The following is a 62,879-nucleotide window of genomic DNA, read 5'->3' on the forward strand; positions in this document are numbered from 1 at the left end:
CTGTGCATTGTGAGGTTGTATGCCACCGTTGCCTCAGTTTGACTTCCATGCACAATTTTGTGATGCAAGGGACAAGTGGCCCTTGCAACTTTTATGAGCAAGGATCACGATCATATCAGTTGGTCTCTGAAAAGGGCCTTTCTGAGCGGGGCACTCTCATGGTGAGAGAAGACACCAACGCAGCCCCCCTTGGGAGAACGCAACATTCATCTTTCTTACATTCTCCCTTGGGGGACTGTGGCTACAAACAGACCCTTTTACTCTGTTTTTAATTCTTTCTAATCTTTCTAGTATCACCCTATTAGAGATTTGTTCTCACTGGTGAGAACAAACCTAGCCTTACGTGAACGTAGACGGGTAGTGTCTGTTTTTCAGAGTTTGTGCATAAGGGGGTCTAGATTGAGTTATTAATATCATACAGCTTATATAATAGGCGTGGTCCGGTGCAACCATTACTTATACTACTTGAGCTGTTGTATTTCATTTTGTTGGTGTCCATGCCTTATATAAATTTGAATTCTCTGGCATCTGGTATAAGTACATCTATGGTTTATGAGACGTCATTCTTCTGGGACATCCACTTGCTTTCAGCCAGTATGACGCTTTGGAATATTGACTATCCACTACCTAGGAATTTAAGCAGATTCCCCTTACAATATCGTTAGTTTTCTATAGGTTTAAAGTGTGCACTCCCCTTACTATTTTCATCGATCGTGTCTTTCACACCATACTGATCGCTAGTATTGCATGCAGTGTTATACCCTTGAATGCTTATCTGATGAATTCATCCCACCAGCATCACAACTGCTTAAATAACATCATGATGGCTCAATTGCGTGTTGTACAAACCGGCACATCAAACATTCGATTATTTTCCATGCGTCAATATGGTACTTGTGACCAAAGAAAATAAACTAAAGGCGAAACCTAATACTTCCATTTCTTAGCATGGACTAACTGTATCTGATGATGTATGTCTCATTTAACTTGAACCGATACTGTCACTTTGTTCAGATGACCGAGAATAAAATCCTTTCACAAGTATCGAATTACTATTTACACTTGGCTCAGAGAATCCGTCATGCAGATGTCTAATGTATCCTGGACAATTATAGCAATTAATGGTCTTCCTGAGACGTCATTCTCCTGCTACTCTTGATCACTATTAAGCATTACTAATATAGTATTAAATAGTTAAAGCAGATTTTTCCGAGATGGAAGCATATTACAAATTGAGGGGAGGCAGCACTGTTCAAAGTGTGTCTCGACAACTTCACCAAAGGGACTCAAATGACACTAAAGTTGTCTTTTTTAATCACTTGTGGGAAATGTCACAAGATATTTCAGAATCAATTAGACCAACGCTCATCATACATCTTCACTTTGGTAGAACTGCCCGTATAGACTGACATTTTTCTAATGATATATATTTACATACACATTCATATCTGTGGGGTGTGCGTGGAGTCGAACCAATACATTTGTGGACTGAAGATGGAGATACACTGCAGCCGTACATTTAGTATTGCTCCTATTGCCAATTTCAGACAGACAGACAGACAGACAGACAGACAGACATTTAGTAATAGGCCAGTGGCCCAAAATACAAACATAGGTATAATTAGAACTTACATGCGTTTACCTAAAGACATCAGAATGTCTTATTTTCCCAACGTTATATAAAATTAGGCACAAATTATTTATAACATCTATGGGTTTTTTTAGTCTTAACGTTTATAAAACTGTGTTGTGAGATAGGGTGTTTCAAATATTTACCCAGAAACTTTTTTCTTATGTCTAGGTAGACCAATTGCCAATATCAGTGTCTTTAGACCCAGAATTGAGTAAGCGATGCCTGGCCATATACGTTTTTATCCAATCAGTCCCCAACTTGAAGATAATGTGAAAGAAAATTAGATTACATTTGTGTTTCTGTATCTTATGGCTGAAAACAAAACAGAAAACAGAAAAAATACCTAGACTTTTACCAAGGGCAGTGTCTGTGTGTTATCTATAGCTTTGGCCATATGTTGTCTACCATGGCCTTGAGTCACTGTGACCTTGTTAGGATACAAAGAAAGTCCCTGGGTTTGTCCCGTTATCAGTGAGTGCAGACGGTTGGTAAGTAGAAAACCTCTAGGAATCTAATGTATGACTTTGATAAGTATGAAGAGGTGAAATATATTTTATGTTCATATTATTTAATATAATTTTCAGTGAACTAAATATGCATAACCAAATCCTTATCTCTAAACACTAAAACCACAACAGCAGTGTAGGTTTGCATGTGGAATGGTCTGCTCCAAATGTTCGTGTATTTAGTATATTGATGTGCATTATGGAATCCACATATGTGGCATTGGCGAAGGTCATTTGCATTTCCAAATTGGCCTTCCGCAAGTTGCTCTTCAAACTGGCGTCCGTGTTCTACGTCGGATGATTACTTTTTGAGTTTCCCCTCTGTGATGTTTTATTTTAGAGACTGCAACGTCACGCGATAGGTCCGCGTTCGTTTCCCATTGTGGCTATCCTACTATTTGTGAAATTCATTTTGGTGTTTTCTACGATGATGTTTCTCACTTTCTCACTCATACACCAACTCACTCACATATATCCACCCAATGACTCTCTCAGTCAATATATCAGAGGTGAGTTCAATCAGTAATATAGCCATGACCTGACTCCTTTGGAATGTGGAAAATATAGTAAATATTACAATATGGCTATTTAGAAAGTACCTGCATCCACACCCTCGTGCACCAAACTCACTTTCCTGGGGTGAGATCACATTTGTGTGCTTCGCTGTGAGACAAGACTGCAGTCCAGGAAACCTAAGCTGCCAAGCTCCCAAACACGGTCATGCATCCAAATATCCAACCTTGATTTGCCTCTTCACCTAATTTGTAACCTGGGCTCTGTTGTAACAGGATATTGACTACGAATAACAATTTGTTTTACTACAATCATGCCCATGATGGTTGAGACTTTTTCAAATGGGGAAGGCGGGGTAACCTATTGGTTAAACCGTTCGCTCGTCAAGCTGAGGACCCGGGTTCGATTCCCCATATGGGAACAATGCATGAAGCCCTTTTCTAGTGTTCGCCACCGTGACATTGCTGGAATATTGCATAAAGCTTCGTTAAACTAAAGTCACACAAACGTATTTTCCACCGTTGCAGACATCTAAGACCTGTATCACTCTGACTAAATACATATTGGCTATGTACGTTCTCCTGCTACCTTCACGCCGAAGATCCGGGTTAGATTCTGCACATGGGTACAATATGTGAAGCCCATTGTTGGTGTTCCCCGTCGTGATAATGCTGGAATATTGCGAAAAAAGGCGTAACACAATACTCACTCACTTACCCTGTTACTTTCAGAGCTACAGCTATGGTCAGTGGTCTCCTTTTGGTCGCTCTTGCTGTCATTGTTGCTGTCAATGGTAATCATTACTGTTAAATACATTTATGTCAACATAAACCAAAAACATCACATATATTTAATATACCGTAGGTGTCATTCGTGATGTTCATAATAAATCATCTCCCGCTGAACAAACTCTATAGTAACCTTGTAAGTTGCTTAAATGTTCCTGACTCAGAAAAATGATATATAAAGTGTTCTTAAATTCGATTATGTCTTTTGAACTCTTTCCCTTATACGGTTTAGTTTAGATTCTTTTCTCTTAAAATGAAGAGCAAGCACTTGCTAATTACATAGCTTATTGCATCTATATTTACAAGGTTATCATTTCAGATATAGCATTTTATTGCATTATAAACATTGCTACATGTGCTCGTGGCGCATCATCTTCAGTTGTCAGGCTATGCGTTGTAAATGGGCCTGTGGCTTGATTGATTGAAATAGAACTACTACTCATTGGAATAATGAAGTATCTTCTCTTGTTGGAGGTGTATAAAGACCAGATGTACAGTGACAATCAGCAGAACATTTGAGACGCATACCAAGATCAGGTGTAAAGTGGCATTCAATAGATTATGTTTGAAGAGTTATTTCGTGTTGGAGGTGTACAAAGACCAGATGTAAACTGGCATTAGGTAGAAAATATTGGAGGTGTGAAAAAACAAGGTGTAACGTGATATTCAACAGATCATGTTTGAATATTCATGAACTCTTCATGTTTGAATAGTTTTATATGGTTCAAATTTCCAAGATAGGCCGTGGGTGGTGATTTGAAAATCAGACATGACTTGATAAATGATGGCTCGTGCACGTATGACCAGTTGTTTACATGTTTTAAATCAGTTTCCCGATTACAATGTGAGGACGTCCTGTTCATATATATTCCATGAACCTTTATTCTTTGGGAGTGTGCATATGAATATTTACACACTCACACTCGCTTTGGATGCCATAAAATTATAACGAGATCAGTCGAGAAAAGAAAACATTCTCATTCTTCACATGTAAACCACGTCACGGTCCACCGAATTGTTCAAGGTGTTGGCTCCTGGTTGGTTTGAGATCAAACGGGACAAGTACAATCTTACTGACTGAGGTATGTTCGTATGTTCATTTTTACATTGATTCCCATTCGTCAACTGGGACAATTCTGATGAGGTATACATTATTACAAATGGCACAAACCACATTATATGGATTAGTAGGTGACGCTGGTTTAGCAAGACTTTAAACAATAATTATTAAAGATAAGAAGATCTAAGATAAGAAGACCTCATCTGACGCATGTTTGAGACGTTTGGTGAAACCCACCGGCATATGTACATCCCCGGGAACCACGTCCTGTAGGGACTCATAGGGTGACTGTCCGCCTGCACAGTGATGGCGTGCTTGTTTTGGTGGTGAATGTAAGATCGTTGTTACAAATCTAGTCACCATTTGTGAAATACGAACAATATCCTTTATATATTAACATTTTACAAATGCACTGATTCTGATGGTGATATATATAAAGTGATATAAAGTTTCAAGTTGCTAGGTTAAACATGAAGGAAGCAGGACATCTTTTCACGTAGACAAATACTAAGTTTATTTCAAATATATTTCTATCTTTCCTACGTAAGACATACAGAGTTAACAAGTATCAACAGTAGTAGCTTCTGTAAAAAGAAGTCATTTAGGTCATAACTGAAGAAGTTATAGTACAAAATATAAAATTGATATTCAGTGAAGTGATCGGAAAATTCTGTACACTTGTTCTTTACGGTTATTGAAAATATGAAATAAGTATGTGTTTAGATGTAAGAAAGTATATTGTTACGGTTGAGAATTTACCGTGTCAAACTATGTAAGAAATCCCCTGTGAACCAGCAAAACAGTACAAAGTCAAGATTAAAAGATTCAAATATTGTATAATTATGCAACGAGAGCAAGATATTCAAAGTCAATTTCACAATACAGATTTCAAATACAATACAAATGCGCCAAAATCTAATGCCATGGGTCACAAAATATATAATATAGCAAAGTCACCAAAGTCTTAGTGTGAGAGAGAAACAGTCGTGCAGAATGAACACAGTGAGCGGTCTGACAGCAGTAGATCAGGCATTGACGGATAAGCATAAAGCGTTAGCAATGTAACTCCAGTGAATAAATGTGAATCTGTGTCTCTCACAACACAGCAGCTAGCATTTATATACATTTTCAGTCGTTTCCCGAAAGTACGAGCACTTACTGTCATCGCCAACACTGGAGAATGCCCTTGAAACAATATCTCCCGGAAGTAAACAAACAGGAAGTCAAGGGCAGATAATTCTCGGACAAGCCTGCTGCCAAAATCCTAAAAATGCGGATCATCTATCATACGAAATGCGACCCACCATATTTATTATTCAAAACACTAAGCATTATGACCCAATAATAATTATTACTGGATTAATAACAAAATATACAGAAAATACACACTCGTAACACTCTCCCCCTTGAGGAAAAGAAAGTTTCGCAGAAACTTTCTGTTAAAATCACAGCAATAATAACATAACAACATGACATGTAATACTATGAGAAATATGAGAAACTTCTTGCAGAATTACTATGACATTAGAAGCATTTATAGTTGGTATGCTTTGACACTGAGTTCAAGTACTTGACAATTAATGAGTGTCAGGTCATTAGTGTGTCGGGGTCTGGGTGTCGGCTTCATTGGGGCAGTCCCCACTTAACAGACTCCTATTGTCAAAATTAGCTTGCTGTAAAACGATGGAACTTACCTGAGTCAGGTGTTGACAGACGAAACCGGAAGTAATGAATCGGTAATCAATGGGCACGCGAACTCGTGACATTTTATAAAAGCAACTGGTTTATGTACTGAAGTGGTCGTTTTCAGTCTTTGTCTTTAAAATCACATCCAAATTGGGTCAAAGAAGGATTTCATGCTTGCCAATCGAAAAAGGATGAGGCATTACCCACAATGCCCCTACGCACAGTTGCTGCCATTTTGTCACTTGATCCCAAGTTGTTTTGAGACGACTATTTTGAAAGCAGTTCTCAACCGGTATGTCCTGTAACGACGACAAGGAACTCAATACAATGCATTATTCCTACGCTTGAGCGTGTTATCTGATTCAAGAAACTGACAATGAGATTTACAATAGAAGCTTTGGAGATTCGGATACGTGAAAAATTGAGAACAGCAGCAGTCGTCGATCGCAGCGGGAGAAAAGGAACATTCCACGATCTGACCAGGTACAGTGTTATTTTCTTGAAATACGCAATAGCACATGTTAGTCGTAATGTTTAACGTAAATAAGTAACTACTACAATACATATGAAATTTTAGACTTGATGGACCTCGGTAAACAAATTCGTGTCGAATTCTTAGCAAGAGAGATGGCTTCCTTCACTCAGCACTCGGTTAACTCAAGAACTCAATATTACTGTGATTTGGACCAGGTCACACACGATTAAAATGGTTCATTGTGTTAATGAATCAAAAATTATCTTTGCAAGAGAAAAATAAATCACAAATATCTCTAGTATATTATTGCTAATGGGCTTCCAACGGCTCAAAGTAACCTCCAAACGTATTTACAAATACGAATATTTATTGTAAGTCATCCTTTTCATATTGCTTTTGATATATGCACCTTTGGAAACAATGTAGTTGGGGATAGTGAGTCATTTTGCATTTATAGGTTAGGGATTTTTTTACCAGATTTGGTGCAATGTTTTCAAACTAGGACTCAAACTAATATTGAATATTCTTATATTACTGATTTATGAGATAATTTATGTTTGCCATCTGATGTAAGTAATGTTATGCTTATCATATCAAGATTTAACGAACTCTGAATGAAGAAAAGTGCATTGTGTTAGGCCCACAGAAAAGGTTGCGAAGAGTTTTTGATATAAAGAATATATGGATGGACAATGATGGATTGCCAGCGTTAAAACAGTACATGAATTTGTTGACCCGGATTCTTTTCATCTAGCATATTCTACACTTTGCAAATTGATATTTATTTTTTTTCATTTGACACTTTATTGTTATCAAGAGTGCAATATGACAAGTTTCTGACTTTTTTTTAATCGATTCATTTCTACCATTGTCTACGTTTCCAGCATAAAGGAGGGCAGTGTTGGAAAAACTGAAGAAGGCAGCCAGGACCAACTCAACTTGACACACAAAAGGTATGTATAACTTGAACCATCCAGTACATAATGTACATACAACATTACCAAATAATGTAAATTCTAGGAATCAGTAGAAATGCATGACACAGTCACTATTCTTGTAACCTCCAACTGGAAACATGTTTCATTTATAGTTATGCATCATGCACATGTCTCCTTTCAGAAGCTTTTTGATGGCTTTGGATGAACAAGATGGATCACTTAAGAAGGTGTGGGGAAAGCAGAGGCCCATTGTGCGCAAAGAACGGCAAAAAGTTCACAGTAAGTAAACGTATTCTAGTCATTTCACATCTTGCACAGATTCAAAATTTAAAAGAAACCCTTAAAATATCAAGTTAATGTGGATTCTTTCTATGTATTTCAAGGAAATTCAAAATGAACACTGTGTAACAAGTGCAGTTTATCCTTTGAAATATACAGCTTAAACAGTTCTAAATAGCACATATTATGGTGCAGTGTATGCTTGTGACCCCATATTCATAGCTTGTCTCCCTGAATGACTCCACATTATTGGTTAAGAAAACATGTCTTTTCACAATAACGGATAAATTGTAGTTCTATACACATAATGTGCATTGTAAGTAACATTCAGAAAATAAATTATGGCTTTCAAAGGAGAATTTCTTCATGTCTCTGCTCTCTATCAAATATCAACAAGCTGTTCTGCGATTGAGCTTTGATCACTTGTAATGTCAAATGCTCAGTTTATACTTTCTGAGCTCTTCGCTTATTGGACAGGGGGTTCAGTGTATTTCACCTCAAGCAGTTTTGGACAGTTTTCTTTTCTCTAGCCATGGATATCGTTGACGAATGCTTGTTCGTATTGATAGTTTGTTTTCTAAATTTCAGAAGCTGGAAAGTATGAAGGCTGTGAAACGATTGACTGGTAGGAGAAGAAGAAGCAGACAGTTCTTCCTCTCTTGGGGAAAGAGCTAACATTTCTCAAACTAGGAAGCCAAGTTATATGGGCTGATCTACATTGATGTGTTTAAAAAAACATTCTATACTAACTGCTTATTATTCCCTTGCTTTTATTTCATTTACTAATTTGAATATTCTGAATATTATTTGTTTACAAACAGATTGTTGAATTTAAATAAACTTTTAATGAATTTGTGCTTTATTCTGTTATTTGTCATCCTGAAGCCTTTTACCATTATGCAATTGTATAAAATACCTGATTTGTTACATGTGAGACATGAAACAAACTCTTTTCCGGAGCAGCGGATAAAGGACCGACTGATCAAGTTTCAGTTCATGGAAACTAGGCTGGAAACTAGATTGGAAACTAGGTTGGAAACTACAACACGTAAACTGGGTTGAAACCTACAATAAATCATACATGGAAACCAGGTTGAAACCTTCAATAAACTCGTACATGGAAACCAGCTGGATCCTGCTTGGAGGAGTAGGTAATGAATCGCACTGGAAACCAGCTGGAAATTAAAAACATGGAAACCAACTGGATTCCGCTTGGAGGAGTGGGTAATGACACGAACTGGAAACCATCCTGAAATGGTGCAGTTTCAGTTGCATGGACACCACAATGAAACTATAGGAAACTCCCTGGAAACCAACTGGAAATGTTGGTTTCCATGACGTTTCTTCTCGGTTTCAGTGTTGCAGAAACCAGCTTATTTTTGTAGTGCATGGTGGTACCAAGGTACACTTCAAACTTCTGTAAAGCTGACAAAAGACGTAATGTCTCTTTCTCAATGGTTGAATAATTTCTTGGGTGCTTATCAAATTTCTTTGAAAAATAACAAACTGGATGTTCAATTCCTGAATCATCCTCTTGAATTAGGACAGCACCTGCACCAACACTTGCATCAATTTGCAACTTAAAAGCTTTCTCAAAATTTGATGCCTGCGATACTGGAGAATTCATGAGTATGGCTTTGACTTTTTCAAATGCAGTCTCACAGCTGCTATCCGACTGAAATTTTACCTTTTTCCCAAAAAGGTTGGTAAGTGGTAATACAACATCTGAGACGTTTTGCCAGCCATACCCAAGAATCTCGTGAGTTCTCTCTTAGATTGAGATACTGGAAAATGTACAGTTGCTTCAACTTTAGCGTGAACTGGTTGTACCTCATTCTTTCGAAGAAAGCACGAGTCCTTTTCAGATTGTCATCCCACTCCATGTCATAATCGATGACATCATCCATTTAAGCCTGGACACGACCAAGGCCTGATGTGACATTCATGACGAGTCTCTGGAACTTAGCTGGAGCATTCTTCAGACCAAACGGCATCACCTTGTATTGATAAAGTCCATCTGGTGTAGTGAATGCCGATATTTTCTTTGCACGGCTATGAGTGGAATCTGCCAGAAGCCCTTCAGTAAGTCAAACTTACTTATATACTTAGTTTGACCAATGTGATCAATGCAATCGTCCCCTCTAGGAATAGGATACGAGTCAGTTCATGAGAGTGCATTGACAGCTTTCATGTCAGCACAGCACAAGAACACATGGTGAACTCCACGGACTGTCGCTGGGTTCAATAATGTCATTGTCCAGCATGTATTTCACCTCTTTCTGCAGAATTTCATGTTTTACTGGATTCATCCGATATGGATGTTGTTTTACAGGCACAGCATCACATACATCTATATCATGGCTAACAACATCAGTTCGACCAGGCACTACAGGAAACAAGTGAGAGAACTCATAAATCAAATCCTCAATGGTAGAAGAATTATAAAGCCTCATACCAAATTGGAAACGGACAGCACTTACAGTTTTAAAGTAGAGTTACCAAACACCGTCCTGAATCATTTTCTGCCAGACTATATGCCTGTGTGGGCTGATATGATAAAGTGTGGGCTCTAAATTTAAGGGATAAACTCAAAAATGACAGAATTGGTATTTCATCTGATCTCGCCAAAGTTCAACGTAAAACAACTCAATGATCTGAAGTCAGAGAACAAACACAGATATTACAAGACAGGTGAAACTATCGTAACCGAGAGATGCAATATAGACACCCAATCACCAGAGCCAGAAGCATCATCTACTACTAGGATGGACCAAGCGCCGTCTGCATCGACCAGCAGCAGTAAGCGAGGACCAAGCTCGCGCCCCACTGACAAGCAGGACAAGAAAAAATGATGGCGTGGCCCGTGCCAAGATGAACATGTACATAGACAAAACAACCGTTCCTTTTTATTTTGGAACGTTTTAATGGACTCGCATCAAAGATATCTGAAAGTGACTTTGTACGTTTTGTTGAAAGATTTGATATTGTTGGATTGTGTGAAACATGGATAATTAAAGACGATTTCTATCCTCAGAAAATTTTATGTGTTACTGTACTGACGATGTGAAAATTTCAGCACATGGTAGACTTTCAGGAGGAATACTTGTGATGGTAAAGAAATCCTTAGTGCAGTATGTCAAACTATCCCAAATGACCCCTAATTGTGTTTTCAAATGTTTTTAATAGTAAAAAATATGTTTTATTTGGATGTGTTTATATACACTCAGAGAACTCCCCATGGCACAGGCATCATAATGTGCAATGTGGTGTAACTCGCTTACACGACTCTCTGAGTTCTTTCATCAGTTTAGAAATATATCTCTTCTCCTTGGACGGGACTTTAATGCTCGTATTGGTGTTGCCCCAGAGTTTGCAGACGATGACATTTTGTCTACTCTTAAGATAGACTATTGTTATATTCTTACTGAGTATATCCATACCGAACGCTATTCCTGTGATAAACATGTGTCGAAGTATGGGAAGAAACTACTTGATCTGTGCTCAAGTCTTAATCTGACAACAAACCAGGTAAGTTTATTCCTGATAAAGTTGATATATCCCTTGAAAACATCCCAGATGACTGTGTAAACATACTGTACTGGAAGACAAGGTCACTTAGGGAAGGTTATGGTAACCCTGTCGAGGTTGTGAATGAAACAGCTCATGAGGTCACGCACGTGCTTATTGATTCTGCACTAAAAACGTTTGGTGATGTTCCTTATAAGGATAGCACCACTACTCGTAGTAAAATGAACACTCACTCAAAGTTGCTATTTGGACCAGAGTGTAAAAATAAAACGCAAGGAATTTTTATAGCAAAACATGTGTATTATAGGAACAAAACAGATGTAAATGAAACCCGTTTTCGTAAAGCAAGAAAAGATTATAAGAAAACAATTAATAAGTTTATTAGAAAAGAAAACAATTTTATTAGGCATCAGTTACGAGAAATCCATCATTTATCCCCAAAACGATAGTGGACATTGTTGAAGGGTAAACTGAATGAAGATACTTGTCCTATTCCAGAAGTTGAATTTTGTAATCATTTCAAATAGGTAAATGAAAGCATTCATGATGACAATATAGATGAAATAATAGACGCTCCAAACTACAATGTTTATGAACTCAATGTTGAAATAACTTCTTGTGAAATAGTTTATGCCCTTAAAAATGAAGAATTAGAAGTCGCCTGGACAAGACCAGATTTTTAAATGAACACTTATGGTCATCTGTATCAAACTTGCTACCATTTCATTTGGAATAAGTTAACGTTGTACTTCAAACAGGAACCTTGCCGGACGCATGGCTTATTGACACAATTAAACCTATCTATAAGAAAACAGGACATCGTATGGACCCAAGTTCATATAGGCCGATCTCAATCATGAGATGCTTTGGCAAACTTTTTACAAGTATCATTAATGAGAGACTGAATAAATATTGTGATGATAATGACATAATATCACGTCCTTTCCGGATTCAGAAAAGGTTTCTCTACAACAGACAATGTATTTGTTATTCACAAGCTGATAAATTGTATGAAAATATGCAAAAAGAAACTCTTTAGTGCTTTTATCGATTTCTCTAAAGCATTTGATAGCGTCAGGAGAATTGGGCGGTGGACTAAACTAAGACAAACCGGTATTAAGGGTAAAATTCTTACTTTAATTCAAAATATGTATAAGGACATAAAATCATGCGTTGTGGTAGATTCTCAAAGATCAGATATCTTTGATTGCTTTTTTCGGAGTTAGACAAGGAGAAAACGTGCCCACTCTCTTCTTCTCTATTTTTCCTAATGACTTAGAATCCCACGTAACAGAACAGTCTTGTGTTGGTGTTCAGCTAGGAACAAATGATGATCATTTGATTCCATATTTCAAACGGCTAGTTCTACTTTATGCTGACGATACAGTCCTCTTAGTCGAGACACATGATGACTTACAAAATACACAAAATAAATTTGCTAAATATTGCGTCAAATGGAAACTTCAGGTTAATATAAATAAGACTTATGTTATCATGTTTGGTTCCGGGCCTGCAGCTAATTATAAGAGATTTTTCACATTACACCATGAAAGGGTAGACGTTGTGGATACTTATAAATACCTTGGAACGTTATTACATAGATATGGCCATGTGAATTTAGCCGTCAGATTTATAGCTGATCTCGGTATGAAGGCATCTATAGCGTTACTGAAACGTGCTAGAAATGTTAAACTGCCTCTGGACCTTTTCCTCTCTGCATTTGATAAATTAGTTCTACCAATAATGTTGCATGGATGTGAACTATGGGGACATGAGAACAGTGAATTGATAGAAAAAAATTTAATTTTCTCAAGATAGCCACTGGTTTGAGGTATAACACCTAATTTTATGGTGTAAGGAGAACTTGGTAGAGAACCGATTCGGCTTCAAATCTCAACAACAGTAATTTCTTATTGGAGTATACTGACATTCAAAAAATAAAAATTCAGCTTTTATTCTTCAGTACATTAGAACTCAAAGTAAAATATCAACCGATTATGTCTGGCTAAGCCATATCGAGGACATCTTTTGTATGTGTGGACTACCTGATGTTTTTGAAACCCCATCCTCTACTCTCATGGATCATTTCAAATGTTAAATTAATTTTAAAAGATCATGGATGAGCGATATCAAAAATTCTTCCAAGGGAAAATATTATAAACTCCACATTTCGAACACTACCTACTTCTTGTATTTCTAAACCCATAATTTACCCATAGAGACTGGGAGATGGCAAAATATTTCAAAGAATCAGAGATTTTGTAAACTCTGTGATTGGGACCTCATTGGTGATGAGTTTATGTAAATGCTGTTATTTTGCAGATACACGTAAATCTTTCCTGGCCTACGGAAGCGTATTAGGGCCAACAGTGAAAAATGTTTTTGGTGTCACTATCTCCTACGTATGACTTAGTATCTCCTACGTAGGACATACTACCTACCGCGTAGTACTTAATACACTCTTCAAAAAAAGTAGGGGATCTTCATTTTTGTATTTACGATTAAACATATTTAGGAGATTCATCGAAATCAATCAATGTTGATATGACATTATTGAATTTTATTGAATGTTTTTCCTAACAACCATAGTTATTTAGAATGTATTTTGAAAGATGATCGGTGGATGGCATGTAATTTGCATGCATACGATTTTCATTTAAAAAACAAAACAAAAAACCACTAGAAACAAACACTAGCAAATGTGTGATGCCAGATGAGTGTCAAATTTAATGTTCTAATTGATTTCTCGACCTTCTTGAATAAACGTCAAAATCAAGAATGGGACCCCATGCACGTGTATGGGGCTACTGCGTTGTGCACGTGTATATCATGCGTTGTGTTTATTGGTGGTAATAGAGGGAAATGGTGGTGCTTTCATAAGATGTCTGTAATTGAAACGTTTGTTAACGTTTACAGTTCCAATTGAAAGTTCAGGTTCCCCTACTTATTTTGAAGAGTATATATAACGCGTCACAATTTAATTCTGGACTCACAAAAGTCCAGAAACTCTCAGCACTGTGGTCAAAGGGATTTGGCAAAATTAAACATGCAGCTGTTATGCATATGTGCTAAGGATGAAAAAATGAAAAAATGTTTTTTCGAAAACTCAGAATTTAAGCTCGCTCGCCTATGGGCCTGCCCATAGGCGAACAGTGGCCAATGGGCAGGCCCATGGGCGAGAGTGTTTAATTTCGTCCAGAATAAATGTTTTGGAGGTTGTAAATGAATGAAAAAAATGTTAATAAGTATCATGACACAAATTTCAGCTTGTTGTGGCTTGACACTGCTAAATGACAGCGATTTTAGAAAATCTCGCCCATGGGTGAAAAGCATATTGGCCCATGAACGAGAATAATTACTTTCATTGAAAATACATATTTTTTCCATGCTTTGCAGTTTTTGAATAAATGAACGTGTATCTATTAGTGTCGTGACACGAAATTAAGCTTATTTTGACTTAATTCGGCTAATTTAAAGTGATTTTTTAAAAAGTCTCGCCCATGGGCGAAAAACATTTGGCCCATGGACGAGAATATTTACTTTTACTCAAAATACATCTTTTTCCATGTTTTGGAGGTTGTGAATGGATGAAAGTATGTTCATAAGTATCATGGCACAAATTTCAACTCATTTTGAATTAATTCCGTTAATTTAGAGTGATTTAACAAAATCTCACCCATGGGCGAAACACATTTTGGCCCATGGGTGAGAATATTTACTTTTATCCCAAATACATCTTTTCCAGTGTTTTGGAGGACGTAAATGAATGAAAGTACATTTATGAGCATCGTGACAGAAATTTCAACTTATTTTGACGTAATTCCTCTGAATGAGAACAATTTTAAAAACTCTCGCCCATGGGAGAAAGACATTTTGGCCCATGGGCGAGAATATTTGCCTTCACTCAAAATACATCTTTTTTCTGTGTTTTGGAGGTTGTAAATGAATGAGGATATATTTATAAGTATCATGGCACAAAATCCAACTCATTTTGACTTAATTCTGCTAATTGAGACCGACTTTCAAAACCATCTCGCCCATGGGCTAAAACTATTTGGCCCATGAGCGAGAATATTTCCTTTTCACTCCAAATACATCTTTTCTAATGTTTTGGTGGATGTAAATGAATGAAAGTGCCATTATGAGTATCATGACACAAAATTCAACTGATTTTGACTTAATTTTGCGAATTCACTGCGGTTTTTAAAACATATGCCAGAATAATTACTTTTACTCAAAATACATCTTTTCCTGTGTTTTGGAGGTTGTAAATGAATGAGGATATATTTATAAGTATCATGGCACAAAATTCAACTCATTTTGACTTAATTCCGCTAATTTGTAACAAGTACAAGAATCTGGACTTCCATTTTGCAAACATATGGTTTAAAAATAGATGAAATTCTAATGACAATTCAGTTTAATTTCGTGAGTTTAGTTTTATGTCGCACTCAGTAATATCCCAGCAATATGGCGGCGGTTTGTAGATAATCGAGTATGGACCAGACAATCCAGTGATCAACAGCATGAGCATCGACCTGCACAATTGGGAACTGATGATATGTGTCAACCAAGTCAGCGAGTCTGACCACCCGATCCCGTGAGTCGCATCTTACGACAATCATAGTCGCCTTTTATGACAAGCATGGGTTGCTGAAGACCCATTTCTACTCCAGATCTTCACGGGTCCCGAACACAGAGCTTTAGTTCCAGCAACATATACAGTACACTTAGAATACTAAGCCTATGCTGGGACACATTAATAAACAGTGTTGTGAGATCTTTAAACTGTATTGAAATATGTCTTGTCAATCCCATTGACATTCGCCAAATGTACCTGCCTAGTAGTTTTAAGTGTACCTACCCAGTTTAGCATGTTTCGTTTTAATAGTGTGGTCTCCATTTTAGTAATTCCCGTTTGCCCGTCCCGGCTTTTCTTCGTCCGAGGTTTTATGGGGTATTCTCCTGTTTGTCAGACCAGAAATAATCTACAACAGGGATAGGTCACTCGCTTGTTTTCTTTACCATTTGTACTAATTAGTATGCGCCTCGTCATGCTCCAATGCACACAGTGACCTGGTTCGTTTCCATCGCAATTTCGACTGCGTTTAACAGTACTTCAGCCAGTTTACTGTATCAGTCGAAATCTTACAATGAATGAAGAAATGAATGAAGAACAAGAAGTATATGTGAAAGAATGAAAGAAATAATAAAAGAAAGAAGTACGTATGTGAATGAATGAAAGAATAAATGATACAATGATTCCAAAACATGCTAAAGAATGCAAAACTGTCGTTAGATCACATGTGTTAACATCAGCTTGTTATTGTCTCCCTGGTCAGACATAACAATTGTCAGACAGGTTAAAACAATAAACTATCTGGCTGACTGCACAGCTGCCTGTTGACGTAGTATACCCACATCACCTACTGTTCTTGCGTAACCTTCATCTACATCACCATCCTTAATATATTGAGCAGAGAGCACAGAAGGCCGTATAGCTGTAGTAACCACTGAACCGTGGCGTCTCTCTGCTCCCAAGTTCCCAAGTGGGGGTGTCCTCTTCTACCTCTTCCATTAATCTTTAAAACATCTAACAAGCTCAACGCATGCATCTTTTTACTAAAATGTGATGTTATACATATCATAAGAGTATTTTTATGTAATATTCAGTTGATAAATCATTATTTTATTATTCATATATGTATGACATGCTGGACAGGTATAGGGCATTTTGTGTTAATTTACCATTCCCATTTTCATAATGCTTAAAAAGGACACTCATTAATCTATCACAGAGTTTTGTCATTCTTTCACTCCAACATGGTTGCTAAATCCCCTATGATAATAGTATATCGACTCTCCCACACCCAATTTACCTAATCCTGAGAAATCAACCAGGCGTGACATACCCACATCGCCTAATTCATCTTCCGTACCTATCGAGTAAAAAATACATAAAATTGGAGGACACCCTGTTAACTAATGGGAGTGAGCCTTGTAGGGAGTACCATCACTCTCACAAACCCACATATTGAGGAGAAGCGGCGGTTTTTGTCGGTGATTCTTCTGGCTTTGCTAAGTAAATCGTACATAAACATGTAAATATTTTGCTTTGACTCTGTAACTACCCACATTATGACATGGAGACCATTCTCATTTGAATAGTTTTGAGTTTGAATCTTGGCATATTTTACCGGTTTGCCACTTTAGCACTCTATCTTTTTTAAATCGGGCGTGCCTATTTTGGTGGTTTTTGGTATTCCATCTATTTGTTTAAATTAATTGATTTATTTGTTTTTGCTTTGTTTGGGTTTTTTTACTGCTAGTGGTCCAGTGAGTGAGTATGCTTTGATACCTTTAAATTTACGTTTGACGTTTGACGAGCGGGACGTAAGCAAGAACATATATGGAGCCCCTGCATCAATACATATTTAAGACTAAAGTGTTTGAAACATTATTCTAGAACAGTATTTGTACACAACTGATGAAATGTACCTGAAAGTTCAAGGTTCGTACGAACATACAGGACACATTTCTCCTACCCCATTTAAGAATGTCCATTTCTGATTGGTTCACGTGGCCTTGCGAGGGAGAATAGATCATTAAGTTTTACCCCGCATGCATGGGAAAAGCATGCATCCACGACAGTCAATGAACTGTAAAGCAGTGGTTCGAATCGACAATAGTACCGTGTTAATATAATGCAGCTTGTTTTGATGCTCTATTTACATAAAGTGATATTTAAACATTCGTTATGGTAAATGCGGTGTAGCAATGTATGAGGAGTATGCGGGGTTTCTTCCTCCCATTTCATCCACCGATGAGAATGGTGGTACCTCGCTCATAGTGACCACATTACTGTACTGTATAACGTATTTTGTTTTCCTTCATTTCATGCTCGGAGCGTCGAACGCCATTGTGTTGACGCCTAATTAGCTCCTTACGTAATACCCGAAACATCGAATTTTCAATTCAGTTTTAGACAGCCCAGGCAAGTTGTTTGTTTAAGAAGTAAGAGGATTAGGAGGCATGGTCGACTAGATTTCTTTGTTTAACTAATCCCACACGGCCTTCACCAATAGAGGGAATGATTCTGTTCAGTTATGACATTGCTGTTCTCCATATGTCTCTATTTTCTCCACACATCTCCATGTTGTTGTATTTTTGTGTGTTTTGTAACTGTGATTGGGACTGGTGAACAAGCTTTACAGTACCTCACCCATACAACATATAATACAAAATATAAATGAAGCATGTGTCGTCATCCATATGAACTATCATATAATAACACATGCATACATATCATTACATCAAATACAGCTATCATATAAGTAAACATGAAAAATAGAATTGCGGTTTGTTGTGTCTGACTAGCTCTTTGTAGAAACACTGAACATTTGTGAGAAGGTTTATGACAAGCTAATTAGTTTCCTGTTAAAAAATTAAAAATCAAGCTTTATGTTTTATGTTAAAATCGTGGACGGATTCAACTATTTTCTGGTTTTCACAGTGAATAAGTTCTTTGTTTCCGTTCACCGAAGTCATCATAGACCACAGTGAGAAAAGGTCAGTCTTCAAGCATTAAGGAAGACCATGATAGGGTATGGAGTACTTGTGTTTTCCTTGGCGTGGTCATCTCCTCCGTTACCCTCTCCCCCGAATCCACACCCCACCAGGGCGTGTAGGACTTGGCTCGGTGGATAAAAAGGGACTCCTATAACCCCATATACGCCTAATCACAATGCTATAATTTGTCGTTTTTGTGTATCCGGTGTTGTATATTCTGTAATATTGTATAGTACTGGTGAAGTGTTAATCAAAGCCATATTTTGCTTGGTAAACGAACCAGATTCTTTGAGAATCAAAATAAATTTAAGCACATTTCCAAAATTGAAATACAGCATGCACACAATAACTAAATTGGAAGGAATATCGTGCCGGAGAAGGTTTTCCAGGGCACATGCACATAAATGTCAATGTCTTTCAAAGACTAATATGTGCAGGTCTTGCAAAAGGACAAAGCAGGTATGCTTGACAAAGTTCTTGCAAAGAAGGTTTATACACAACACCAAAACCAACTGGTCAGCTCGACGCCTTATAAAACAATCAATTCGAGATTTCCTTTGAATGTGAGATATTTGGCTGCGCGTCTTGCGCAATCAGTCTTTTCATCCATATACACTCACGAACACCTGTTCATTTCAAAGCTGGGGTCACCTAATGACCTAATGTGATCCATGGATGAATTGTGTATGACAAGTAAAATACACTTGAAAGCGGCAGCAGTTTTACTCCAATAAACAAGAGCAGCGGACGAGACACGACTTTTTCGGCGCAAATTGTCGTAGGCGCTTTGCCGAAATTACGTAAGTGAAGGCGGAAGAAACAGAAAGCGTCATCGTTCCGCTCAGTTTTCATTGTCTTTGCGAGTTATGCTGAGATACTCAACAAACTGAGATAAAAGTCAGAATGATGAAAAAGTGGAAATCAGTGTGTGGGTTAGAACTTGAAAATCACTCATGAAATCTCTGACAAAGTAATATCTGTTCAGGTCATGATAATTTGAAAAAGAACCCCAGAAAGTTCTATACAACTTATCATAGGGTAAGCAGCATTTCGGCGTAGCTGTTTAACTCGTTATCAAGAAAGGGACGTCTACGGGGTAGTCCTGTAAGTTAAAACTTTGTTTTGGGTCAAAGTCAAAATCGTTTGGTGTAGTGACAACGGTGTTGTTTTAAGGGATTGGACACGGGTTTTCTTTTAAAAAGTAAAATGTGGATCCTCAGGAAGTGAAATAAGACAGAATGTAAGTGAATCGATGTTAGCGAGTTCAACCAGTAACTTCAGTTAATAAAATGGACTTTCAGTTCACTCCTTCCATTAGTAATGACTTATTTAGTTTCTTGATAAAATTGCTTGCAAGGTGAATGTTGGAAATGACAGTTTTCATTATCATTTTAACAACTTCAGTTATGGCAAATGCGCTTCTATACTTCACGTTTCGTCCTACTTATTTTACGGGAAGATACCTTTGTGTAAACGGTTATATGTTCATTTTGAGAAATGGTAAAAAGGGAGAATGTACATGTATCTCGTGAAAATGAATTTTGAAAGACTGCAGATCAACAGTTCCAGCTGTCTTAACAACATGATTTCTAAAATACTTAGAGACCACAATTACGAAAGCCAAAGTAAATCTTTTCGAGCAAAAATAGTGAAAATTTATTTTAAAAAATAAGTAAACGCAAAATCAGTCTTGATTATATTACGTATTCCTCATAGCCCCATATAAAGATTACACATTAATAGTATGGATACTTTAATCTATAGTTTAAACTAATCTCCTCAAGTAATCGTGACTGGATTGGCAAGCCTAAACTTGCATATCAATGCCACTCCATATTACATAACATACATGATAACAACACTTCATGTTCCGCTCGTCAAACGTCAGAATAAATTTACAGTTATCAAAGCAGACTAGCAGGGCCACTAGCAGTAAAAACCAAACCAAAACAAAAACAAATAAATCTAAACGAATAGATGAAATACTAAAAACCACCAAAATATGCACGCCCCCTTTAAAAAGGTAGAATGCAAAAGTGGCAAACTGGTAAAACATGCCAAGATTCAAACTCAAAACTATACAATCGTATTTTACTCGATAAATCAGAATGGTCTCAATGTCATAATGTGGGTAGTTACGAAATCAAAGCAAAATATTGTACATATATGTATCATAAAATGATAATTTGTCAACTGAATAATACATAAAACATTCTTATGATATGTATAACATCACATTTTAGTAAAAAGATGTATGCGTTGAGCTTGTTAGATGTTTTAAAGATTAATGGAAGAGGTAGAAGAGGACACCCCACTTGGGAACTTGGGAGCAGAGAGACGCCACGGTTCAGTGGTTACTACAGCTATACGGCCTTCTGTGCTCTCTGCTCAATATATTAAGGATGGTAGATGAAGGTTACGCAGGAAAAGTAGGTGATGTGGGTATACTACGTCAACAGGCAGCTGTGCAGTCAACTCACGAAATTAAACTGAATTGTCATTAGAATTTCATCTATTTTTAAACCATATGTTTGCAAAGTAAAGAAAACAAGTAAACGAAAATATTTTCGTCCACGAGCGAGATTAGTCGAATTAAGGCCGGAATGACTTCATTCTTTTGTCATGATACTTATAAACACACTTTCATTCATAAATTTACAACCTCCCAGGCAATAAAAAGACTATGAAAATTTAAGTGGAAGTCCAGATTCTTGTACTTGTTACAAATTAGCGGAATTAAGTCAAAATGAGTTGAATTTTGTGCCATGATACTTATAAATATATCCTCATTCATTTACAACCTCCAAAACACAGGAAAAGATGTATTTTGAGTAAAAGTAATTATTCTGGCATATATTTTAAAAACCGCAGTGAATTCGCAAAATTAAGTCAAAATCAGTTGAATTTTGTGTCATGATACTCATAATGGCACTTTCATTCATTTACATCCACCAAAACATTAGAAAAGATGTATTTGGAGTGAAAAGGAAATATTCTCGCTCATGGGCCAAATAGTTTTAGCCCATGGGCGAGATGGTTTTGAAAGTCGGTCTCAATTAGCAGAATTAAGTCAAAATGAGTTGGATTTTGTGCCATGATACTTATAAATATATCCTCATTCATTTACAACCTCCAAAACACAGAAAAAAAGATGTATTTTGAGTGAAGGCAAATATTCTCGCCCATGGGCCAAAATGTCTTTCTCCCATGGGCGAGAGTTTTTAAAATTGTTCTCATTCAAAGGAATTACGTCAAAATAAGTTGAAATTTCTGTCATGTCATAAATGTAATTTCATTCATTTACATCCTCCAAAACACTGGAAAAGATGTATTTTGAGTAAAAGTAAATATTCTCACCCATGGGCCAAATGTGTTTCGCCCATGGGCGACACTTTTTAAAACATCACTCTAAATTAGCCGAATTAATTCAAAATGAATTTAATTTCGTGTCACGACACTAAAAAATACACGTTCATTTATTTAAAAACTGCAAAGCATGGGAAAAAAATATATTTTCAATGAAAGTAATTATTCTCGTTCATGGGCCAATATGTTTTTCACCCATGGGCGAGATTTTTTAAAATCGCTGTCAGTTAGCAGAGTCAAGCCACAACAAGCTGAAATTTGTGTCATGATACTTATTAACATTTTTTTCATTCATTTACAACCTCCAAAACATTTATTCTGGACGAAATTAAACACTCTCGCCCATGGGCCTGCCCATTGGCCACTGTTCGCCTATGGGCAGGCCCATGGGCGAGCGAGCTTAAATTCTGATTGCCATTGTGACTAATGCGCAACGACCCCTGAAATATCCAGCGCATAATAGAAAAATGTAACTGCAACGCGTAAAAATAGGGCAGCCTGAACGCGAGGCAGTAAAGTGCAACAGTCGGTCCAACATATGAAAGTAATATGCAACAAGTAAGCTACCCATCAAAAGTCTGGACTCACTTAAAACACCCACTATATGTTATATATGTATACATGGTTACAACGAAGATTAATTTCTCCACCAACTTGGGGGAAACAACTGCAAACCTTATGCAGATTAATTGCACGAGGATGATTCATCAAATTGCTGAAAAGCATGTGCAAATATCGTGCACATGAACTGCTGCGTTTTGGTGTAAAGTTTTGATAAGGATTTGCCACTTTCACCGAGTTGAATCATTTGTTGAACGCATGACAACAATCTTGTCAACGTTACGCATTTGTCTTGTTATACACCAGTTCATGTGTGAACAGTTCCTTTAAACAGTATGGAATATTCTAGTTTAGAACAGTTGATTGATGTATGGGTCTACATTTACACTAGTGAGCCTAAAGTTTTGATAGGTAGTATAGTTGAACATAAGAGTTTAATGGTGAAGGAAACAGTAGAGTGAGTGAGTGAGTGACTTTGGTTTATCGCCGCTTTTAGCAATATTCCAACGATATCACGGCGGAAGACACCAGAAAAAGGGCCTCACACATTCTACCCATGTGGGGAATCGAACCCGGGTCTTCTGCGTGACGAGCGAACGCTTTAACCACTAGGCTACCCCACCGCCCCAGAAACAGTAGAGTAAATGAAACACATGATAGCAGATTCCAATGGTAAATATGACACATATCTGTAGAGTCTAAACGTGAATGAAACACATGGTTGTAAACTCTAAAACAGTGACTGAAACAGTCAAAAAGGAAATGTCTGGGGGAACTAAGTTGACCATTTCAGATTAATATATATGAAAACATATCGAGCATCTCCAACAGGAGATACTAAGTCCTACGTAGGAGATAGTAAGTCATACGTAGGAGATACTAAGTCATACGTAGGAGTTATTATCTCCCACGTACTAGATACTAAGTCATAGGTAGGAGATAGTAAGTCCTACGTAGGTTCTAATAAGTCCTACGTAGGTGATAGTAAGTCCTACGTAGGAGATACTAAGTCATACGTAGGAGTTATTATCTCCTACGTAGGAGATAACAAGTCCTACGTAGGTGATAGTAAGTCCTACTTAGGAGACAATTTTTTACTCATCTGTTGTCCCAGAGTGTTGGAGTACAGATATTATTGTACCAATACTTAAAAAAGGGGACCGTAATGATCCTAATAATTACAGAGGTATATCTCTACTCAGTTCACTTAGCAAATTATACACATCAGTACTTATCAATAGACTAACATTTGGGGCAGACTCATATGATAAGGTTGTTGAATCCCAAGCTGGTTTTAGGACAGCACAGTAGATAATATTTTCACTCTACAAACTCTTTTCCAACTTTACCTCAGTAAAAAAACGTGAAAGTATTATGCCATTTTCGTTGATGTTAAGGAGGCTTTTGACTTAATCGACACGGACAAATTATGATCAATCCTTAAGATTAGGGCTATTTCGCCAGAAATACTTAAATCCTAATCTATAAGTGTGTTAAAGGTTACATGCAACCAAAAAATCAAACATAATTAAAACACATTTATCACTTATCCATGACATATAATATACATTGCTGCTTTTAAAAAAACAAATAAACAAAATTATAAGCATACAATCGCGATTCAAAAGTGCAATATTTTGTACTTGGGCTTACTTGCCCCGAAACGAAGCCCTCGGGAGACCGAACCCAGTCATAGCGGGTGAATATGCACTCAAGTGTAACGACGGCTTTCGATTGGCTGTTTCATTTGCTGATATGCTGAGGGTTCATTGTACAGAAAGATGATCCGTTTGATGGGCATTTTAGAAGTATAGCCAGTCACAAGAACGTAAGATTCTTTATGGATAACAACTTCTTTTTGTGTACTTGATTCGTCGTTTCAGTATGGATTCATATACTGTTGTCAAACACTAAACGAAGTCGTTATCCATGAAGAATGTATATAGAGATGTTGGTTTTGGAAAATACATGTTCTCTGAATCTGCGCTCGATCCAATAAAGAGTCATCTCAGTAGAGATGGTAAACTACTGCGTAACTGGAATCGGTCATTCGTCCAAGTACAAAGCAGGACTTGAAACTGACAAGAGTTTGCACCAGTTTCCGTCAGATCCAGTCATCCGAAGAAAATGAATGTAGTTTATTTGCAACCCACAGACATAAAAACATGTCATGTGTATCACACGTGCCTAATTACATAATGTTGCAGACACGGGAGTCGGGTGCACGAGTCATAAATCAACTTCTTTTCTTTATGTCGTATAGTCTGATAGGTGTTAAGTTCAAATTGCATGTGGTCAGTGATTGAAGCTGTGTATTGCATGTTGTCTTTAGCAGACAGGCAGACAGGCAGACAGACATATAGGTGTTAATAAACCAGACACTGAGCTTTCTCTGTGACAGAGACTGCTTACCACAATCAACAAGTTGTTTTACGTAACGAGCAGATTATTTACTTGTTTGTGTACACAAGATCAGACTACTGCTCGCGACCTCAGACGCTGAACATGCATACTGTTTCATGCTCTGCGAACTTATTCACTGCGCATGCGTTATGGACGCAGCGTAGCACAGATTTTGAAACCAGTTTTCCTCCCAGCGGTGGGGGGAATTTAGTAAAACGTTTGAACTCCGATTTCGCCAGCCGTTTTTTCATCGCGTTTTTTTTTCAACTTTATAGGTTGAATTGGCATTTTTTTATGATTTGTTTCGGTAAGTGCATACCGAAAGGTACCAGAATCTGCAAAGTTGTGTTTTACGTTGCACATGACCTTTAAGGGAAGGGTTCGAAGATCTGTTTGGGCAATAATTTTCGAAAACATAAATGTTGCAATCGTATAATGTTTGTAGATGCTAAAATCTACATATATTTTAAATTTGAACGAAATCGGTGAAGAAATGGATTTTTTAGGAATTTCTACAAGCACGAGTATTTTATGTATTGAGTGTAGCGGTAGTAATTCCTAAAAAATTCCATTTCTTCACCGATTATCTGCGAAACATGAAATAAGTATATAGTACGGATTGCAGTCACAAATCAGGGGTGGCTGTCTAGTAAACGCATTCAGTCTCGTGTGTTGTGTGGGTTGGTTGTGCCACTGGTACCTCTGCTGAGCGAGCTGAGTGAGTGAGTGAGTGAGTTTAGTTTTACGCCGCACTCAGTAATATTATAGCTATATGGCGGCGGTCTGTAAATAATCGAGTCTGGACCTGACAATCCAGTGATCAACAACATGAGCATCGATCTGCGCAATTGGGAACCGATGACGTGTCAACCAAGTCAGCGAGCCTGACCACCCGATCCCGTTAGTCGCCTCTTACGACAAGCTGAGTAGCCTTTTATGGCAAGCATGGGTTGCTGAAGGCCTACTCTACCCCGGGACCTTCACGGGTCCTGAGCGAGCTGAAACTTCAGCTCATTCTTGATGGGCTTCGGAGGACCAAAAGTGGCCATGGCGGCTCACCAACCCACACACATGGCAACACCGGACGCAGGGCCCAGACGACCCATCCACAGACGACCCCTTGACTCCACTACCCCGGGTGGAACAGACGAGCAACTAGAGGATCACACAAACCAATACCCGGGTACGAACACTACAGGTACTCCTCCAGTCACTATATGTGGGGTATTATTTTCTACACGGTCCGCTTCGCAGTAAAGCATCGGTAGTTGACATGAGTGACGGCATCATGAATCACAGAAGCAGAAGTTTAGCGGCAGAAGCCGTGACAGCCCGAACATCATCAAGATGTCACCCAACAATCGGGACATCAACTCCATCTGGACCAAACAATCAAGTGAGTTAAGCATCTTTCAAGATCAAGTCAACTTCGACATACCTCAAGAAAAATCTGCAAGTTTCTTTCGATGTTTGAGACAATATCTGTGAAGTTTGGTTGTGACTCTCATCGTGAACTGTGTACGTGAACTTTTCAAGGACGTTCTTGTGTAAGTGAGGTATATTAGTAGTTCACGTTTGACATGGTTTCATATACTGAGTGCGTATTGCAATCTATGTGATGGTATCAGACATACATTTTTATCAGATTAAGTTGTTGTTGTCGGCTAGCTTCTTACTCTACGGTACGATATGGTTACATTCTACGCCCTACGCATGTACGCATTTACTGCGGAGCAACGTTCCCATACAAACCAGACTCCCAATTTCAAGGATTTTTCTAGTACGTTGTATGTCTATACCATCGCTATAGATAATAGCTTTCAAGAATTTATTCAATACCCTGTGATTTCTTGCTTACATTTTCATATCGTCCTTTTTTAACACGTGAGCATCAAATTTATAAGTACTCATTGTGAAAATGATATAATCGTTCTTTATCATTAGCTATCGTAAACGTATACATGTGTTGGCAGAAATAAGTATATTCGGGTCCTTAACTCACAATATGTGATTCGCTGAAATATCGCCGAGTCAGATTCGCTGAAATATCGCTGAGTCAGATTCACTTGAATGAGCTTTTTCATTATGTGTTAGTTTGGGATTTTGAAGTTGGTTCGTTTCCTTCTCTTCATGTACTTACTTCATTTAGAGCAGATTGCAAGATCTACAAGCCTTGCTGTGTCTTGGCTCACAATATGAGACTCCCAACTTCTAAGATCCTGTTGTCGGGAGAATGCTGATACAAAAGCACAATTGTATAGCCTCTCGAACGCGACTCGTTAGACACTGATACCCAAAGTAAGTGACCAGTAGTGCCCAGTTGAAAAGCTTTAGAGCGTCAACGCATGTCACAGGGTAAACATGCGACCTGATCAAGTGAATCGGTTAATCAGAACCCCATGATGGACAATACAAATGTTGCTGACGCTCCTACACCGTAAAAGGTAAGAGTCGGAACAGCGTCAGTTGCCATCTCCAAATCAAATAATTAACAAGGATTAGAGGCGTGTCCACACCATTTGGATCATGCATAGTTTTCAAGTGCTAGACATTGTGCATGCCAATTTCACCCAAACCCTGTATGCTGTTCTGTTTGGTGTACATACCGAGTAACTCAAAATTTCTAGTGTTTTGTTTTCACCTTTCTCGGACTAACATAAATCTTACACAAGTACTCGCCAGTTAACGTGGCACTTGTGATGAAATTATATATGATATTGTTTTGTTTACATAAATTTCGGGGCGAAATTATAAAAGAACAGGGGGATACTATTAACACGGGAAAATTGAGCAAAGTGTTACCAATATTTTATAACGGCATGTGTTATTGAAAACTGGAAATCTACAGGCCAATTGGACACGTTGCTCAATGTTGAATTTGTCAAGGGTCACAGTGATAACGAGTATCGGACTTAATCCGTGACCGGTATCTCTAAAGCTAACAGAAACAAGGTTCAATGCATGTATCTGTCTTTATACGGCTGCTTGTTGTTCACGCTGGTCATAGCATGTGCGTGCCACGTATGCGTTCCTGGCATACTCACAACTGGCCATCGATGCCTTGGTCCATCTAAATGACATAATCTCAAGTTTATCTGTAAACGCGCTTATCTGCGATACCTGGAATAAGTATATAGTACGGATGGCAGTCACGAATCATGGGGTGTCTGTCTAGTAAACGTATCTATTGTATTACCTTGTGAATACATGTACTATGCTGTTTTGTAACTTGTGTCTTGGAGAGGAATCGCTTTGGTGGTGATTCCGTGATGTATGGGGTGGAATAACAACATGCCAAAGTACTCCTTTGGGTTAGTAGGGAATCGCGCGACAAACATACTTTCGCACACACGTCACAAAGAAACGTTTTCCCTTTATGCTTTTGCATGTGTGGTCTTATTTGATCTTTATACGTCCTGTTACATTAATCACATTTGAATTCAGATGATGTTTGATGACATCTGACGTGTGCTTGCATGGTTTGGTACTGTATTTCCTGAAGGCCGAGAATCCGAATCAAAAGCTACGCTTGAAGTGCTTTGCTATGGAGTTAGTTGACTTAAACGGAACAATAGCTGAGACTTCAATTTCTGATTCTATGCTAATAAAGATTAGATCCAAAAGATGTATTTCAGTTATCTTCACCTGTACATGGTTCATGCGCATGTTTGAAAAGACTGTACGATACCGATCACTGCAAGAAGAAATACGATTACTGAAAGCATGCACAATCGATCACTTCACGGCCACATTAAGATAGATTAAATGAATATTAGCAACCATTGGGCAAAGACGTTACAGATGTGTGGGCAAATGTATCATTAACATTATCGGCTCACAGAAATGTTGTAAAATCAAACCATTAGGAAATAAACTTGTAAATGAATATGTTCTGCCGATAATCGACGATTGCTTTCTTCATGTTTAACCTAGCAGCTTGAAACTTTCTACATATCACAGTCAGAACGTGTGCATTCATGAAATGTTAATATTTAAATCGTATTTTTCGTGTTTGACAAATTGTGATTTTTAGCACCAATCTTACAGTCATCACTAAAACGAGCACGCGATCATTGCAAACGCAGGCGGACAGTCGCCCTATCACTGCACATCTGCAGGACAGTGGTTCCAGGGGGTGATATATGGTGCTGATTTTCGTTCGTTAACTTTGTTGTTTAACGCTGCACCCATCTATATGACTGCGGTTTGAAAGTAACTGATATTTGACCAGACAATCCAGTGACTGATGGCATGATCATCTATCTACGCAAATGGGATGCGATAGCATGTGTCAGCCAAGTCAGCGAAACTGACCACCCAATCCGTTAGTCGCCTCTTACGACCAGTACGGGCGGGTGAGGACGTATGGTGTTGTGAAAAACAACAACATAGACACATAGTCGATGCTAATCCGGGGTTGAAACTAGCCATAAACTATTTCAGCTACTGAAAAAGACTTCTCGACAAATGGTGGCAACCTGAATATTGATGACTAATTATCAGATAGTTGATAACACATTTATTACCTTCAAGGTCAGAACGGGAAGGACTTAAGCCGCTGCCCTACCAATCTGAAACGCAATCGGTACCTCTACAGCCATGGCGAATACTGTTACGAATTTGTGATCTTCGAACACCGTTACTGGAAAGGTGCCAGAGACTACTGTGTGGCCGACGGCGGTCATCTTGTGAAGATTGATAACATGGACAAAGAATTGTTCATCGTGAGCACGCTCACTCAACTGGGCTTCCACGAGAAGGGGATATGGATAGGCCTCAACGATATACAGCAGGAGGGAATATACAGATGGGCGAATGGTGAGATCAGTTATGGTGTTTGGTTACACTTCAGACGTAATGGTGGCGTGTGGTCATGTGCATCTAGGCCAGGGGCGTCTTTCACGAAGCACTCTTTGACCCTTGACTCCCACTCTTTAACACTACACTAAAGATACCTTGGTGATTAACGATCACTTTAGCGTTACGATCGCTTTGAGGAACGAGCTCCAGGTAACGAATCGGTTGAAGTTATTCAACTTCACGGACATTCCTTTTCCATAAGAATGAAGATTTTTATGGATATTAACTTCTTTATATGAGAACACAACGTTTCGGAATTAATGCTTAATCCTTCACCAACACCTGTATACCGTTGAGGCCTATCCATCCAAAACGTTGTGTTCTCATATATAGAAGTTGATATCCATAAAAATCTTCATTCTTATGTATTTCACTTCTAAATGCCCTTCAAAGACTTTAGTCCTTTTCCAGATAAACTAGCATTGTCCACATATATACTATCGACCAAAAATAAGGGAACTAAGAAATTGAATGCAGCAAACGTTGAGGTGAAAGGGTGCGTTACCGTTACCCGTCCAATGACAACATCCAGTGACAATGAAATTCCACATGATACATTACCAGCACGTGATGCACGTACACACAGATGTTAACATCTGTAAACGTATTGGAGAACTCACAATTACTAATGCAATAGAGATGAACAGATGCTGAGAAATGCCTCCGATGCAGTATCTTAATGGAAGGGGGCTGGGGCTGGCCATCATTGTGTCAAGCTGCCAGAATGTTGGGTAAAGCAAAAAATAATTTCACACCTGTGGGACAAGTACCGTCAGACTGGTGGGGTTGCAGTGAGATCTGGGCGTAGTTGACTAAAATCAACGACACCACGACAGGATCGACTCTTTACATTAATGGCCCTGCGCAATAGGTTCAAATCAGCATCTGCCATCAATCGCGAATTCCGTACACTCACTGGGCGACGAATTTCACACTCAGCCCTTAGAAGAGGCTCTATCAAGCCCGTCTGAAAGCAAGGCGGCCTTTCAAGGGTGTTATCCTTGTAGCTCACTACATGCACCAAACATTGGTACAGGCTAGGCAGCATCAGAGACGGGCTTTGAGCTATTGGCGTTCTACCACGTTCTCAGATGAGTCAAAGTTCACAATCTCAAATTCACAGATGGCAGAAAATGTTGGCGCCGTAGCGGTGAGCGGTATGCCAGAGCGGCTATTATTGATCATAATCGATATGTGGGTGGTAGTGTTATGTTGTGGGGTGGTGTTACACATGACAGGCGATCAGATCTAGTCATAGTTAATGGATCCTTGACTGGTCAGCAATACGTGGACGAAATTGTACGTCCTGTCGAGGCTCCACTGGCTAGAATCATCCGAAGGAATTTTGAATTCCAAGATGATATGTCAGACCGCACTGGGCCCAAACTGTCACAACCGAGAGGGAATACAGTTATTGGACTGGCCCTCTAAGTCCCCAGTTGAACATCTATGGGAGATTCTCGGTCGAAGGGTGCACGCCATGGTCGCCGCGCCCGTCAATCTGGCCGAGCTTTGAAGCGCTCTTCGGGAGGAATGGAGCAACCAGCCGGAAAGTAATCCACAGTTTGCCATCAAGGTGTTGTAAATGTGTTGCGCGACATGGTGGACACACCCGATATTGAACTTAACGCCCAAATTCGAATTAGTGGACATTCAGAGCATTCACTGTCATTTCATCATTTCCCTTATATTTCGTCGGTAGTAGTTTACTGGTAAACGGGCATTGTTCACATATTTCCTGGTAAACTAGCGCTCTTCATGTATTTCTAGGTGAGCTGGCTACATTCACGTACTGGGCACCTGGAGAGCCGAGTTTTTTGCACAACTTTGAGGACTGTGTAGCTCTAAAGGTGTCTAATTCAGGACACTGGGCTGACTTTCCCTGCGAGCTGATATCCGATGATTTTGGATCTATCTGCCAATACGGTTAGGTCATTCTGCTGAATATTAAACAAATACATGAAATCGAGAAGCCAGCTTTTAAAACCTACAACCCTCTTCCCATGACATATCCTGTCATCTGACAACAAACATCAGATAACATGCTCTCTCGCCTGACCGCCGACAAGCAACATCCCGCCAGTATTCCACCTCACTCAACCCTACTCCCACTTCCTACAACCAGCATCCCATCACATACAACCAACGTCCCACATCATACAACCTACTTCCCACCCCACTCAACCAACTTCCCACTTCATACAACCAACACGCCACCTCATACACCCAACATCACACCTTAATCAACGTATATTCCAGCTCACTCAACCAACATACCACCTCATTCAACCGATATCCCACCTCATACAACCATCAACCCCACCTCATAAAACCATCAACCGACCTCATACAACCACCATCCCACCTTATGCAACCAACACCTCACCTCATACATGCAACATCCCACACAATACATCCAACAATCCACATACAACCAATAACCCACCTCATACAACCAACAGCCAACGTCATACAGCCAGCATCCTACCTTATACAACCAGCATCCCACCTCATACAGCCACATCCCACTCCACAACCCATATTACATCTTCATCATTCTACTGGCTCCATCATTCCTAAATCCACATGTGAACATTGTTTAGGACAGGATCGAAATTTCAACTCGTAACCTGTTTCTCTTGCGATAACAAAGCAAAAATATGTGTGTGAGCTAAATGCATTTGTTAACTGAAATTTAAGCAAACCCGAATGCTGCAATTTGTTTCTGTCTTTCACAGACATGCTTCCCAAACCTACCGATGACCCTGGACTGATCCTAGGTGCGGCAACAACTGGTAAGAACCTATGTTTCGTATTTGGCAGCACAATGTGCCTTTATGATATGAATGTCCCCGATTGTAACCTTAAGACACAAAGACCTAGCACTCCATGTGCTGAGCTGAAGTGTGCATATTGGTAGCACTCAATCCGTAAACATGCTTCCCAAACCTGCCGCTGGCTGCAAGGTTCCCGGTGTCTTGGCTTACCTTTAGCTGCTGGCGATCTATAGCCCACTTATGTATTATGCAGTTATTAGTTTTAATATTTTAACTGTTCCAGCTCTTTCTTGACAGGTTTTATCTAGTCTGAAATGGTGTTCTTGATGAGTACTAATAGTACACCATATGGCTGAAATATTGCCAACGTGACTTTGAATTTTAACTCACTACCAGTGAATGGACTGCTCATATGTGATCATTCTCCACGGGGAGACTGTAAAATCATTGTCCTCTTGAGAGGGCACGTAATTCCCCAAGACATTATACTGTGCATCACACGGGCCACCAGGTCATTTATTGGTTAATCTACAGATACTGCAACTAGAAAGGGGCGTAAGTGTTGCATAATTAAAGTGTTATGAATTGAATTTTAAGTTTGCCAAAGGATACTGATTAGAGCATTAACGTGACCTTATAAATCCAATATCAATCAAATTGTTACAATACCAGGTGGCAGGCACCCATCACAGACACTTAAGCCAAATGTGTAACTGAACAAACATGGAAAAACATTATTTCGGTCACCGATCTGATGAAGTAGAAGATCACGTCTTCCAAACATCTACCATTGCTAAATAATTGAAGCCTTAATGAGCTATTTGTATGCTTTCTGAAATCTTCGAAGAAATTGCAAGCCGTGCAAAAAGTACCTGAAATATTTCGAAATGGCTGGATCCGCTGGACAAATTGTTCAACGAAACGCCATAGTCATTTCTCTTGTCATGCAGTCCGCTAAATATCATGTATCAATCTGAATCTATATGCAGAGCTTTCAGACAGACGAGGTGGTTTCACGGTGCTCTTGTATTTCAGGTTGAGGTAGGTTATCAGTTAAGCGGAAGTTGCTATTTGACATGTCTTAAACCATATCAGATCAATATCATATCTGAGCACTACGTTCAACTGCACAGGTATATTTCCGTGTTTTTTGTTTGCCAACCTGAACAGAAATTCCTGTTCACATGCAGAAGCAAATAAGAAAAAACAAAACACACGAGAATGCTTAAACTTTGCCTAAACTTTGCCTAAACCTGTCACATAGCTGACACGTCCTATACGTATAACAGCTGTGTTTAGTTTGTTGGACTGTTTGTTGTTTAACGCCACACTCAGCAATATTCCAGTTATATGGCGGCCGTCAGTAAATAAACGAGTCTGTACCACATGTACGGTTCCCTTTTCACGCCGCTTAGTTCACCACAGCTGAATGGGCGGATGTGTCAGGTTGAATCTGGTCATTATGGTATTCGCCCGTATTAACTACCTTATACCCTACGTTTTCCAAATACTTCATCAGCATTTTCCAGCATTACGGTTAGTGGTCCGTTAAACAACCAACAAATAAATATTTTCTTTAGTTCCGATAGTTCTTCATCTAGACAACGTTTAATTCTGGTTTCTCTTCCCAGATAAAGTAACACCCGTCAGCGCCGGACCTACAACGAGCTTTGCAATAAATGTTTCACCGTCCGTCAACGAAACAGGCGCCCAAGCCGTAGTCGGTTGACCACACATTTCCCTCTTACACATTCAGACTTGTGCGTCATTGAAAAATAAAACAAATCGTCATATTCTTTTCTTCTGGGGATACGTTTGCTGTGTGTATTAGTAGGAGCATTCTTATGACGAAAAGGGTTAATTCAACAAAACTCAGGCAACGCTTTACTGTAAATGCAACTAGGAGAGTGAAGTAGCCACATGCACGTCGATTGCAGGGACTCGAAAGAAGGCAAAAACTGATCTGACATGAAAATAAACAAGTAAATAGTGCAGAGCCTTAACCGCGCACGTCTGACTGCCTTGAAAGGCCCAACGACTGAGTACCGTAGTAATTCTGATTTGAGTTCCTGGGTGAACAAGAATGTCAATGGTTGAACAGGATTTTAAGCTGCTACTTGCAATATTGAAGGCATACCACAAAAGGTGTGTGTGTGTGTGTGTGTGTGTGTGTGTGTGTGTGTGTTTCCTTGCTGTTTTGTGTGTGTGTGTGTGTGAGAGAGAGAGAGAGAGAGAGAGAGAGAGAGAGAGAGAGAGAACTTCATATACTGGACAAAGTTAGGGACATTGGTACTTTTATTACTGATATTTTATGAGTGCGTCAATGAATAAATGCTTTATTATTCAAGAATTTAAAATTTATATATATCCTTAACTATTTTGGTCCAGTATATAATCGAGCAGTATTATATTAAACAGCAAACATGTTTGGTGAACATACGCATATATAAATGAGATTCCATTAGTATTGAACAGCGAAAGCGGGGTAGTGTCAGCATTGAATTGAAATAGAAATTCTTCGTCATAGCTGAACGTATTTTCTTTCTATAATAACATTTCTCTTGTGCCAGCTGTTTGTTGTGGTTTAATACTAATAAAACGCATCGTGAAAATGGGCCTAACAACCATAAATTATGGTTGTACAAAATGTCATTTAGTCTAATGTCTTCTTCTCGCTGTGTTTCCTGACTGAAATATTACTGATTTATGCAACAGGCGGTATGAGCAGCACATTCGTCCACTGTCATACTGTGTTGATCATTTTCCAAAATATTTAACGAAAGCTGCATGTAGGCTTCAGCGATCTCTGAGGATTATCTGAACACAAGGAAATATCAGTCCGCATTCGTTGGTGGAGTGTGTTGATATACTTTCAGCAATACTGCAACGATAACGGCGGTTGGGGATCTTAGTGGATATACGTTCGATCGTCACGCCAAAGACCCGGGTTTGATTCCCCATATAGGTACAATATGTGAAGCCTATTTCTGGTGTCCCCCGCCCTGTTATTGCTGGAATATTGCTTAAAGCGGCGTAAAACCAAACTTCCTCATTCCAACCATATGGATTACACAGGAGACACACCAACATGGCTTAACACATTATATCCATGTAGATATTCCGTCGTAACGCCATCTCCGACAGCCTCCCTTGCTTACCTTACCAGATTTCTAGGATTTCTACGTAAGCCAGGTACCGGACATGTTCTGGGGGGAATTACGGTACTGCTGGCAGTTAAAATGGGACATCAGTAAACAAAACATAATTCGGAATATTTCCAGCTCATTCAGTCGTTTCGTTCGGTTGCTTCCTGAATGAGGTGAGATACACAATATTTTCATTACGCAGGAACACGTCTATATTATACTACATAGAAGGTATTGTGTAACTGAGTACTGGAAAAAATGTGTTCCTGTAAAATTGGTCTTTTCGGGTTTCTTAAATGTTTATACAAACCAGTAGCGGTAAGTCATTGAATTTGTACATGACATGCGTGGAGTCACTCACTTAGTACATAAATCTTAGAGTGTTGACTCACCTTGCACATGGCTCTTCTTAAAAATATAATTATGACACATACACACCCCACCCCCACTGGTCATTACTTATGAACAGTCCCTTATCTCACATATCAATATATCCTTATTCATAGCATATAAACATAATTATTTCACGTTCTCTAGACAGCTTGTTGAATTCGACATAATTCGCAAACATCATTCACCGATGAAAAATCATATCAGTGGGCTTTTTGTATATGAGATGGGACACGGGATTTAGGGAAAGTCTTTTTCGTTTTTTTTAAGAAAACATGTGAGGTATTGCAGAACAACGGTATTTAATGACAATGCTTAATGCATTGAGGAAATTGGTTCCACAGTCAAACAGTGTGCGGCTTGTAGATAAAAAGAATTTTTGTTTCTAACAAAAAATATCAGTCATGGCTGTAGACAATGGGTTGTCTTCCTTTTCAATAACTGTTCAAAAAATCTGTAATGAATTCAAAACATTGAAAACCTTTGAAACGGTTTGAAAGTAGCTATCTATAAATAACGTTGGCTGCATAATGGCAGGATTCATTTGGTATTAAAACTTGTGCTGAAATACTGCTTAAAAGTAAAGGGAGACTATTATAATCAGTTTAGTTTTCTTAAAAATAAACGACATTTATTCACCAGAGAACTTGAATATCAAAGACATGTCCAGTGAATGAGATACATTTTGGTGTAAAATCGGAGAGAATATTATATTATTCAAGTATTTTCAGTATTTCATGTTGTTTCATGTTGCTGTTGAGTGACAAACCCTAGTCCCTTTTCATATGATGACGTCCTGTAACGTTAGATGTAATATCTAAACCTTCGCCTGGGAGGCTGGGAGTTCTAACACCTTTACTGACGGAGGTTTCATGAAAAGAAATCCTACAATACGCAATTACAGTATGCAAACAATAGCGTTACCCTAAATGATAATAGACCCACCTAAGTATGAACTTGCCAGGGAAAATAGTGAAAATATTACCCCTTACAAAGACTACCTTGTGAATATGAACATAAATTATAAAGATTATATGCAATTTGAACTATGAAACAAAAGTTACCTGAAGCGTGAACCTTCCGACACTAGCATTTATTTCTTTGATGCACACAATATGACCACATGGGCTGGCTCTCTAAACCGGAATGCATGCTTTTACGTTTAGGTTACATGACACCAAATGTTTTCCCATAGACTTCTATAGTAACACTATATTTTTTCAAAAATATATCCAGGCTATCAACAGCCATTCCATGTACATTTGGGAACAGTCTGGCCCTTAAACTGCGACAGAAAACAAATTCTGTCCCACTTGCCCGTCGATTTTTCCGAGTGCAGGAAGCGGAACACATCAACCCTCCATTTGCACCAAATGTCACCTACTTGAAAATATCGGTGCACTCATAAGCATGAGCCATAGAGATAAAAACGACAGCACTAAATACTAAAATTGTGGTCAGTTTTGATTACTGGAGGGATGTGTTTTTAAAACACATAAACATCATACATTATTTCATCCAATCACAACTGTCATAGGCCTCTGTCCGTTTGACGCTTGGCTAGCATGTGATTCTGATTTAGTATAGTGGAACCTTCATGATGAATCAAAATCATAGATGTGCGCAACGCAAACTGGGCTATGAATATTCATTGTACAATACCTGACCATAATTTCCCATAGGCAGCCTTAAATAACCCCAATGAATGATCCTTACTTAACTATTGGAGAGATATTTTCTCATTAACAACTAAACACCTTAAAGCAGTTGAAAATGTCATTCGATTCAAACTGCCCACTTTAAGCATCACATTTATGTAATTTATTTAAAGTCTTGTGAAGTATTTACCGCCACAGATACTTTTCAGATACTGCGCCGCCTTCACGAAACCTTCAAACATATTTTTCTGACGTCAAGTGATACCTTTTCAGACATGTTTCTTTCTTGAATCGTTTTGAGATTGTTTTCTGGCTTAACTTAAATCCTTTGGAAACGTAAAGTTCAATCATATTAACATTTATTTGGGGATATGTTTACTCAAAGTGATGTCATAATGTTGATCACTGGATTGTCTAGTCCAGACTATATAGACCGCAATCATATAGCTGGTATATTGCTGAGTTCAGCGTAAAACTAAATCTACTCACTCATTCGATGATAATGATGTTCATTACTGGGTTGTCTACTCCAGACTCGATTATTTACAGACCGCCGCCATATAGCTGGAATATTGCTGCGTGCAGAGTAAAACTAAATTCACTCGCTGACTCATTTATTCATTCATTCGATGCTCATGATGCTGATCACTGGATTTTCCGGTTGAGACTCAGTTGTTTACATATAGTTGGAATAACGCTGAGTTAAACAACTAAACCATTTTTTCCTTTTCAGACGAGACTAACGGATCGCTAAGTGGCACTAAAGATTATGCACCATGGTCCGTACTATCCAAGTCTGCTATTTCTTCCTGAACATGCTCATTCTTATGTCCTTGATGATGATCATAATACTGATGGAGACTGACATAGTCCCACCCCACTTATCCACACGATACTACATCTCCAGCCGGAAACGCCAAGTGGACATATTGTTTCCATCACGCTATGACGTGTACGACGCCGCTTCAGTCGACGGTTCAAGTGGAAGCAACACACAAAAAACGTATATATACCAGAGTAACAACGACACGTTCCTGTGGTACGTGCCTTCTACAATGAGGAGTCAATATGGTGGCTTCCAGAGAGTCGGGGGCATGCCGGAAGTGTTTGTGTATTCAGCGACCTTTGACCATCGAATAACGCCAAATGAAGTAAAAGCAGTGATTATCTCCCCTGGCAGATTGCTGAACTTGACGTTTCACTGCGTTTTCAGGGCGACAACACCCGGTGCTTTCCATGTCCGTGGGGATTTCAAGTTCATTCCTGAACCGAATTGGAATTACACGTATGTAATACATAGGAATGAGTGGGTGACTGAGTATAGTTTTACACTGCTTTTAGCAATATTCCGGCAAATATCAGAAATGGACCTCTCACATAGGACTCAGGTACAGGGTGACTTAATACGACGATCAAAGGTACCCGAGTACAATGTGGGGAATCCAACCCGGGTCTCCGGCCTGACGATCAAATGCTTCAACAACAATTCTACCTCTGGGAACGAGTGAATGGGGACAGTATATAGGCTGCATAACGGCATGTCGGTTTGAAGCGTGAGTGAAGTCAGACACGATGCCCGTCTGAGATGTCACCGCTTTAGTGAAACGAATGAGCACGGATGTCTGAAAAATTAGAAACAGTGTCAGGATGAATCGGAATTCGAACCCATAATAATCAGTGTATGTCACGCCTAAGGGAATTCCAAGTTCCAAGTCATTCACTACCCTCCTACGTTAGGGAATTTTTGTAGTACTGGATCTTATTGAAGGATAAACTGAAAGAGCTTTAGCATTATTTGTATAAATTACAAATGACAATACTTCATGTATGTATTTTCTCTGTTATACAAAGTATGATATATATATATATATATATATATATATATATATGTGTGTGTGTGTGTGTGTGTGTGTGTGTGTGTGTGTGTGTGTGTGTGTGTGTGTGTGTTGTTATCTTATTACTTTAAATAGTTTAGTAGGATGATGATTACTTCTACCGGGATGCTGGTACCAGCGGCAGCAGCAGCAACCGCAGCAAAAGCAGTTGTTGTTGCTATTAATATTGTTGTTGTCTGTAGCAGATGTAGTGGCAGTAGGTGTGGCTGCTGTGGTGGCAACGGTGGTAGTAGTGACACAGACAGGTCTAAGTGGCAAAATTTAAACCTCTTTTTCTATGTGTTCAGTTACAGATCTGGTGTAGTCTCCTGCCCTCTACCACACCATAGTGTTCTACCCCAGACTGTATCCCTGGTTGCCCCTGGTGTCCACGAAGCTCTTAATGTGCTACCCATCCGGTACCCGTCACACCCAACATACAATCTGACTCGCTGCTACCCAGCCTTTCACAGCACATTTAACGAAGTCTCAAACTTGATCTCAAATATAGAAATTAGCCGTGTGTTGGGTGTGGAGAAATTTATTTTCTACAACTATGATATGGACGACACAGTCAGTAAGGTCTTGCACCAATACCAACAAGAAGGCATTGTGGAGGTGAGAAACTGGTACCTGCCCATACCCTACCGATCTATACACTACTGGGGCCAGCTGGCAGTCATACACGACTGTCTCTTCAGTCAAACTGGTTTGTCCAGATTTGTCATGTTTGCTGATGTAGATGAACTTGTTATACCCAGAAAGGTTACATCCATCGTCCGTCTTGCCGAGTCTCTTCTCTTTGACAACAGTTTCACGGGTAAATTTTTCGGTGCTCTGGCTTTCAGGAACGTATTTTTTCCCGCAATCCTTCCGGAAACAAAACAGAATTTCCCCCAGAAGTCTGCAGCAAAGGCGTTCAACATCGTGCCCCTACTACACCTGACCCATGCACAAGTCCACCCGGCTTATGATCGGTCCAAGGTCCTGGTAATTCCTGAAGCTATTGAGTTGCTCTGGATCCACTCAGTGGAGAAGTTCAAGGAGAGCTGGATTCCCAGGGTGGTTGATGGGGACGTCGCGCTGCTCCACCACTACCGATACATCCCATCCCCCGACATGAAACATCCTTGGGATGACGATCATCTTCTTCTCGAATATAGTTCCATTATTGTGTCAGCTGTTCGGAGGAGGTACTCCAGGTTAAGACAACTGGGCATTTTGTAATGTCATACTATGACATAAAAGCAATCTACAACATAAAGATTGTGGTGTTGTTCCAATTTATTAATAGGTTGTTTAAACTGGTATGAGCCACATGATATCTTAATAACAAAATAACACGTGTTTACATAAATGAATATTAGGTTTTGTTATATAGCCATATTTTGCCGGCCTCTGGATTGGTCAAGAGGCAGTCACATGACCGTTGACAGGAAAGCATACTGACTCCAACCCAGGTCCGACCAAACCTTTTATTACCTTCGTGGTCAACGCACGGGTAGGTGCATGCTAATCTCGCATGTCACACCGGTGTTGTATCGGGTTAACCTGAGTCGTAACGACTTGACCTGAGATTCTAAGGATTTGATTTTATAACCGATGATCTCTCAGTTACGTCACGTTGTGATGGAACTACATTTCCATTCATAACAAACACGTGAATTCATTCATTCTTCAACCAATATGCATGGTGGAAATGTAAACATTGCGAAAGTTGCCGTGTCACTGTAAAATTGTCAGTCGAACCACAGGCAAAATGTAGCGCAAGTGGGGTTGCGCAGCGTAGAGAATATGACCAGTCTTTCGTCACAACCTAGTGAGGAAATGGGACTGTACCTTTGATGGTGGCGATATTTTATTTTGACACGAAAAATACTTTTTGAACCGGAACGAGGGAAGTGTGTTGCCAACCTTTGCTCACCTCGCTCGCATATATGAAGACTGGTCATTTTCTCTACGCCGCACAACCGCATTTGTGCTACATTTTGCCTGTGGTCGAACTGAGGCGTTACATCCGTGGAAAAACAAAAACGCAATGTTTCCACCAGCGATACTGGTTGAATGAAGCAACTGCAAACCGGGAAACGGGGTGCTACGGAGTAGTTTACTGTTCGAGGACATGACAACTGACATGCATCATGACGTCGGTTACAGACGTAGAATGGAGATATAGTTACTTGGATCAGGTATTTCATGCAAATAATTGCAGTTCCTGTTCGCGACAGAAAATCTTGACAATCATACATTTATATTTGTGAAACGGAGAATATTTATATAATTAGGAAGAATGGAAGCGCTTGTACCAGTTCACCAATCTCATGTAGCGGTTTTATACGAATAACCCACACAAATAACCTACTTTGTCAAAGCCGACCTGTCCTAGGTGTATGCCTTTAATGACATTCGACAGGCACGATAATAACAAGCATCAAATTGATGTATTGCATCCAGGGGATCGAACCGCTCTTCAAACAAACACTGTATCTAGTAGTAGAATTGCGTAGACGTGGTATTGTTGGGAGAAGTAAAAGCAGATGTGGCTACTGAAATAGTTATAGCAGTAGTAGCAGTTTATATGTTTGTTGTCTTACATCGTACTCATCAATATTCCAGCTATACGGGGGCAGTCTGTATTTAATCGTGTCCGAACCAGACAACCCAGTGACCAACAGCCTGAGGGTCAATCTATGCAACTGGGGTAAGATTACATGTGTCAAGCAAGACGGCTTTTTACTAAGCTGAATGCCATATTATGTACAGCAACCCATGTTGCCATGAAGGCGACTATGATTGTCGTAAGAGGCGACTAACGGGATCGGGTGGTCAGGGCTGCATCCACGTATATTCAGTTGTATTCATCCAAGCCACAATCATTTCTGGTCAGCCTGTTACATTCAATGATAGTTGGGTTTGGGTTTGGGAGGAGTTGTCCCCCTTACATTGTCTGTACCCGATTATGCCATTTTGCCATAATGCTACCACTGGGTCGCCATGAGTTGAAACGAACTTGTGTATTATATTAAGGACCGTAATATTATTAAAAAGAACGAACAAACTCACATTTTTTACTCTTTTAACCATTACATATGAAAGACTCGTGGTTTGTGTTAAGCGGAACACCAAAACCATTCTTTAAACGCGTGGTTAATTAATACAGAGCGATCAAAAAGTCGTCTGCTTCTCTCTCATCAGCTAACAAAACCACAGACAGGTTACGTAATTCTGTCGCCAGAGCACTGCCGCGAACCAGAGTGACGCCCTTTTGAGGAGGTATTTTCAGTTAGTTGTATCTAAAATGTGTAACAAGCTTGCAGACTGCTGACGGATAAAGGGATTCAACTCTGTACCTCATAACTGATATAAAGCCATATAGTGCTAATACACTGGAATGACTTCGTTTTCGTTTCTTTTCTTTTCTGTAAGAGGTAGAACCACTTGGGAGGGAACAATTCGCGCGAAAAGCATTTAAGCAATCCTAACACAACCAATTTCAGGAACAATAAGCAACAATCTGGTGATCTATCCTCAGTTTCAGACGAGTTATGACGATACCAAATGGTATAACTGTAAAGAAATTTGAAATGGACAATTAAATGTCCTTAATAGGAACCGGAAATCTAAACAACTTAATGGATTGAACAATCATCAGACAGACTGTCCTTCGGCTCAAGAGGGATTATTCTTTGATTGGCACATTTATAACTAAACATGCTTGCTGTAGAACTAGAAATCTGTGACAGTCCGCGAGTCTCACTGGAGGTCGTCGTTTCTGTTTTGGAATATTAACTGCAGACTCATTAAATTTATAAGTCACACGATCATCAGATAGTGTTCTGTGACCGTCGCTCTGTGGTGAGACCACATCTGGAGAGACCACAGATGGAGGTGTAGCAATTTCCTCGGGGATCTCGAATGCACACGGTGGGTCGATGCATGTATTTCTTTGAACTTTACTGGAAGTTGATGTTCCTGGCTCATAGCGTTCTTCGTCATCGCTCATGTTGTCACAGTGGTCGTCAGTGGGAACTATGCATAAGGTTATTTTGTAACATTCTGAAATTTTCACAGGATATGATGTGTTGCGAAGCTGGGACTCAACGAACTTGTGGACGTTACGCCAGTCCCCTTCAGTGGCTACCACGATGTACCGGTTTCTAGCACAGGTTTTGTTCCTGTTGCCATGTAAATGTATAGTCACCCACCTGAAGTCTTGCAAGTGGTAAACGTTGTCGTCCCGATGCTTTGGAAATCTCGCTTGGACCATGGTTAGCGATTGTACAATTGTGTTGGTTGGTAAGTAGCTGGTGGTCCGACAATGGGAATTGTTTGTTGGTAAACTAGTCACGCTGCATCAACTTGCAGACATGCCACTGGACTGGATGCGGGTATTTAACCGAGCTATGGCTATGGCTATGGCTATGGCTATGGCTATGGCTATGGCTATGGCTAGTGTAGTTGTTGAAAGAGGGCCACGAACAGAGTTTTGACGCAGTATCTAACCTTCTAGTTCCTGGAGGAAAGCGGCATCAAGACTGCAAATCTCGAGGTGTAGAGTGATAAGTGTGTTTCTGAGGGTTGGACCCTTTTCATCTGTTATGATTGAGGCCATCGTATAAGAGGTGACACGTTCTCTAACAACATCCCTGCGCATGACGTCAGCAGAGAAAGAATATCCAACTCCTACAGAGGTGCTCTGTTCAACTGTGCATGGCGTGGACATTGGTGGCAGGATGAAATATGTTTCTTCAATACACTTGCCCAAATCAAGAGCAGATAGTTATCTTTGGCACAGCTGCTTCATCTGGTATGGGGTGGGGTGGTCAAGTTTGATGTACAGGGCTGTAAACAATCCATGGGTCAGTGATCTTGGGACCACAGTACGCTCTTTAATGGGGCATAGTGGTGCAATTAACATGCCATCTTTGGCAATAGTCACAGCATTCAGATATCTCTTCACATCCTTGATGTTTGTGAGTTTTTTGGGGTCTCGTCTCTTGAAGTAGATGAGCTCGTGTCCTTCTGAGGTCTGCACATTCTTCCTGGGCACACCAATCTGTTGGTGAATGGAAGTGTGGAGCTTCCTCTAGTGACATCTTGTATGGAAAACAGTCTCACAACACAGTCTTCAGTTTGCCGAATAAATGAGCAAACTTGACATGATTCAGGGGGTTGCGACTTGCATAGTCAGACAAAGTATTGGCTACTCCGGCTAAATGCTGTACTGTAGCTTGATAATAGCTGACTGTAGAGAAAATTGTTGAGACGCGAGGGCTGGAGGAGAACTCCCCTTGGCACACTTTTTCAAATGCTTGCACGCATAGACGACTGTCAGTAAGATTACATGCTTTGTGTTTTTACTCAGTGATGAAAGGGCTAAAGTGTTTGGTTGCGGTAGCTATTGGTAGGGCTTCTAATTCACAAGTTAGCCAGTTCACTTGTTGTTTGCGAAGCTTTGCACTGAAGAACTCAGTGACATATAAAGTTGCGCCGATGCCTGTTTCTTCACGGCTCCGTCTGTAACAATCCAGAGTTGATCATTTGGACGTGGCACAACTACAGTCTTGGTTGTTGAAAGTCCTTTCTGAGCCTGTCTAAAGGCATCCAATGGGGAATCAGATCATCTGCCAACTTCGCAATGGATCCCTCTGGTAATAAGTCAGGGAAGAGACGAGTCATCAGCTCTTCTAGAGCTGTCTCTGAACCAGGCATACCCATTGATCTTGCATATACTCTTACCCCATTAAAAGGGGTTACAACGCCACAGTATATCGTAGTTGTTTGCTAACGGGATCTGGTAGAAGGCGCTGCTCAGATCCGTAGTTATTAGGTTTTTCCACTTGGCCATTTGTCTCAGAGTAGAGTTAACATCTGGTATCAAAGAGAGTTGAGAGTTTACGGTAACGGCCTACATCCGAGATGGCTGTGACAAGATGGAGTATTCCACTTGGTTTTCTTACTAGGAAAGATGGATTCATGTATTCGACCTGAGCATAGGCATCTGCAGGTCGGACAAATACACTCACATCTTCAAGTTCATAAAGCTTTTGTTGAAGCTCAACCAGTTTGTCTCTGCTGTACTGAGGAACTCTACCCTTGCGTTGTGGCGGCTGAACCTTTCCCATGTTAACCTGTGCTTGGAAGGGCCTGGATGCTCCATTGTAGCCTGTGATTTTGGGATCAAACACTTCATCACATTCCCTATTCACAGATTCAAACATGGCCTTGAAGCATTCAGGTAAGATGTGGTCAGGGTTAACGGACACAGGGAATCAGTGTGGGCCACTCACAGAAGTCGTGGGTGTAGTCTTTGGGACGTTGATATGTTCTGTGTTGTGAGTGATGTCATGTGACTGGACTGTGCGAACCTTACAAAAAGTGCTCATGCTTCATGACTTGTGGAATGTCTGTCAGGTTGCGTACCCTGATCCTTCCACTTACTCTGGAGATGATATCAAGCTTTGGGTAACCAGGCGACAATATAAAATGATCATATCTAGTGTCAGTTCGGGGTTCAACAGCAAAAGTTCCATCTTCTTTAGAGTAGTACTCAAGGACACACAATTCTATGAAATCGCCTGGCCATATGGTAGTACTCTGGTTTGGGGCTCGTTGAATACATGTGTGTCTGATGGACAACTTGTTTAGGATAGAATTTCGTCTTCAGATTCAATATGGCGATCTGAGATATAACATCAAAAATGACGTAAACGTTCGTTAGATTGGTTAAACGAGGGTTCTTGTCGTCGCTGCCACCACGTCACTATGATATAACACGTCAACTTTAGTGTCGTGTAATCCTCACGTTCACCACATATCTTCTCAAACAACTTTAATTAGTAACAGTACACAAAGCACGCCGCTCGAGAGAGAGGCCGTCACCGGAGAAAGAGTGAGCTAAGGAACGTAACTCTAACGTCTCGACACATGGATAAAGGGATGCAACGCTGTACATCTTAACTGATATAGCACCATATAGTGCTAATGCACTGGCGCTAGGCGTCAGGTGATGGTGTCACCATGCACAGAATTTCCACTCTGTTTGTGCTAAATATGTTGCATGTGAGTGCGAAGAGATCATTGTGAAAGCCTGTACACATTAAATCAGGTGTTTTGACACCTACCTCGCTTCCCTGGTAGAGGATGCTATTTAGACTTGTTTCCATCGAGCATATTTTTATTTCTTTCATCAGGTGTATGAAGAAACTATGAAACGGAAAACTATATACGAACAACCGTGATGAGAAAACAAGGGAAGCTGATAGTTAATTAACTTGTAGGGTGGATGGGTATATGGAAGCCAGGGATTGTCCATCCAGGCATGAGTGATGAGATAACAATGGTGGCATTTAACAAGGGTAATGACAATCGAGAAATGTAAGCCAGGAATTAATCCAGGCCTTGGTAAACTTTTCACAGGCTTTCAAAACACTCATTTATTTGAACAAAAACACTCTCGGTTTCTGGAGTTATTGTTAGATTATTGGCTAGACAAGTTAAAAGATCCATTCAAAAAATGCCATCGAATTTTAAAGCATGTGCATTTTATTCTATGCGACTAAAACAAATGGTGATTTAGCTTCCTGTTGGATCAGGCAAAACGACATGTGCAGACAGGGAAGAATTAAGGTAAATATCGCTTTCTTGCTCTATCGCTCTATTGCTTTATCACTCCATCACTTTATCGCTCTATCGCTTTCTCGATTGGTTGTATCACTTTCCTGCTTTATCGCTTTCTTTGCAAATTATGGTACCTTTCGGTATGCACTGACCGAAACAAATCATAAAAAATGTCAATTCAATCTATAAATTTGAAAAAAAACGCGATGAAAAAAAGCTGGCGAAATCGGAGTGCAAACGTTTCACTAAATTTCCCCAGCGCTGGGGGAAAAACTGGTTTCAACAGCTGTGCTGCACTGCGTCCATAACGCATGTACAGTGAATAGGTTCGCGGAGCTTGAAACAGTATGCATGCCCAGAGTCTGAGGTCGTGAGCAGTAGTCTAATCTTGGTTGTGTACACAAACAAGTAAATAATCTACTCGTTACGTTAAAATAAATTGTTGATTGTGGTAAGCAGGCTCTGTCAAAAAGAAAGCTCGGTGTCTGGTTTATTCACACCTATATGTCTGTCTGTCTGTCTGCAGTACACAGCTTCAATCATTGACCACGTGCAGTTTGAACTTAACACCTATCAGACTATACGGCATAAAGAAACTAAATTGATTTATGACTCGTGCACCCGAGTCCCGTCTCTGCCGCATTATGTAATTAGGCACGTGTGATACACATGACATGTTTTTATGTCTGTGGGTTGCAAACAAACTACATTCATTTTTTCCGGATGATTGGATCTGACGGAAACTGGTGCAAACTCTTGTCAGTTTCAAGTCCTGATTTGTACTTGGACGCAGTAGTTTACCATCTCTACTGAGATGATTTTAGATTGGATCGAGGGCAAATTCAGAGAACATGTATTTTCAAAACCTAACATCTGTATATACATTCTTCATGGATAACGACTTCTTTTAGTGTATATGATTTTGTTTGACAACAGTATATGAATCCATACTGAAATGACGCATCAAGTACACAAAAAGAAGTTGTTATCCATAAAGAATCTTACTTTCTTGTGAATCGCCATATTTCTAAAATGCTCATCAAACAGATCATCTTTCTGTACACATGATGAATCCTCAGCAAATGAAACAGCCAATCGGAAGCCGTCGTTACACTTGAGTGCACATCCACCCGCTATGACTGGGTTCGGTCTCCCGAGGGTTTCGTTTTGGGGGAAGTAAGCCCAAGTACAAAATATTGCACTTTTGAATCGCGACTGTACGCTTATAATTTTGTTTTTTTGTTTTTTTTAAAGCAGAAACGTATATTATATGTCATGAATAACTGATAAATGTGTTTTACTTATGTTTGATTTTTTGGTTGCATGTGACCTTTAATACTTGACTTACAAAGTGGTTAGAATTGCATGACGTTGTGGTTGAGGAATAGAATGGCTTCCGATCCAAATGTTGTACCCTGGAACATATTTATAGGCTATATTCAATCAATAACAGAAAGGCAACTATGAAATCCATTTTTGTGTGCTTCATCAATGCAATGAAAGCATTCGATAAGGTAGATAGAAATTGTCTATGGTATAAGCTGTTAAAATTTGGAATCAACAGAATTTTTTTATGCTGTTCAATCGATGTACAATAATTCTAACGCTCGTGTATAAATAAACAACTATTTCACAGATATATTTCATGTAAATTCCGGTGTTAGACAGGGCTGCAAGTAGTATAGGGAATGGTGGTTCTGGGCCGCACCCCATACAAGCTATATAATCACCCATAACGCGAACGTAGAACCATTTTTTCGGCGGAAGACACGTGGGTCGTCATGGGACAACCAAAAAATAATTACAATTTAAATGTAGGGGTATCCCCCAATATATCAATCTAAGACATTGACTTCAGCAAAACCGTTTCATGTGTATCTTCTATTATGCTATTGTGGTTTTCGTAATAAATGCCTGTTCAGCTTGTTGTATCCCTTGTTTTATACATTTTTTTCCCATTCTTGCTTATAGAAGATTTTTTTATGAACCTTTGATCGAATCTCCTCTTTCATTTTGTTGTATTTTTCTAGTTCAGCTAGGATCAAATGAAACTCCTCTTCTGAGATTTTGTTGTCACTGAGTGCGGTGGAAACATGATCTTCTATCGTGTTTAACTTTGATCCAACAAGAATTCTAATTTCATTATGTTTCTTTGCTTTACAATTCAATTTGCGGGATACAAAGCTAAACACCGACCCAAATGTTCCTGTCACTACAGCCGCTAATTCAAGTTCAACCATCATTGGGTGCTGCTACGACTGTTGTCAACAGCCCAACTCCTACTGCTCCTAATCCCATGCTAGTTGCCATTAGGGTGGTATCAGCACCATCTATGTAGTTTAAAGTTCTATTGTATTTTTTATGTAGTGATGCCCGGATATCATGCTTTTGTTCTAGCTGATGTTTTATTTCACACATCTGTTTCAGTCAAAATCCGTCTACACTTCCCGTTATATTTCCTTCTTCTGGATACAGCCCCCTTCTATTTGTCTGTAATATAGAATATAAATTAGTTTTTAATTATCTGTCATCTAATTTTTCATTGCTATATTTTGAGCCTATAAGGTTTACATTATAAATGAGTGAGATATTAATAGGTGTGTTTTCATCCATAATAGGAATCCCATTGAGGCTTATTGATGGTTTATAGCCTTGTCTTATTATGATTCGACAATGATTATTCTCATGCCTTTTAATGCAAAATATTCTAAGACCATCTAAAAGTATTCTATAATTAGTGTTGTGTGTGGTTTTATACCATACACACCCGAAAAAAAATCACATTGGTAATCATATATACTGTGAATGACTGAAATGGCATTCGAGTCGACTGGCACTAGCATGTGGCCAGTGTGACCTGGTATTCATAACACTTGTATACAACTTGACGTGTTTGGGTAGAAAAATCTTAGTTAGATATGTAGTGTCATCCACTATCACTGTGACACCTTAGCAGACTGGTGTGTGAATCAACCCCCACCCGCACGTAAATTGAGCAAATGCAGCCCTGGTGTTCTCTAACCCACCAGAGTTTGATTCCTTTCATGATCTAAATATCGCTCTATGATGTTTCAACTAGGTAGACTTGGATGACCAGCGTGGAATTCTCTGAGAGGCTTTCCAGGATGGCGGTCACACCGTTGAATTCAGTAACCAGCTGTAATACATCGTTCTATCCAGGTTTACACGACAGCATGTGGACTGCTCTACTCAAGACTAGTGTGATTGTTACACCACGCACGTCTCTGTGATGGGACGTAAGCCACGGGCAGGATTCCATTGTTTACAACTTTGTTTAGGTAGTGGTCTTTGTTTTTCATGAAAACGTATGGGGAAATTAGTGTTATGTAGAGAAGCCATTTGATTTTAGATGGTAACATCATCCACCTGTTGTCGTCAGTGAGTACTAGATAGTACTGTTTGTTTTGATCAACGTTTGTTGTTCTGCCAAAGTCTTCTGAATTGAGCAATTTACCACCGATCAATGGGTATATTCTTCATTCATCGAACTACATCGTATCGTGTGTTGCTGGCAGATCTTGATGTATCTAGATTAAAAGTATTACCAGATTCACCAGCGACAGGGACTTAAACTCGTCTGTAAATGTTGTTTATAAGCTTAAAAGCGTATATTTACCTATTTATATATTCTATTCCCGTGTCATCAAACCCTCTAGTATCTGATAAATAGATCTGATAAACTTGTATTAATGCATCTTTTTATTTGCATACCAAGTACTTGATTACCAGCCATTACTGTATATGCAGTGTTACGCTTAGGTAAATTAAATATTTATAAGATTATGTTTTTATCTAAAATTGATGTTTTTAATTCAGAAATATTACTATTGGCCAATTTTTTATGCTGACGTGATGAAAATGACTCCGTGCGGTCCTCATTGTATTTTTCTGTTTTAAACGGACAGAACGTAGACCTCAACAACGTAGAAGCTTGTGCTAAGTTGATCGAGATGAACACATAACTCATGGTATGGAATTAGCTCTGGTGCTTTCATACCACTGACGACAGATTTAGGGGTTATACTAGGCAGCCCTAGTATCTTCTCAGTGTGTTTTTTTATATTATTGTTGTCTAACACCACTGTTCCGTTTGAGTCATTTATTTTAAGGTCAGCTCCTAAGGGTTTGAAAACATCATCGTTGAGAGAACACACGCTGTAGCATCCATCAGTTATTACGTTTCTGTCCCCACTGATGAAAAAGTTATTATTATTTTTTATGGTTATCCATCGCGGGTAGTAGGTGATATTGCATGGTACTAATTCAAGTTGGCCAGACGTGTTATCAGTGGTGTGTATAAGCTGAACGCCCTCACCGTTCATTATAGCGGGAAGTGTAAGGTACATATTATAATATAAATTATATATAATAATAATATGTACAAACCCAAAGTACAGAACCCCAAAAATGACAACATAAATGCCTCTGACTTCACACACATCTTGGTTGAAGCAGATGGTTAATACTTCAAAACCCAGTTTATAGATGTGTTTGGAAGGCATAAGCTATTGGTCATGAATGTGAAATCTGTCCACGCATGGTTTAATAACCCAATGTAGTATTGGCAGACCCAACTCAATTTCATGAAATGGTGCGCTACATCCGAGTGCGGCCTGACGTCAGACACTAGGCATGATGACTTGAGTAAACCTTTTTCACGTTTCACGGAATTACCAGATCAGGCGTATCCTCAAAGGGATCAGCGCCCCACTTCCACAAGACAAGGCGTGGAATGTAATGAACAACATGTACAAAAATGTTTAGTACAGAAAATGTTTTCCTAAACCTACTAAATATGGATCCCAACCAGTGACAGATGTCAGCGATGATTTACTGAAGTGAGGTATACTTAGGCTCTGTCAAGTAATGAATGGAGAGATGATCATTTGAAATTCAAAGGTGATATTGCTTTCACTATCCTAAAAGTGGAGCAGCTTCCCGGTTCAGAAGATGATTGGAAAAAATTTATGCTGGATACTTCAAAAGGATTCACTCGTGCCAGTATTATCCGTTTAAATGATTCGATTACAACATACATGTGGGCTATTCTAGGGGTCAATCGCAGATGCACTCCAGATTCATAGGTAATGAAACCAAAGCTTAAACCAGGGGGTGTGGGTCCCACAGTATCCCAGGTGTCCAATCAGCAGCACATCACCACCACTTAGGGGTGTTGGGGAACCTCCGATGGAGCCTTCCATCAGCGATTTGACCAGAGTCGATATGATGAAGCCCAATGCTGTCAGAACGCTGGCAATGGTGATGCCTTGTGCTCGGAACAATATTCAGATCCTGTCGGCCAACGTGGTTTCCTTGTTCAGTATTCTATCGATTGTTTCCCATATACAGCTGATCTCGGATCACAGCTGTTCACGATTCAAGGAAGCTTATTCCAATCATGTACATCTCTCGTCCTCTAAATTGCATAGTCATTCTGTGATATGGCACTTTATATCCTCATCTTCCGTTTCACTGAGTTTGTGTTTTTGACGAGCTATATGCTCGTCGAGTTCGTTCAGTTTTCCCATGTTGTTCACAAGTTCTCCGCATACGTGTTTCAAGGCTTCGTCTAGGTCGTACAGTTCTCTCATTGGAAGTTCAAATTCTGGTAATGGTTTATCCCACTAACTACTCAACAGTTTTTCAATACTGTCAGGCGCTTCTGTAGCATGCTGTGTAATGTCACCAGTACTACTCAGTTCGGATAATGTGGTTTGCAGATCTTGAACGACCTTAAGGGCCATTTTAGGTTTTGCACCACCATAATCCTGCATGTTTAGTTTTTCACTGATAAATTCAGTGCCATGGCAACTGGCTACAGTTGACAAGGCGAGTGGTTTTCTAGTTTTTCCTGTTAATAATGTCAACCTCTGGGTTATCCTTAAGACATAGAATGCCTTTATCATCTATGGTAAACTTTGAATTGTCTCGGCCCTGAGGCTCAGCGTAGTTTCTATCACTTTTTAATCCATTGTAATACTCATCTATTGTTGTTTTCAAAAGTTGGTTGCTCAATGATGCACTAGTGCACAAAGTGTCTTCATTGTAATCAACATCAGGAGGAGCGGTAGGTCCAAAATCATTCATTTGGATATTGTCCATAATTTGAAATTATATCTATATTAAATATAAAAATATAATAATGTCATATGGTAGAAAACTAAATCCTCGAAGATTAAGAGAACCACTAGGCGTCAAAGCTGTGCGTCAGTTGGTTACTATTATGAACAACCCCAGCAAGATCGACCATGTGGGTCATGCTATAGTCATAGCATATAGTCATATAGTGCTTAGCACAGATGACAGTGATGTATATTACTGTTATACAGATCTGTGGAAAAGTGAGGGAGAAAGTGCAAATGGTGTGTACCAGGGAATTGACAGCAGAAAACTGAATAGGTTACGTATCGGGTATGCCTTCACACCAGAAGAGACAGCCAAACTGGCCGACAGGCTGGAATACGAACTCACATTCAATGATTACAACAAAGTCGTGCGTATGCTGAATGGTGATGAGGGTAGTTACGGGATCGACAACATATTGTTGGAGTTCGACATGGTGACTAGTCCAGATCTTGCCAGACCTTGATCAGTACTCTGGAAAAATGACCATCTTGTACGATAGAACACTACGACACAGAATAATGGTATTTGACAAGAGTGACACGGTATGGAATATCAACATATAAAGTATACGAGTTCATGAGAGACAGCAAAAAATTTTACAACCCAGAAATCACCAAAGTAGAAGTGACCATAGAGGGCATACGTAATCAGTTATTTAGCCATGGAATGAGAGCATACCAGCAGTGGAATGAAGCTACCAGCGATCAAACGAAACTCAGTAGTCAACAAAGTGGCCAGGGACCTGGATCTATACTCCGTGAATATTGGGGATTACCTAACAACAAAGTACGCGTTATGGTTGGATATGAGATTGACAGATGATAACACTCTACACGGTAGTGTCCGTCCTATTGGCAATGGAAGCGAGGGGATAAGTATTCAAATAATGAAGAAGGTTCAATTATCTTTAAAATTAAATTTATATTTATATGTTATTATGGACGCGCAGACAGGATGTGGGAAGACTGTTTTTGTGCTGGATTTATTGGAGGGATATCATAAGGAAGTATTTGATAAAATCATTATTTCGTGCACTACTAAAGACTTACAAGGATAGAGCTTGGATGATGACGGACCCAGACGTACACAGAGTCGACCCGGGTACACGTCTACAAGAGTATTTAACATTGTTTCAGAACCAATTTAAAGGAAAACTGACGTTGTCCACACTAGTCATGTGTGGTAAGGGGAAACAATATTTAGGCGACAACATTACTACTATCTAATGAGATAATTTACAGAGAGCAGAAGGTGCGAGAAAGGGATGTTGGGGATGCAAGGATCAACTTCTTGTACAGAAAATAATTTTGGAAGAGGCTAAAATGTATCACCGCAACGGCATGTGCTGGATTGACTACAAAAAAGCATGCGACTCTGTCCCTCATGAATCGATTCTGAAGTCTCATCAGTGTATTGACCTCGCTGAGGGACTACTTGATTTACTCAAGTCTTTAATGAGTTGCTGGTTGACTCAACTTGAGATGTACTTGCAAGGGCAAAATCCTTTGAGTTTTCTGCTCAATAGGGAGGAGGTTTACCATCCCGGACCTCCCCAGCTCAGATCCCCAACATCTCTTACTCATCTCCTCTACATGGACGACATCAAGCTCCTCCCATTTTGAAGGAACAGGTTCTCTTTGTCGAGTCCTTTTATAGTGATATTGGCATGACATTTGTACTTGACAAATGTAATACTCTTCAATGGAAACGTGGTAAGGTAAGCAATGATGGATCGGTCAGGTTACAAGGGGGAGGGGTTATTGAGCATCTGGAAGATCAGGCATACACCTATCTTGGAATGCAAGGTTGCGACAAGGTCCTGAATTTGTGGTGATGAAAGCCACGTCAAGGGTTGTTGTTATTTTCACCATACAGGCTATACTAACTATATGTGATCGGTTTGTGGAATAGGGGTGAAAGGTCATTACCGATCATGTAAAGCCCATGGCGTGGATAAAAACATGATTTCAGCTTATTTACGAGAAGAAACAAGACTACATCAGTGAAGTTAAACGCTTGTTTAAGATCAAGGTATGATTTGAAATTCCTCACATACGAGCCCTCCATGCTGCCCATTTTCCAAGAAGTACAGGTTAGGTTCCCCATCTTTGATATCCACACAATCGATTTTGTACGTTTTCATAGACCAGATATGATCTGTAGCACGTTAACAATTGCGTGATCTGGATTTTTTTCCTTTTTTACAATGGGGTGCAGCTGTCTCTGATTTCATACGGATTGCTTTGACTGGTCTCTTATCGAGTAGCCTTGTTACTTCGTGGTTTATAAAGTCAACCACTACTAGCCATACTACCCATTCAGTGTTTCTGTGGGGGCTTGGGGGCAGTTCTAAACCATGTGAATATTGGTGTGCAAACAACCATTAGGCTATGGAGCGATTGAATCACTCAACTATAGCTTGACTTCGATGTTCTCCGCTTTACATCGACATTGTGTTTGGCTAATAGTTGTGACACGGCACCCATGAGTTCCCGGCCTGGATCGACCTTCAGCTCCGAGGGCCACGTCAGCAGACTGCGTTTGTATATGCGTTCGAATCCGCGGGCTACATCTACAACTGTCAGGGCGTACTTGTAGGTTTTACGTCTGACCGTGTCATGTGAAAGAAACAACAGGTTAGGATGGTGAAGTTGGATTAGGTATGTGAATTTTCTCCTTGATATATATTTTGGCTTGCTCTTCTGAAACATGTGCGGCTTTAGCTAATATTTAATAGCGTCTGCCCCTTTCCAGTATCCCCATGGGCTGTAGAAATGTTCTCCATTATGCATATGAAATTTAAATATTTTTATGCCCGTAAGCGTAGGTATTGACACCATCAGAGGTTATCCATCATTTTGTATCCATTGGTGATAGAGACGTCTTAATTAAAGTCAACCCTTATATCTTATGCCCATCAATACGAAGTGTGTTCATCATTCATTTTCTTCTTGAGTAGGGCCTGATTGTAGAGGGTATACTTGATATGTCGTTTCACCATGTTCTTTTTCACACCTTTAGCCTTTCTTATTTCAGCATTGTCTGCTTTCTGGATACCTCCAAGCAAGCTATGATGATACTCAGACATCCATTCTTGGTTAACCCTCAACCATTCAGGTGCCAGGGGGTAACTGTTTCGAGACTGATGCAATTCCGATGGGTACTCTAGGTCCACTTTGAGTATATAACCAGTCAGGGTATCCCACACACATCCAGTGTTTATCACAGATTGAAATTTACTCTCAGGCACCCATTTGAATCCACCATGATATTGACTCATAGCCCAGCCATACATGTTGTTGGCATCGAGGTAGAGTAGGTGGTTTGTAGGTTTCTTAGGGTTATAGCCTTCCACATACTCGTTGTTAGCTTTAGCATAACGTTTTGATACCATAGAAATACCCCAGTGTAACCCTTTCTTAATAAATAGATGCATATCATAATCTGTGAGTAATTCTAATTCCATGCCTGTTTTCCTCAGTAGGGCATCCCACGATAGCCCAGGACTTGAATAATAACATGCCAGATCCAACCTGTATTGCTTTGAACATGTTTTTTTTCTGAATATCTTGAAAACATCAGTCAGCAACAACACATCTGTTTTCAAATATAAATCATGATAATCACCTAGATTCTTACAGCCTAGTTTTTCACATACATTTTCGTGTGTTCGTAATCGTCTCGCAAGACAGACACGTCAGTCAGCTTACTATAGAATCGGTCAATGGGAGGTAACTGTGTCTCATTAAACTTGGACCAGTCATCCACATCTTTGTACGGGTAAATACCCTTACGTAGCCGCAAAGCTGTAGTTTCCTCTTCTGTGTAACGATTAGTTATAGCTAGGTCATCTGGGTTTTTAGCTTTTACCAAACTGTCTAGAGACGAGAACAGAAACTATCACACTATGAACACTATCCATGAATCTCAACCCATTTAGTGAAAAGGATATATATCTTTCCATATTGTTTGGGATACAGGATATGTGGCCTTCTACCTAGCCTGCATAATCAAGTGTGAGTCATAGATTGTGAAACACCACTGGGATATGAATAAGTTTAGGATTTATTCTTAACTTCAAATTACACTCATTGTGAGCCGCACCTGTGTATTTACCAGTAGTGTGACAGGGGTCGCTAACAGAATCACCATTCAGAGGTTTACAGCATACATCACAATGTGTGCTTTTGTAATGGGTTATCCGATCTGCTTGGGTCATACGCGTTGGTGTTTTGTTGCTTTTCTTGATCTCTTCCTCCTCATGTCATCACCACAATCATCACCAGGACTTTTAAGGTTAACCAAAGGATGCCTGTTCTTAAAATACTAAGGAAGGGATAAGTATGATCCACCTCTCAATATGTTATAGTGTGCTATATCCACTATATCCAGGATTTATATATCATATTAATCATATCAGCAACCCAACCAGACCCCCTATTAGTGTAACGTTCTAGTATTTCTTGAATTTTTTATTAATGATCTGTCAATAGAAGAGTTGATTGTATCTGGTTGTGTTGTAACTTCCTGATTACCTCTAAAGTAAACATTGGTGTATTCAGTTGACCCACTCACCTGTTGTTTCTCTGTGTCAATTTTAACGTGAGTTGAAATTTAATACCTCTTAAATCTTTCAGTTCTTCGTTCACTTTATAAAATACCAGTTGTGTTATATCTCCAAAGTCTACAGTCAAACTTCCATCTTCCAACCTCTCAAATATTTTCCTATAGCACGCTCAGTGGTCATAAATATTGTTTCTTTTGTTCCTTTAGTAATTCCACGTTCATGAGGTTCCTTTATTAGCTGTTTCACAGTATGATTTTTTTCCATATTTTACCCCTAATAAATTTTGTAACTCAGGTTTCCTCATACGAGAATACCCTTGCATTCCACGTTCATGTGCTTGCTTTTTCAACTCATGCACTGTAATCATGGCGATTATAAAGCTTATATGGCATTGTGGTCCAGAACCACCATTTCCTATATTACTCTGTGTAATGTCACCGACCCTGTTTTCTATTTACATTAATGACCTGGCCGAAGAAATCAACAACCTTAATTGTGGAGTTAACATATGGCCATGTTGGGTGGGTGTGGTAGATACGAGGGTTGGCTGAAAAGTTCTAAGCCTCATTGTGAAAAAAAGTTACAAAGTCCACGTTTGTAATTTATTTTTCTACATAGTCCCCTTCCAAGTTCACACACTTTTGCCAGCGATGCTGCAAGGCCCGAATCCCGGTCAGGAAGAAATCTTCTTCAGCTACCCTAAAAAAATCAGTCACAGCGGAAACGTCGTCATTACTTGCAAAATGGCGACCGGCGAGTTCCTTTTTAATTTTGGGGAAGGAGCCAAATCAGGTGAATAAGGAGGATGGTCAATGAGTTCAAAGCCACAATCGCGAATTGTTGACATGGCCACCACCAATTTGTGAACAGGCGCATTGTCTTGGTGGAAGAGGACACCTTTAGCGATCATCCCTCGTCGTTTGGCTTTGATTGCTTCTCGCAACTGGTTCAGTAGATCAGCATAGTATCTGCCGTTGATAGTTTGACCTTTTTCAAGATAATCAATGAGCAGAATACCCCCTGGAATCCCAAAAGACTGATGCCATCACCTTTCCAGCTGAAGGAACAGACTTGGCTTTCTTTGGAGCTGGTGAATCAGGATGCTTCCACTGGTTTGACTGTAGTTTTGTTTCTGGTTGCAAGCGATGTATCCAGGTCTCATCCATGGTTACAAATCGTGCCACAAAATCATCGGGATCTGCTTCAAAACGACGCAAATTGTCAAGGGACGTCTGGAACCTGACACGTTTCTGCTCTGCTGTCAAGAGCTTTGGCACCCATCTTGCAGAAACTTTAGTCATTCCTAATTCGTTGGTGATAATATGCTCAACCCTCTCATGAGAGATGCCCACTACACTAGCAATATGTCGAGTAGTCAATCGTCGATCATCCATCAACATATCGCGTGATATTTTCTGGAGTGGTTGCTGTTGAAGGCCTTCCTGAGTGTGGGTCATCATCAAGGCTTTGTCTGCCACGCTTAAATTCTGCAGCCGACTTCTTTACTGTGGAAAATGAAGGAGCATCATCCCCTAGAGTGGAGACCATGTCAGCGTGTATCTGTGTTGGGGACATCCCTTTCTTTTGCAAGTACTTGATGACTGCCCTGTATTCAGTTTTGTCCATTTCTGATGATTTCAGAGGGTAGGCTTACCAAAAGAGCTGTAGTTGAGATAAAACTATTAGTACGTTTGTAGTTCTTGTGTCTATGATTCACTAAATGATTGTCCTCATTGGTGGCAAACACCTGTCTCTACCTGGTGGGGAAAAACCACTCAGGCTGAGACCTTTTCAGCCAACCCTCGTACGCGCACGTTTCTACGCAAAGGCGTGTTGTAAAGTTTTGGTTAAAAGTATTAAGAATGGAATCACACCGCCTTCCTAACCAATGTTATCTATTCCTATAAAAAAAACTTGATGAACATGGTAAGCATACATATGTTTCACATGTCCGTCACTTATTTTTCACAACTGGTCTTTCATATGTTTGCATAGAGCAATGTGCAGGAAAAATACAAATATTTAACAGCATTTTTGCGCACAAGAATCCGTGATACTTATTCCCAGATTTGGCATGAATCTCTTTGTACATCCACAACTTTAAGGAATTACTCGACTTTCAAATCATTATTACAACCTCACACCACTAAGTGACAACACCTTGATTCGTGACATTCCGTAAATTACGTATTGAACTGCATTAGTTTAAAGTTAATTTATTGAAAAAAACCATTGTACTAATGAAAGCATTTCTGTATGCACTGGCACCCGTGGCGAGCCACCTCCTCGTGGTGGGTGCTGGGTAACGCTAAGAGCTCGCCGACACCCCTGTTGTGGACCCGGGGGCATATTTGGTCCACCAACCCATTTGCCGTGGGTTGCGGCCCTGTGTCGGTGGAGGAGGGGATCCTGGTGGTTGAGGGCAATAGGGGCCTGCAACCATGTTCCTATTGCCTAATACACCACTTCGGCCCTGACTTCACCTAGACGGGTGGTTGAATGGGCCCGGTTCAACCAATCGGCTGGTCACGCCAAGCCCTGAGCATTACATTATGTAATGTTAAACAATTGGAAATTGTATCTTTTTAAGTCTTGGCGAATTTTTGGACCTTCTTCATTTCAACTATACACTTTCATGTTTTTGCCTAGAGTCGTATGCCCAGAAGGCGGTGGCTCATGGGCCAATCTGGTGGAATGATTACACTTTTAATTTTTCTGCTGGAGTATATCATCCGGGTATCCTTGGTGCTGCAAACTGGAGATCCATTTGTTTTTAGCATTGTCCTTGTGATACTCCGTGGTGGGTGGGGAGCTCGGATGATGAAACAATTATAAGCTCAGTATGGCTTACTAAACTCCCTCCAAAAAGACCAAGCGACAACTTGACAACGACAGTGAAGAGAATGAATCCACTGTTACAGACAATTGGCCACGTTTCCTTGTTCTTGACACTGTTGACAAGACTTCACTCAAGTTGAATCCTTTCAATATTTCTAAGGGGATATATGGCATTGCGGGTGACGTTAAGAACATCAAACGCTTGCGTTCAGGCTCCCTACTGATTAAATGTAATCGAAAACAGCAGGCCGCCAACCTATTGACACTGCAAACTTTGGCTGGCATTCCTGTTTCAGTCACTACCCATAGAACCTTGAACACTTCTAAAGGCATCATAAGAGACAAGAGACCATTTGTTAGCTGACATGTCGGAGCTGGACATTGCGTCTGAAATGAAAGATGTGACAAGGTGTGACATATGTCCGACGATTTACTACCCGGAAAAACAACGAGTTGATGAACACAAACACATACCTCTTCTCATTCTCATCTCCAACTCTCCCCAAGTCTGTTAAAGTGGGATACTGTAATATCGCAGTTGCAGTCTATATCCCAAATCCGTTGAGGTGTTTTCGATGCCAAAAATATGGTCATGGAGTTAACACCTGTACATAGCCAGTGACATGCGCTCATTGTAGCGAGACATCTCATGTAACGGAAGACTGCAGTAGCACTTTCAAAAAATGCACGAATTGTTCAGGCAATCATTCATCGTTTTCCAAAGAATGTAAAATATGGCAAAAGCAAATGGAAATAAACAAAGTAAAATTCACTCAAAACGTTAGCTTTGCTGATGCTAAAAAGATTGTGGAATCAACAATACCTAATGCAACTTATGCATCAGTGGTCAGAGTACCTTCTGAAACCATGCCTAAAGTTTCAACTTCATCGATTGTGTGTCAAACTGACCTGACTTGGGTTAAAACTGATAACCCGAAACTTTCCACGTCTGAACAATCTACTCAGACTTCAGAAACAAATGTGAACGCCCGTGTGCTTTCAACAGTTCTGTCTGAAGAACAACGATTGTCACAATCTACAGAACAGACTCCTTCTGAAACAAATTCAAAGTCTAAAAGTACTGTCAAACTGAGAACAGATAAAGGGAAAAAGACTGGTAGACCACCCAAGGGTTCAGATAATCGCATAAAATTATTCAATAAATATGGTTCACTCGAGGACATGGATGTGTCAGAAAACATCCACCACAGGGCACAGAGCTTGTCGCACTCCAAGAAAGCGAGGGGTAGATCCCCAATCAATCCACCAAAAAGATAATGTCTTCCAAACATATAGTACAATGGAACTGTAGAGGACTGAAGACTAATTATAACGAGTTACATCTATTAGTCCAAGATCCGGCACCATCATCGTTCTGTCTGCAGGAAACTCATCTGAAACAGACAGATACTTTCCATGTACGTCAGTACGATGCCTATCATTATTTCTCACCTTCGGGTGAAAGGGCCACTGGTGGGTCCTCAATCCTTGTTAAGCAGAATGTTATCCACAGCCATATACCACTTACAACTAATCTCCAAGCAGTTGCAGTGAGACTCACACTTCATGTTGTCCTTACATTATGCTCACTCTATATTCCGCCTTCTTCAACACTTCACCTGACTGATCTGCAAGCTCTCTATGATCAACTTCCGAAACCTTGCATTATAATGGGTGATCTTAATGGTCACAATCCA

At 39.7% G+C, this 62,879-nt stretch overlaps 2 protein-coding genes across 2 annotated transcripts; both read left to right on the forward strand.

The window, feature by feature from the left end:
- The first annotated feature begins 2,052 nt into the window (after positions 1-2,052).
- On the forward strand, positions 2,053-34,735 carry LOC137268863 (perlucin-like protein). The gene is made up of 6 exons (XM_067803439.1): positions 2,053-2,121; positions 3,384-3,445; positions 29,839-30,123; positions 31,936-32,091; positions 32,904-32,960; positions 34,574-34,735. The coding sequence occupies exons 2-6, from the start codon at positions 3,394-3,396 to the stop codon at positions 34,669-34,671; spliced, it is 648 nt and encodes a 215-aa protein (XP_067659540.1). The 5' UTR covers positions 2,053-2,121; positions 3,384-3,393; the 3' UTR covers positions 34,672-34,735.
- Positions 34,736-38,912: 4,177 nt separating this feature from the next.
- On the forward strand, positions 38,913-41,237 carry LOC137267513 (uncharacterized). The gene is made up of 2 exons (XM_067801984.1): positions 38,913-39,421; positions 40,319-41,237. The coding sequence occupies exons 1-2, from the start codon at positions 38,913-38,915 to the stop codon at positions 41,235-41,237; spliced, it is 1,428 nt and encodes a 475-aa protein (XP_067658085.1).
- The last annotated feature ends 21,642 nt before the right edge of the window (positions 41,238-62,879 follow it).

This window comes from Haliotis asinina, chromosome 16 (genome assembly GCF_037392515.1).
Source record: "Haliotis asinina isolate JCU_RB_2024 chromosome 16, JCU_Hal_asi_v2, whole genome shotgun sequence".
In the NCBI taxonomy this organism is placed as follows: Eukaryota; Metazoa; Mollusca; class Gastropoda; order Lepetellida; family Haliotidae; genus Haliotis; species Haliotis asinina.

Coding starts and splice junctions, on each gene's coding strand:
- LOC137268863 (XM_067803439.1), top strand. CDS start 3,394: ATGGTCAGTGGTCTCCTTTTGGTCGCTCTTGCTGTCATTGTTGCTGTC. Junction 3,446..29,838: donor TGTCATTGTTGCTGTCAATG/GTAATCATTACT, acceptor ATTACCTTCAAG/GTCAGAACGGGAAGGACTTA. Junction 32,092..32,903: donor TGGATCTATCTGCCAATACG/GTTAGGTCATTC, acceptor TGTCTTTCACAG/ACATGCTTCCCAAACCTACC.
- LOC137267513 (XM_067801984.1), top strand. CDS start 38,913: ATGGTCCGTACTATCCAAGTCTGCTATTTCTTCCTGAACATGCTCATT. Junction 39,422..40,318: donor GAACCGAATTGGAATTACAC/GTATGTAATACA, acceptor CTATGTGTTCAG/TTACAGATCTGGTGTAGTCT.